At 35.9% G+C, this 72,089-nt stretch overlaps 2 protein-coding genes and 1 non-coding gene across 4 annotated transcripts; all 3 read left to right on the top strand.

Annotated features, from left to right (window-relative positions):
• Window positions 1-28,470: 28,470 nt before the first annotated feature.
• On the top strand, window positions 28,471-28,592 carry LOC122293985. Its single transcript, XR_006237427.1, has one exon. It is a non-coding gene; the product is annotated as a small nucleolar RNA snoR126 (small nucleolar RNA).
• Window positions 28,593-39,590: 10,998 nt separating this feature from the next.
• On the top strand, window positions 39,591-46,509 carry LOC122304203 (T-complex protein 1 subunit gamma). The gene is made up of 13 exons (XM_043116321.1): window positions 39,591-39,786; window positions 39,882-39,943; window positions 40,025-40,097; window positions 40,293-40,360; window positions 40,536-40,605; window positions 40,870-40,938; window positions 41,030-41,101; window positions 43,667-43,740; window positions 44,552-45,214; window positions 45,287-45,412; window positions 45,579-45,683; window positions 45,776-45,850; window positions 46,050-46,509. The coding sequence occupies exons 1-13, from the start codon at window positions 39,762-39,764 to the stop codon at window positions 46,239-46,241; spliced, it is 1,674 nt and encodes a 557-aa protein (XP_042972255.1). The 5' UTR covers window positions 39,591-39,761; the 3' UTR covers window positions 46,242-46,509.
• A 1,215-nt stretch (window positions 46,510-47,724) lies between these two features.
• On the top strand, window positions 47,725-50,492 carry LOC122304192 (prostamide/prostaglandin F synthase). Of its 2 annotated transcripts, none has more exons than XM_043116301.1 (7): window positions 47,725-48,167; window positions 48,247-48,293; window positions 48,420-48,564; window positions 49,652-49,696; window positions 49,789-49,848; window positions 49,951-50,046; window positions 50,171-50,492. In XM_043116301.1, the coding sequence occupies exons 1-7, from the start codon at window positions 47,877-47,879 to the stop codon at window positions 50,288-50,290; spliced, it is 804 nt and encodes a 267-aa protein (XP_042972235.1). In that variant the 5' UTR covers window positions 47,725-47,876; the 3' UTR covers window positions 50,291-50,492. The 2 variants fall into 2 exon arrangements, with proteins under 2 accessions (XP_042972235.1, XP_042972242.1); XM_043116308.1 differs by having other exon boundaries at window positions 47,727-48,167; window positions 48,420-48,534.
• Window positions 50,493-72,089: the final 21,597 nt, after the last annotated feature.

Genomic DNA, 72,089 nt, shown 5'->3' with positions numbered 1-72,089 from the left:
GGATGAAATAATGAGGGTAGCCTAAAGGTTGTAGGAGTAATAAATGAGGGTCCCTAGTCTTGCCTATATAGAGGGGCTTGTGTTTTCCATTAGAACCACCCAAAAAGTTCTAAGGCAAAAGACTAGAAGTCTCTTCCCTACAAAATCTCTAGTCTCTTTTGTAGATTTGAAGCTTTCCAGTTATCAAGCACAAATGGCCGGAGGTAAAATATCCTATAGATCCTTTTTATTCATTACAACTTTTTCTTACAAGAAAAACACACACATACACAGGGAGAGAGAGAGAGAGAGAGAGAGAGAGAGAGAGAGAGAGAGAGAGAGAGAGAGATAATAAAAATCTATAAATTATATCTTGAAAAAGTTATTACCGATCGAAATTAAACCACCAACAATCAAGTAAACTAACGTGTTTAGAACTCACATTAGAGTAGTCAAATACAAATCCTTTTTTAAGCTAATATGAGATAAATTTATCTTTGTTTATTTCATTCACTTTTAATGTGACATTGAAAGTTATTCTCTTTACAAAACTTTTTAAATTATTTAATTTTATTATATTTTACTATTCTACTGATTATATGTTAATTAATAATAATATTATAGCCTTCAAAAAATAACTGCAACCAAATCATAGTAGAAAGTAAAGAAGAAAATATTTTTTATTCCTTTTGATCATGCTACAGTAACTATATATCAAATTTGATCAACACTAACTTATTGTATACTACAAGAGAAGTGGGCTTTTGTGACCAAATTTTAGTGACCAAAAGGACTATTTCCTACGAAAATTGTGGGAAATAGTCATTTTGGTCATTAAATTTTAATCACAAAAACCCGCTTCTCTTGTAATAACATAGCAAAAAGCCAAAATTTTTATATATTTGCATAATCCAATATAACATATTTTGAGACTTTATTAACCAAACACTGTTGGATTTGTATTTGCGTAATCCAAACAGAGTGCTCTTAATTACCAGAATCTACTTTAATTAATGGTGACAGTGTATGGATTTTTTTATTATAGAGTACTAATATCAATTTGAGTGTTTTAAACTATAAATCAATTCAAGAGGTTAAACTCTCTGCATCCATATGATATTTAGGATTAGATTAATATTATATATGAGCCTTATTTGTGATTACCAAACTTTAAAGCGATTTTGACATAAATAATTATGTCGACTATGAATAAAATTCGTGGTTGGTTGGTTTTCTTGTTCAAATTTTAGCTTCTGGCAGGTGGCCCATGACTGTTGCCATTGTTCCTGACCTGCTATAAATAGGAGGCAGGAACTGTGATAGAGATATTATGATCTAGAAAAGTGCCACATATATGGCTAAATCATTTCATGGACAAACAATAAAAAATCAGAAAATGTTTTGCGGGTAATAAGACTAGCTGATGATCAGGCCTTTTAGATAAACCTAATAAGACTATTAGTTCTGGGAAAGATAAACGCCGGCCTGCTCGTTATACTTATTATATAAGGAGGCGAGCGCAAGCTGCTGCAAACTAAATTTTGGAATGGGAGAATCGAAAGCTGGGTCGGTCGCTCATCAGTAAGGGTGCTAATTAATCCATTATACAAATTGTAAATGTAACATGAATACGATATGCAATTAATAGATTTGAATTTGATGTTAAAAAGTTCAAGTCAAAACGTGTGAGTTGACCTATTAAGACACATTTTATAAATAAGTTAATAATAAGTCAATCAACTTAACATGAAATCAACTCATTATAAATTGTTTAGATTTTTACTAACAATCATAATTTTATTATTGTTGGATTGTAATATTGATTTTTTTTTTATATTTATATTTTTAATATTGTTATTGTAATTATGAAACTATACTTATATTTTTTAATATCGGGAATGTAATATTGATTTTATTACAAGTTACAATAAAAAAAATATTGATATTTTTTGTTAGTGTTTATATGGATTAGTTCAATCCATTTACATAAAATGGATCGAAATGAGTCATGTCATATTAATCAATTTCTAATTAATTATTAAACGAATCAAAATGAGTAATACGACACGACTCATTATTTAAATAGGTCGTCTTATTTCAAGAAAACATTATCAAATCAAGTAGTGATCATGAAGAGGGGACTAAGCCTCGTGTTCAAATGAAAAGGTCATTAACAAGGAAAAATGGTTGGCTACAAAACATAATTAGGATGACGGCAAGCCTTCCACAAGAATATTTTTGTTGCCTACAAAGGAAATTTTGTTAAAAAGAAAGATCCACTACAACATTTTGTGGCTTTTGCCACGAGTTCTATTTCTATAACTTACTTTCGTGGAAAAAAGTGACATTTTGCCACTAAAATATTTGGAGAGAATAAATATAGACATTTTTCTATGAGATTGTCTTGGTCGATAATGTTTGATGGAAAAATATTTATTCCTATCACGTCCGTAATTTTTGTGACCAACTTATTTCATGGATAATAAAAATGGGCAGCATATGAATTTTTAGTGGAAATGATGAGTTAAATTGTCTTTTTACTATAGATTAAAGTCGTCATAAAAAATTGTTTAATTTATACCCTCATCACCGTGGCTTATTATTTTACCCACTATTAAATAAGTAATTTCCACGAATATTACTTGCAGCAAAAATCTCTACATATTTTTCCCTCCTTTTCTTTTTCCTTTTTTCTTTCTTCTTTCTTTTTTCTTCTTTCTTTTTCTTTTTCTCCTCCTTATTTCTCCCCCAGCCCACGTGCCACCCAGCCAAGATCTCCGTCCGTTTCCAACCTCCTCCACCCAGCCACGCCGTGTGCCGCCGTTCGACGACACCGCCCAGCCCACCAGCTCCCCCACACTCCGACAACCTCCCCCACCCCAACCTCTCTTCCCCACGCTCTCTCTCTCCTCCCCGTTGGCGTTGCGAAACCCATTCGGGTTGTGGGTTGTTGCGCCGCCCATTTTTGTCGTCATTGCTTCCATTCTCTTCCCCATTAACTGGCGACCTCACCCCTCTATTTTCAGCCCCTCTCGCACTGCCAAACTCCTCCACGAAAGGCTGCAAGCCGCGGCCTAAAATCCTCCCCGCGCCGCCGTCGCATCACCATTGGCCACCATCTTCTCACCACTTCATTACCGGTCCTCTAGCAACCCAAACAAATCCCCAGCCCCGATCCGCCACCTTTGAAGCCCCACCATCTCCATTTGTGATATAATTGCTTTAATACATTGTTGATCTGTGGCTCCACATTCTTTTATCTGTTCTTTTTAATTGATAGGTTACTGGATTTTAGCCTGTGAGTTTGGTCTTTGTTGAATTTCGCGGCTTAATTTGTTGGATTTGGTCTTTGTTGAATTTCACGGCTTCTGGTTTTTGCCTCATGTTTTGCTCATCTTATTATAAATGATTAGCCTCATGTTTTGCTCATCTTTTTTTGTATGTAAGCTCTGTTTTGTAGTTGTAGGATTTAGTTAATGGCTAACAATTGTAGGTATAAAGCTATGTTTTTTGTTTTGATCTGTAAGCTCGTTGGAACTGAGGTGCGTTTGTTTTTGTTCTATAGGTTCAAACTCTGTCTGTTGTCCATTTCTTTGTGATTATGAGGGTCTCAATTAGTAGTGCAGAATGACTTGTATTCAATGCTCACGATTTTGTAATCCTCTTGGTGTGTCTGTTTATATTTTTCAAGTTCATTTCATTTGGTTTTTTTACTAGGAATTGTATAGCAATATAAATGTGCATGAAAAATCTTGTTGGCTAAGTCACTTTAAGATGTATATATTTGTTGCGCCCAATTACTAGAGTACCTAATTTACCTGCTGATTTTGTAATCCTCTTGGTGTGTCTATTTATATTTACCTGCTCAATACTATGTACCTAATTTCTGTGTGTTGCCTATTAAATCTCCACAGGCCAGGGGGTTTGCAAAAGTTATAAGAGATATACAAATTGGGGTTTGCAAATCTTAGAGAGGCCCCTGTTTTAATTATAGTAAAGATGAGGAACTCGGGGTTAGGAAGGAAAGGCTAATAGATAATGAGTGTGGTGATGATAAGGTTCCATTTATTTATGCAAATGATTTCTAGAATCAGTATTTTCCATTGTGTGAAGAAAAAATCAATATATTGTGTAAGTTGGCAGAAAACTATTATACAATATTTTTATTTCCCTGTTTGAATTTGCTGACTTTAATAGATGTGTGCATTTTATTTTACTTGAGGTATTTACTTGTTAGAGTATTAGTGTTTTCTTTATCTCATCAGTAGATTCGGTTAGTTTCCTGTCATTTATATAGACTACTAACAGTAATTATCAAAATGAGAGATTCTAGACTTTCCATATGGTATGATATGTCTATTTCCCTTACTTAAAAAAAAATGATATGTCTATTTCCCTAAATAGATTTGGGTAATTTGCTAGAAAATACAAAAAATAAATCACTCTAGGAGTATGAGAGATTGTATACCTATAGAAGGAATCAAATGTGAGTATGTTGTCCGTGGTGAGATTGTCACCCTTGTGCTATTTTTCTAAACATGAAACATCCATGCATGCTTGCCTTTCAGACCAAATCTAGGGCCTCCATGGCACATATATTGCTTCTATTTGATTAAAAATAGAAGAACCTACTCACATGCATGCATGCCCTTTTTTGTTTAGGTATCATTGGAGACTCATACAAGCCATATGACTCAATTGCATGGAATTTGACTTGCAAGCACATTGTCCCATATCCCACCCCAATTAACTACTGCTTATGATTTCTTCTCCATGCAGATGATTTCTTCTCCATGTCATTTTATCTTTCTGAAATTTTCCATCAAGCATTTCTCAGTTATGGTTTTTGTAGGTCAAGCTGATTAGACACCCATTATTTTACAGGTAATTTGGCTTCATTTGTGTTGATGTTTGAGCATGGAATAGAGTTGGATAAAGATGAATTATTTTGAAGTATTGAGATTTTGTGATGGAGCAGTTTTGAGTTTGTAAAGCATGATTTGGTATTGCTTTCTAAAACTTGAATGTATTGAGAATGGTCAAGTTTGTAAAAACAAATGTAAACTTTTCTCATATTTTCTTTTTAAATTATTATAATTGTCAATTTTGATCTCTAATGTTGGAATATATTTATTTACAATATGCTCGGTAGCTATTGCATATTTGCCACCAAATTGTAGACTTTAATGAAAAATGAACATTAGCAATTATACAAGATGGTGGTAAAAAAATGGACTTTGATAACTATAATTCATTTTGTGATATAATTGGTACCACGAAGTCTATTGCAAACATGTTTTTGGCACAACAAGATACATCACAAAAAACTTTATGCCACCATATTATACATGAATATTATCATGGGAATTGTATTATTTCCAACCAAAGAGATTAGTGGGTAAATAAATTTAAAGGACTACAAGGGCTTAAATCCAAACAAACAGCTTTTGCCATGGGCCAAAATAATTTTTACCACAAATTCATTTTCATGGAAAAAATGTATCTTTTCCCATGAAAAAAAAAAAAAATTGGCAAAAATAGTATTCGCCACTTATTATATGTCACGAACGTCCCACGAACGATTTTGGTGGAAAAATTTTTTTTGCCACTTAATCCTAGTTTTTTCTTACCACTCTCCTCCGTGGAATAAGCCACAAAATGTTGTAGTGATCGTAGGAGAGAATACCTGCCCTATTTGCAATTTTGAGGTAGAAACTACCATGCACGTGCTTTAGGAATGTCCAACTGCTAATGATATCTGGACAGAAGCTAGAAGAAGGGTTCAAAAATGGAGTAGATCAGAGACTGACTTTATGATGTTGTGGGAGAGACTTATGCAGAAAATGAGTAAGGAAGAGTTGGAAGTAATGGGAGTGTTGTTTAGAAAAGTATGGATGAGAAGAAATGCGTTTGTTTCTGAAAAAAAGATTCTATGCCCCAAAGTGGTCCTGAAAATAGCAACTGAAACTCTTTTGGAATTCAAGCATGCTCAATCTATACAGAAAAGCAGGTACAAGATGCTGCAAGGGGACTATCAAAGTGGGGAAAACCAGATTGTGGTCTTGTTAAAGTTATTTGGGGTGCTTCTTTAGATGTGAAAGAAAGAAGAATAAGAGTGGGCATTATCATTAGGGATGAGGATGGAGAAGGGCTTGTTGCTGTATGTGATCAAATGAGGAATGTTGAGAATCCTGTGGTGGCAGAATGTTATGCTTTGAGGATGGCATTGGAGCTGTATAGTGAGCCTAATATTCACAATGCAATTTTCGAAGGTGATGCAAAAAATGTTATTGTGGTAGTTCAAAGGGATGAAGAGGAGATGTCATTTTTCGGGTCTTTGGTTGAAGATGTAAAGTTTTTCTTTAATAGGAATGCTGATTGGCAACTGCAGTTTGCTTATAGAGAAAGTAATACATTAGCTCATTCTTTAGCTAGAACAGCTTTAAGTTTGTTAGAAAAAACTGTGTGGATAGAGGAGATACCAAATTTTATTGGCAGGGATATGGCTATCGATAAACATTGTAATGTTTGAACTTCATAAATGAAATACTGAGATATTTCTTTAAAAAAAAAAAAGGAAGACGGCAAGCCGGGTCTTGCTAATCAAAAACGCATAAAAATAGTGACGTATGACTGCAAATCCTGCATTTGTCATTTCTCTCAATGTATGAGTTGTCAATTATAGTTGATATTACCATGTTGAATTCAATATTTCGAACATAAAATGCTTAGTGGTAACTATTGAACTTAGGAATCCAAAATTCACCAAGCTAGGTTCCTCTTTCCAGGGTTCTAAATGCTTATGTAAGATTCAAACTTCCACATATCCAACTTTTGTAGTTGATTTTTAAATCAAGTCTATCATTTGGAGGAAGATCTATGCCCCGTCTTGATCACCAATGAAACACGAAAGCTTGAGATCATTTCTAAAGCCATTGGAGGAAGTTTGACTGTTTCTTCTCCATATATAGGGAATGATGCATCAAACAGACACATTAGATATTGTATACATACGTGAGATTAATGTCACAAGTCTGCAGAGAACTAAATGGGGAGGACTTTTGAAGCATAGAAGAGATCAAGTTCTGTTATCATTCGGTGATAAGGAGTTAGGGTCTATAGGCCATTGAGCCGAAAGTCTTAAACATTAAATGGACTACTTTCATTTCTCTTAGATTTATTTTAGTAGAGTTTAGTGAGCCTTCGAGCCCAATTGCTTTTAGTAGAGTCTAGTGGGCTTGCGAGCCAAGTTTTAATTGTTATTAGTTATCTTTTCGTTACATTGTAGTGGTTTGGAGGTTGTTATTTTCCTTTGGCTAGCACCTATATTTATTGTAGTATTTGGTATGGATTTTTCACACAAATTCTCAAATACAATTCAATTATTTTTTCTCTCTCCCTCTCTTTCAATTTCTAGAGGAACTTATCCTCAAAGTGAGCTTATACCCATTTTATGCAACTTTCCACCGTATTGTGATATTGCTTGCCCAGAGTGTTACATTTTGGAATCAGAGAATGATTCCAAGTGACAACTATTGCAAAAGCTACTCACCTCAATCAGCTACAAGATAGTCTCGAATCCCTAAAAAAATAGACTAACTCCTAGCTCAAGAATATGGAAATGGAAATGTTGGCCCTCAAGTGATCGACAATCGGATTTAAACATTCATGTCCACCGAAATGAACATGTTGAGCATGGAGGTGATTCTCCCACTTGACCGTTAATAATTAATTTTCCTACTTTTCATAGAGAAGATCATAACGATTGGTTATATAAGACCAACTATTTTTTTGCATACCACAATACATTATCCCAGCATAAACTTAGGCTAGCCTCTTTTCATATGGAGGGACAAGCCCTAGTTTGGTTTTAAAATTTAGAGGAGTCAGGAGCAATAAAGGATTGGGAAGGGTTCACTAGAGCTCTCTTGGTAAGGTTCACACCCTCTTCCTATGATGACCTTATGGAGTCATTAACCAAGCTCAAGCAAATGGGCTCAATGGAAGAGTACAAATCTAATTTGAGGCACCATCCAATAGGTTAAGGGGGGTATCAGAGGATTACAAGATGAGTTGCTTCCTTAGTGGGCTGAAAGATGAAATTAGATTGTCGATACTAATGTTTAACCCAATAATCTGTTAATGGCCTATGGGCTTGCTAAGATTCAAGAGGAGAATGTAAGTGTTAGGAGAAGAAATCACATAATCCAAAACCCTCACCATGAGATTGCTGGCCTTAAACACATCCCTGTGAATACTTCAATTAGCCCTAAATTTAGCCCAGCCATTATGCTAGTCTAGAAAATCAAGCCACACCAAATGAGGGAAAGGAGGGACAAATGCCTCTTCTACTACTATGATGCCAAATGGAATTCTAGCCATAAGTGCCAACAACCTAAATTATTTTTAATGGAGGAAGTTGAGGAAGAATTAGTTGAAGCTCCTACAATAGAGGAAGAAACAGGAAAGGAGGAGATATTGGAGTTTGTCACAACATAACCCAACCCGAGATGTCTCTCCATGCTCTTATTGGGTCTTTGAGCCCTAAAACTATGAGGGTCAAAGGTAGAATGTGAAATAAAATAAAAAATAAAAAAGTAGTGGTGTAAATTGCCATGACTAGCACTCATAATTATTTGGATCCCTTGGTGGATCCCATGTAATGCCCCTAAAATTTTTTTATATATTGGAGGTGATTCCATTGACGTCAAAATGGTAATTTAAACAAATACAAAAGAAAATGAACTATAAGCTTTTATATATATATTGAGTTCAAAACATTAAACCAACTCAATCTATTTGTTCATAAAAAAACAACATCAACTAAAATTTTATTTTTCCATAAATGACACTTATTATTCAACTCTTATTTTAACCTTTCCACATGTCATCTAGGCCCCCTCCTAAATAAAATTTTTACAAGTAGAAGGTAAGTCCAAGGCTCGATAAGTAGGATTGATTTAGCTGAGTGTAACATATGAGCCTCATAACAATAAATTGATAAGCAAAAATAAATGATAACTGTAATTATGATAATAATGTAAAATTAAAATTCTTGTACTATTTAAAGACACTTCCAAAAATTTCTCCATAGGGAACTACCCCTTCAAGAGTAGCTATTATTCCCATAAGCTCATTTTCATTGGGATCTACACGTTTTCATTATCTTTAAGTGTAGTTATCCTCCCTGTACTTTTCTCATTGAGCAGGTCTACACATTCTCAAAGTCTTTTGGTGTAGTCATCCCCCCAACATATTTTAGTAACTGTACCGTACTATCATATAATCCATATATCATTTCACGTAACTATAATGCACAAAAATTTTCCACAAATATGCCATGACTACTTACATAAAAGTTTAGGCTCAACTCACACATTTCATGGTATAATAATTTATTTTGAGATGTTCTAACATTTTTATGCAATATAAAATAATTTTCTGAACTGTACATGGATAATAAAAATAAAGAATTCAGAAACTTCTAATAAAGATGGCAAATTAATTAAACCTACTTACCTCGATATGCGATTTACCACTAGACAAAGATCATCGTATTACTCAAGACCTAAATAAATGATGCAAACTAAACATAAAACACAATTAAACTCACTCAAACCCAAGGTAACATTAACCGAACATCAAACTAATACTCACTTAACATAAAAACCAAATTTGAAGCAAGATAAAAAATAATAATAATAATAATAATATGAATCGTCATCAGCATAAGAACTTAGAAAACTTCAATAGAAAACAACATGGATTTCCTATTTAATCTTGCAATGATCGAAACAATTAAACGAAACTCATATAATATTTAGAACGTCTTAACAAAACATAGGTAAATCTCTAGTAACATAAAATAAGTTAAAGGGGCTTACTTAAAATGTTCTAGTTGTAGAAAAACAAGAGAAATATTTTAGGTGAAAGGATCAAATGATAAAACTTAAAACGGAACTGAGTTGGGGTATTTATAGGAGAAAGTGCCATTAACTCGGGAACGAAACCGAAGGCTGAAAATTAATAAGGAGCTATGTTACATACAACAGTAGCATACAAAACTATGAAAGGTTGGCGGTGTCGAATCATCTAAAGCTTCTGAGCACTGTGAGAGATATCATCTTTATGGATATTTATGAGAGAGAGAGAGAGAGAGAGAGAGAGAGAGAGAGAGAGATGAACATGGGTGGTGTTGATGGAGAGTAAAAGCTACAAAAGAGATTAAAGGATGAAGAAGGAGGTGTGCGTAAGGGGGAAGAAAGAAAAATAACGCTAAGTGAAACTCATTATATATTTCACTTGATTGTACCAGTATCTTTCTTTTTGTTTTTCTTTTTTAAACTTGGGTTGGGCTAAACAAAGGGATTGGGTATTACAATCGCACCTATCCAAAAATTACTTAGCCAATACATGGGGGTTTTTGTAGATCGCAACGGACTTCTCTCACATAGAACTCATGATCATACTATTACAGTACATTCGAACAGAACCCCCGTTATAGTAAGGCCATACTAATACTCTTATTTTTAGAAGGATCAAATTGATAAGATTGTGAATGAACTTCTAAACTTAGGTATGATAAGACCTAATCAAAACCCCTACTCCTTGTTTTATTAGTAAGGAAGGTTGATGGTACATAAAGGATGTGTGTGAATTCTCAGGCTTAGAACAATGTGATAGTTAAGGACAAGTTTCTCATTTCAATTATTGAAGAATTATTGGATGAGTTAAATGGATCAAGGCTTTTTTTTGAAACTTAATTTACGTTCAGGTTACCATCAAATTACTGTCAAGCCTAGGGATGTCCCTAAAATAACATTTAGAACTCATGTAGGGAATTATGAGTTCTTAGTTATACCATTTGGGCTAATTAATGTACCATCCACTTTTCAAAGTTTGATGAATGAAGTTTTTAGGCCTTGTTTGAGAAAATTTATCTTAGTAATTTTTGATGATATATTGGCGTATAGCAAGTCAATGGAAGAACATGTTAAACACTTATAACTAACTGAGCATAGAAGTACTCAAACAACGTAGTGTGTTTGCTAAATTGTCTAAATGCTGGTTTGCCACTACTAATGTAGCCAATTTAAGGCATTTGATCTCTACTGATAAGGTGAGAGTCCACCCTGCTAAGTCCCACGCAATGAAGGATTGGCCATTTCCAATTTTCCTAAAGTCATTGGGGGATTTATAGGGTTGATTGGCTATTGTAGAAGTTTTATAAAATGGCATGGCAACATTGCAGCTCCTCTTACACGACTATTGTAGAATAATCAGTTTGTGTGGAGTGAGCAAGCCACAGAAGTATTTCAAAAATAGAAGAGGACAGTGACCCAACCCCCTTTGTTATCCCTACCAAATTTTTCTTTATCCTTTGCTATTGAATGTGATGCATCAATGAGTGCTATTGGAACTGGTCTCATGCAAAATAGTAAGCCTATTGCATTCTACAATTAGGCCTTTAAAGGAAATGTGCTGCCTTTGTCGACCTATAAAAAGAAACTTTATGCTTTGGTAATGGTAATGCAAAAATGGAGGTCTGTCTTACTTGGGAATCCTTTTGTGTTTAAGACAGACCACTAGAGCCTTAAGTACTTGTTTGAACAAAAAAAGAGAACCCCTATGCAGCATAAATATATTTCTAAACTACTGGGATATGATCTATTAGTTGAATATAAAAGGGGATAGGACAAGAAAGTAGTAATTGATTTGTCCAGAAGATTTGAGAGTGAACTACCTAAGGTGCATGCAACTTTTGCAGTCATTTCCTCTCCTACACTTGACTGGTTAGAGGAGGTCGAATTGGGATACACTGAGAACCCCAAAATTCAGGAACTATTTTCAAAATTTCAGAGAGAATATCTACCACCATCTTATACGTTCAGAAATGGGTTAGTGCTATATAAATAGAGATTTATGACTACAAATAGTAGTGCCTTGAAGCAAAAGTCACTTCACTTGTTGCACACAAGTCTTATAGGGGGACTTTCAAGTTATGACAAGACTATGCATAGAGTTAGAAGATATTTGTTTTTTGGTGGGGATGACGACAGATGTGAAATAGCTCATCCGATACTGTGACGTTTGCCAAAGAGTTAAGGCAAATCAATCCAGACCCAGTGGCTTGCTATAGCCCCTGCCTATTCCCTCCCAACCATGGACTCAAATCACTATGGATTTCAATAAAAGGGTGATCCTTATCACACGGGTTCAATAGTTTGTGGGTGGTGGTGGAAAGACTCACCAAGTATAGACATTTTATTCCATTTGCTCATCATTTTTTTTTTTTTTTGTAAAGACAGTGGCTCAATTGTTCACAAATTATGTTTTAAAATTGTATGGGATTCCCAATTCAATCGTCTCAGATAGAGATAGTATTTTTACGAGTCAATTTTGGTAGGAATTATTTAAAATACAAGGGGTCCTACTTGCTTTCAATGCTGCCTATGATCAGAAATCCGATGGACAATCAAAGGCCATTAACAAGTGTTTGGAGAATTATTTTCAGTGCTTGGCTAGAGATAGATCACCTAGGGACTGGGCTCAATGAGATTCTTTTGCCTTGATAACACCAATTAACACTCCACCCACATTACCCGTTCTGAAGCCCTATATAGCCTACCTTCCCCTCAATTACGAACCTACATGCCAGGGTTGACTAAGGTAGAAGATGTGGAAGAAACTCTAAGATCATGGGATCAGATACTACAACTCCTAAAACATAATATATAGAAATCGCAAAATTAAATTAAAAAAATACATGAACCTAAAGCGTAAGGAGAAGAGTTTCAAAGTTGGTAATTGGGTTTACCTCCCCTTTCTGCCTTACTGGCAGCTAATAATGGCACATCGTTGAAACCTCAAGTTTGCACCAAGGTTCTATATATGGGCCTTTTCAAGTCATCCAATGGGTATAACTTATGGTTTATCATCTTCAGTTCCTGCCTACAGCCTTGATCCATTCAGTTTTTCACGTTTCTCAACTAAAGGGACAACTTGGTCAACAAATCTTCCAACCTTTCTTTGGTCGATTATGAGGGGATCTTTAAACCAAAACCCAAGAAAGTGTTGGCGCGCTGCACCTACAAATTAAAGAACCAATATGTCGCTGAATTATTGATTTAGTGGCATGGGCAACAAGTAAACGACACGACTTGGGAACCTTACGAGTACTCAGGCTTTCCTATCTACACCTTGTAGGGAAGGTGCTCTAAAGGAAGAGGCTTTGTCACAAGTCTGCAGAGAACTAAGTGCAGAAGACTTGCAAAGTAGAGAAAAGATTAAGTTATGTCATGCGGTAGCCAAGAGTTGGGTTTATGGGTCATTGGGCCAAAGGTCTTAAACATTAAATGGACTGCTCCTTTAATTTTTCTTTAGTTTATTTTAGTAGAGTTCAATGGGCCTGCGAGCCCAGTTACTTTTAGTAGAGTCCAATGTGCCTGCCCAGTTGCTTTTAGTAGAGTCCAGTGAGCCTACGAGCCTAGTTACATATGTTATTGGTTATCTTTCCGTTACATTGCTGTGGTTTGGAGGTTGTTAGATTCTTTTAGCCGGCACCTATTTTACTGTAGCGTTTCGTACAGATTTGTCAAGCAAATTCTTAAATAAAATTCAGTTATTTTCCCTCTCTCTCTCTCTCTCTCTCTCTCTCTCTCAATTTCTGGAGTGACTTACTATGGAAGTGAGCTTGTACCCATTTTTTGCAACTTTCTACCATATTGCGATATTGCTAGCCCAGAGTACGACTAGTTTGATAGAAGCTCTATGATATAAGCATTTTGTTTCCCATCAGCCCAAGATTTAAATCACTTCTAGATCTTATCGGTATAGTATACACAACCAATAGCATTATGTTGAACCCAAAGTTTCAAGATTTGTGTAATTATATATCTACACATAAATTTTGATGATAACAAATGAATTCAAAGAATAAAGAAGTCTCAAGCTCAAGTTGTCTACACAATGGAGTCAAGCACATCAAGGAAACAAGCATGAGCAAGAAGGGAACAAGTTCACATTAAAGTTATAGAATAATGTTGTAAATCTCTTCAAAATTCAAAATTAGGATTAATGCTCAAAATTAATATTTTATCATAAAGCATTAAAATACATTTTCCACATGTGCATGAATTTTTTTGAAAATTAAATTTGAAAATTTTGAAAGATGATTGATTGTCATCTTTTACATGTGCATGCCTTGATTAAAGGGTTGAACTTTGAAAATATTAAAGATGATTGATTGTCATATTATACATGTGCATGTTTTATTTGAATATTTTCAAAAGTGATTGATACTTTTTTAGACTTAAACAAAAGGTAGATGATTTTGTTTGAAATTTTTTGAAAATGAAAGTGTGCTCCTTTCGTCATATGCCAAAAGTAAAAGATTAAGTTTGATTTTTTTGAAAAAGTGAATGATGTTGTCTTTGACATGTGAATCTTTTTAAATTTGAATATGAAGTCTCATATGCCTATAAATAGATCATTTGAGAGCTTCACATTCATAACACCAAGAGCATACAACATTCATTCAAAGCTTTCATTCTCTCTTCTCTAAGCATTGAGCCTTAATCCTTGTTCATTTTGAGAGATATAGCTTGCGCTGTATTGTTCTTATTTCACTCATTGAGGAGTGTTTTCTGATAACCTACCCACTATCAGCTTTTGTATCAGAAAAAGGGTGTGTATAACCCTTGTGCGTGTAGAAAGTATTCTACACGGGGAATAGTTGAATCACCATGTGTAAGGTGATTACAAGTGTAGAGAGTGTTCTACAAGGATCTTTTGTAGCGGTGTTGTTCAAAGGTGTAATAGGTTTCTATCTCCACCTGAAAGAGGTTGAATAGTGAATTTGGAAATCCTCAAGGGGTAGCTTGAGGCGAGAACGTAGGCAGTGGGGCCGAACCTCGTTAACATACTGAATTTGCTTCTCTCTTACCCTTACTCTTTATATTTATTGTTATTTCATATTTTGTTTATATTTTATATTATATATTTGATTTATAATTGTTATTTTTTAATACAACTCAATTCACCTCCCTATTGTGTTAGTCATCTGGGTAACAATTGGTATCAGAGTCACTAGGTTCTTTTTGTGGGGTGGAGTTTTGGTATGGTAGTGTGGATATGTACAGTCTAAGGAGGTTCTGTATAGGAGATTGGAAATTTTAAGTGTGCCCATTCTGACCCTCCAATCTTTCCTGGAAACTGACTTAGTAAGGTACTATTCATTTCTATAGTAAAATTCATCAAAGCAATGTCAGGAAGTAGGACTTCAAATCTTGTCAAATTTGATGTGGAGAAATTGATTTACACAAGGTTTTGAAGGGTAGACCAACCTCTGAAGTCAGCAGTTATACTAGCGATTGGTGAAACGGCTAGTACAAGGAGCGGATTCGGCAAGTGGCTCCAAGTCGGTAAATGGAGATACTGGTATTGATGCTAATGTTATGTCTCTCTCCATGGAAAAAGAGACATGTATATCCTCATGGCATGTCGCTAATTCCCAAAGTTGTCATATTAGAGGATGTGTTAATGTTAGCAGGTCCACAAGTTTGCACACAGGTATTGGTTTGACATTGATGTAGAGTGTGTGGTGGAAATTCATATCGATGGCTGATGAACTTCCAGGAGAGCCAAACGTGGAAGTTATACCATAATTTTCAGCAATGTTATTTTCGATATGGGCCGAACTGAAATGCTTGGAATTGGTTTATTCTGAGTGGGTATGCTTTTATGGTGAAGCATAATAGCGGAAGCTATGAAGATCTTCATTGAGATGGAGCTTGGCTGTGGGACCAGTTAAAGTCGCAAGGTGGAGATTGTTGACTATTTTGCTCCTTTAACTTAAGTGCCACATGGGTGGAAAGTGAAAGAGGAGCAAATCCTCAAGTCTATAAAAATGAGGCTTAGCCTCATAGTTAAGTGCACCAGTCAAATACTTAGCTAGTAACTTTTGACTCTAGTTAAATTTCTATGTTGTCTATTTTTGTAAAATGGAAAGAGGTGTGAGTTAAAATTTTTCTAGTGGAGAAAGTTTTGTGGGTGTGTTTGGGGTGAGGAGAGAAATTGTGTGATTGTAACAATTTTTCACATAGTGAATTTTCCTCTCTGTGTCTGGTGGTTTTTCTCCTGTTTCGGAGTTTCCACGTAAAATCTTGTATTGAATTATTTCTCTATTTTTCTTGTTATGCCTGCAAAGGGTAAATCGTAGGGGGTGAATTTGGAAGGTCCAAATTCCCAATAATTGGTATCAGAGCTAGTTGACCTGTACTGTTCATACAGGCAGATCACTCATGGGAACTCTCGCTTGTGACTGTGTCACCGAAACAAAACTCTCCGACCATGAGTGACAGTGCACCGGTAGAGACGGTGGCCGGCTAGTCTGATAGGTACAATTGTTAGGTGACATAGGTGCGGCCTATGATCAGTAACAATTGGTATCAGAGCTAAGAGCTCTATTATAAGATTAACTATCTTTTGAGTTAAAATCTTATGGCTAACATTTCAGCTTCATTTGGTGAATGTCAATCTAGCAGTCGGCCTCCACTCTTTTGTGGAGATAATTACTCATTCTAGAAAGTTAGAATGAGAATATTCCTTCAAGCTCAAGGTAGAGAAATCTGGAAATGCATTGTAAACGGACCTTATATTCCAACAAAAGTGGTTGATGAAGTAAAGGTCAAAAAGGAAGAAGAAGAGTTTGATCGTGAAGATAATAGACTTTATACTTTAAATTTAACTGCTATGAATTTATTATTTAATGCTCTCAATGGAAATGAGTTTAATAGAATAATGACTTGTGCTACGGCAAAAGAAATTTGGGATAACTTGGAAGTTACTTATGAAAGAACTTCGCAAGTCAATGAATCAAAAATTTATATTCTTACTCATGAATATGAAATGTTTAAGATGAATAATGATGAATCTATTTCTAGTATACACACTCGTTTTACTAACATCATAAACAGTTTGACAGCTCTTGGCAAAATTTATTCCAAGGTGGAGATAGTAAGAAAAATTCTCAACTCTCTACCAAAACGCTGGGAATCAAAAGTGACAGCGATTCTTGAAGCTAGAGACCTCAAGAAGCTCGAAGTGAATGAACTCATCGGGTCACTTATCACCCATAAGTACACATTGAAAAGAAGAGAAGAAGAAGGAAAGCCAAAGAAGAGCTTGGCACTTAAAACTGTTCCTCATAAAAGTGAAGATGAGGAAAATGAAGATAAAGATGAAGAAGTTGCGATGATAACAAGAAGAATTCAGAGGTTCTTAAAGAAAAATAAAAATCCTTCGAGGAAATCCTTCAAAAAGTTTTTCAAGAAAGATTCAGGTAAAAATGACACTTTAATTTGTTATAAATACAATAAGCATGGTCATATCAAGCCAGATTGTCCTCTGCTAAAGAAAGATCAAAACAAGGGCAAGAAAGCAATGAATGCTACATGGGATGATGATTCAAGTAGCTCAGATAGTGAAGCAAGCAATGAAGAATCGGTAAATCTTTGTCTTATGGCTAAAGATGACATTGAGGTAACAAATCTTAATAATATTGAAGATCCTTCATATGAAGAATTGCAAAATGTTTTAGAAAATGTTTATGAGGAATTTGAAAAATTGGGTATCAAATATATTACTTTGAAAAAGAAAAATTCTTCTTTAACAAATGAAATTGATATTTTAAGAAAAGAAAGTATCATTTTGAAAGATGAAAATCTTGAATTGAATAAGAAGAAAACCGATTTAGAAAATATTGTTGAAAACTTTACGAATGGAAAAAGAAATTTTGAAAAATTTCTTGGTAGTCAAAAATGTGTTTTTGATAAGGCAGGTTTGGGATATATGCCAAAACAAAAATACAAACCTTATAAAAATTTCTTTGATAATCCTTCTACATCAAAAATCAATAATCAAAATTCTTTTCATAAAAATAATTTTGTCAAAAAAAGATATTATTATAATCATTCAAGTTCTTCATATATGTCACATGCTATTTATAATTTCTGTAATAGAAATGGTCATAATTATTATACTTGTCCTATTAGAAGAAATCATACAATGACTATTAGGACCATATGGGTACCTAAAAATCTTATTTCTTCTAATACTAATAAATAAAGGACCCAAATAACTTGGGTACCAAGAAAAATCATTTTAATTGTTTTTATAGGTATGCATGAAGTCATCCACAAGCAAAAACAAGTGTTTTTTAGATAGTGGATATTCAAGACACATTACGGGAGACAAGACTAAGTTCTTTGATCTTAGATTTAAAGAAGAAGGACACGTGACATTTGGAGACAACTCGAAAGGGAAGATCGTGGAAATAGGTAAAATTGGTAATGAATCTTCTCTCATAATTGAAGATGTTCTACTTGTTGAAGGTCTAAAACATAATCTTTTGAGCATAAGTCAATTATGTAATAAAGGATTTACAGTTACTTTCAAAATAGATAAGTGAATTATTTTGAATTATCATGATTGTAATATTTGTTTTATTACTTTTAGAAACAATAATGTTTATACAATCGATTTTGAAGAAATTACCTCACAAGATACTATTTGCTTTTCAGCTCAAAATGAAACTAGTTGGCTATGACATAGAAGATTAGGTCATGCCAACATGGAACTTATTTCCAAACTTTCAAAAAATGATCTTGTGAGAGGTTTACCAAAAATAAATTTTCTTAAAGACAAAATTTGTTATGCATGCCAATTTGGTAAACAAACAAAAACTTCTTTTAAAACTAAGAAATATATTTCTACTACTAGACCATTGCAAATGATACACATGGATCTTTTTGGACCAAATAGAGTTGAAAATCTAGGAGGAAAATATTATGCATTTGTTATTGTTGATGATTTCTCTAGATATACTTGGGTTATCTTTCTTGCTCATAAAGATGATGCACATAATGCATTTATCAAGTTATGCAAGAGAATTCAAAATGAAAATGGCTATACTATTTCAAGTATCCGAAGTGATAGGAGAAAAGATTTTGTTAATAAAAATATTGAAATATTTTGTGATGAAAATGGTTTTGTGCATAATTTTTCTGTTCCTTGAACTCCTAAATAAAATGGGGTAGTAGAAAGGAAAAATATATCTCTTCAAGAGATGGCAAGAACAATACTCAATGAGAACAACTTGCCTAGTTATTTTTGGGCAGAAGCGATAAGTACTGCATGTTATGTTATAAATAGAGTTATGCTAAGATCGAAGTTAGATAAAACCCCCTATGAGCTTTGGAATGAGAAAAAGCCCAACATTTGTTACTTTCATATATTTGGATACAAATGTTTTATTTTGAATGACAGGGATAATTTAGGCAAGTTTGATGCAAAATCTGATGAAGGTATCTTTCTCGGGTATTCTACTAATAGTAAAACTTATAGAGTATTCAATAAAAAGACTTTGACTGTACAAGAATCTATGCATGTAGTATTTGATGAATCTAATTCTCCATTATCCAAGAAATCTATTGATGAAGAAACATGAGGTTTAAATAACACGGAAAGTCTCAATCTCAACAAAGAGAAAACAATAGAGGAAGTTCAACATGGAGCCATCAGGAAAGATCATCAAAATTTAATACAAAATGCAATCAAACAGTGAAAATTTGTGAAAGATCATCCAGTGGAACAAATTTTGGAAGAACGTTCACGAGGTGTAAGTACTCGATCATCTCTTAGAAATATTTGCAATCATACTGCTTTTCTATCTCAAATTGAACCCAAATATATTAATGACGCACTTCTTGATGAATCTTGGATTCTAGCTATGCAAGAAGAGTTGAATCAATTTGAAAGAAATGATGTTTTGACACTTGCTCCTAGACCCAAAAATCATACTATTATTGGAACAAAATGGGTTTTTAGAAACAAGAAAGATGAGTCCGGAGTTATTACTAGAAATAAGGCTCGACTTGTAGCCCAAGGTTTTAATCAAGAAGAATGAATCGATTATGATGAGACATATGCACCAGTCGCAAGATTAGAAGTTATTCGAATGCTACTTGCATATGCTTGTTATAAAGATTTCAAACTTTTTCAAATGGATGTTAAAAGTGCTTTCTTAAATGGTTTTATAAATGAAGAGGTATATGTTGAGCAACCTCCAGGTTTTGAAAATCATATTTCCCCAAATCATGTTTTCAAACTCACAAAAGCACTATATGGACTTAAACAAGCTCCTAGAGCTTGGTACGAGAGATTCAGTAGTTTCTTGATTGAAAAAGGTTTTTCAAGAGGAAAAATCGACACAACTCTTTTCATTAAATATGAAAATGATGATATTCTTTTGATTCAGATTTATGTTGATGATATAATATTCGGTTCTACTAATGAAAATATGTGTCAAGTTTTTGCTAAGACTATGCAGGAAGAATTTGAGATGAGCATGATGGGAGAACTTACATTCTTTCTCGGATTGCAAATTAAGCAAGCAAAAAGTGGGACATTCATCAATCAATCAAAATATATTAAGGAATTACTGAAAAAGTTTGGGATGAAAAATGCTAAGGAAATTGGAACACTAATGAGCCCATCAACTAAACTTGATAAAGATGAATCCGGTAAGCCAGTTGACTCAAAGATATATCGAGGTATGATTGGTAGCTTATTATATTTAACAACCAATAAACCAGATATTATGTTTAGTGTGTGCTTATGTGCACGCTTTCAATCATCTCCAAAAGAATCACATTTAATTGCAGTTAAGCGCATTCTTAGATATCTTAGTGGTACAATTAACCTAGTGTTATAGTACCCTAAACACACATCTTTCGATCTAATCAGCTACACAGATGCAGATTATGCTGGCTGTAAAATAGTTCAAAAAATCACTAGTGAAGCATGTCATTTCTTAGGTCATGCACTAGTTTTCTAGTTTAGTAAAAAATAAAATTCTGTTGCATTATCTATTGCTGAGGCAGAATATGTTGCTGCGGGTAGTTGTTGTGCTCAAGTTCTCTAAATGAAGCAACAACTTGAAGATTTTAAACTCATGTATAATCACATTCCAATCAAATGTGATAATACAAGTGTTATAAATTTTTCAAAGAACCCAATAGAACATTCTAAAATTAAGCATATTGATATTAAAATAAGATATCATTTTCTTCGAGATCATGTGCAGAAAGGCGATATAATACTAGAGTTCACAAACACACACGATCAGTCAGTAGATATTTTCACAAAACCTTTACCAGAAGATAGATTATGTATGATCAGAAGAGAAATAGGTATGATGCATGTTATGAATATCTCTTAAAAGATATACCAGAGTTAATAAAAATAGAGATAGATTTTTTAAATACTTTTACATAAACTTGAGATTCTTAGCCTCATGTTTGAGGCGCTTATTCTTTTCATACAATATCACGTCATTCTTATCCATGGGAACTGGCAAGCGGAGTGAAGAATCTAATAAAGATTTCAATTGTTTATTCTTTTGCTGAATGATTCCTTCCCTTGTGTGAGACTCTTGAACAATTCGTTGAAATACAACAATTTGTTCTTTGAGCTTTTCAACTTCATGATTTCTAGCTTGTAGCCGCTGAGAAAAAACAACAATAGAGGAAGAGTAGCGAGTCCCAAGACTCACCAAGTCATAAATAGCATCAGAATCTGACTTATTAGTCAGATTATTATTTTCTTGCTGCAACATAGCACGAATGGCAGCTGCAGAAAGGACAGGAGGTTGAGGTGCAGAATGCTTCATGGATTGATCTAGAGAAATGTTAGAAGAATGAGCCATTGAGAATAGAATAGAAGGCTTAAAATGAGAATGTTGAAAGAATGCAGATGAGTTATAGAGATGAAAAGAAAACTTGATGCGGATTGAATGAACTTTAAGACTAATTTTATAGAGATAGCATAAAGAACCAGACAAGTTATCATCCAAGTCAAAGAGCAATATGATTTTTTTCCCGATCGGTGAAAATGACATTTTTTAGAAACTCGGAGCCTTCAATCTCGTTTGTCAACAACATCAGGAGATTTTTTCAAATCTCCAGCCACACTTATCGGGTCACGGACGGATCAAATTTATTTATTTATTTATTTTCAACTATCTACAGTGTCTACTAACGCACCGTTTTCTTCAGGTCCATTTACTTGTTGCAGATCCTTTTTAATAATGCCAAAAGGGGGAGAAGTGTTAGATTAAAATATTAACATTGTTTGAATTGCTAAACTTATTATATATGCTTGGAATTATATTTATAATTTTGTTTGAAAAACTAACGCACATTCTTAGAGGGAGCTTAAGTATCAATACAGGTTTCAGGTTCTATCAAGTATTTGTCATCATCAAAAAGGGGGAGATTGTTGAACCCAAGGTTTCAAGTTTTGTGTAATTATATATCTACACATGAATTTTGATGATAACAAATGAATTCAAAGAATAAAGAAGTTTCAAGCTCAAGTTGTCTACACAATAGAGTCAAGCACATCAAGGAAACAAGCATGAGCAAGAAGGGAACAAGTTCACATTAAAGTTATAGAGTAATGTTATAAATTTCTTCAAAATTCGAAATTAGGATTAATGTTCAAAATTAATATTTTATCATAAAGCATTAAAATACATTTTCCACATGTGCATGAATTTTTTTGAAAATTAAATTTAAAAATTTTGAAAGATGATTGATTGTCATCTTTTACATGTGCATGTCTTGATTAAAGGGTTGAAAAATATTAAAGATGATTGATTGTCATCTTTCACATGTGCATGTTTTATTTGAATATTTTCAAAAGTGATTGATGCTTTTTTAGACTTATACAAAAGGTAGATGATTTTGTTTGAAATTTTTTGGAAATGAAAGTGTACTCCTTTTGTCATATGCCAAAAGTAAAAGATTAGGTTTGATTTTTTTGAAAAAGTGAATGATGTTATCTTTGACATGTGAATCTTTTTAAATGTGAATATGAAGTCTCATATGCCTATAAATAGATCATTTGAGAGCTTCATATTCACAACACCTAGAGCATGCAACATTCATTCAAAACTTTCATTCTCTCTTCTCTAAGCATTGAGCCTTAATCCTTGTTCATTTTGAGAGATATAGTTTGCGATGTATTGTTCTTATTTCACTCATTGAGGAGTGTTTTCTGATAACCTACCCACTATCAGCTTTTGTATCAAAAAAATGGTGTGTATAACCCTTGTGCGTGTAGAAAGTATTCTACATGGGGAATAGTTGAATCACCATGTGTAAGGTGATTGCAAGTGTAGAGGGTGTTCTATACGGATCCTTTGTAGCGGTGTTGTTTAAATGTGTAATAGGTTCCTATCTCCACTTGAAGGAGGTTGAATAGTGAATTTGGGAATCCTCAATGGGTAACTTGAGGCGAGGACGTAGGCAGTGGGGCTGAACCTCGTTAACATACTGAGTTTGCTTCTCTCTTACCCTTACTTTTTATATTTATTGTTATTTCATATTTTATTTATATCTTATATTATATATTTGATTTATAATTGTTATTTTTTAATATAACTCAATTCACTCCCTCTCTTGTGTTAGTCATCTGGGCAACACATTAAAATGCATATTATCTTTGCCAACAATGAGTACTTACGAAAAAAAATGCAGGAATATCAATCAATTAAATTATAAGACAACATTACATACTTTGATGATGCCTCTGAAAGCATTTTAGCTCGTTTGGTTTTATATGTGATGGCTGGAGACTACTCGACTTGACAATTGACACAAACTGAATAGTCAATTTAGTTTCTCAATAAATGAATGTTAAAAAATAGATCATAATCGAATTTGACGGCCTAGCTTCTTGACTCATGATCGAATACCATACACTTTGATACAACTCATTTGATCCAACACAAAATACCCACCCGATAAAACTTGTTTGGGTTTGGTCTTTTAAATAGTACGGTCCGATTCTTAATAGGGCCAATTATTATGCCTGGCCTATTCTCACAAACCATGTTATTTTAGGGCATGAGGTCCATTTGTTACCGAATTCGTGGCTGGGTTGTGTCCAAAATGTTAAGTTAGCAACCTTAGTCATTCATTCACGTTAGAATGCTTATATAATCAATACACTCCTTGGATATTGGTTTTGACAATAAGGGGCAGCGGTGGGGGATTTGATGGAAGAATGTCACACGTTCAGATGATGAGTCCTAGGTGCGGAACTACTAAGGGCAAAGCCCCCCAAAATTTTCAAAATCTAATGAAAATTAAAATTTTAAAGATGTTTTTATAAAGTAAACTATATGAAAATTAATATTTGACCCCCCTTAAATTATTTTTTTGTAACTTGCCTCCCAAACTAGGTTTTCTAGTTCTTCCCAATAAATCAGATCTATTTTTACCCGATAACTCAAACACAGAATTTGAATGCAAAATATTTGGAAAGTCTCTCATATAAATAAATAAATATATATATATAGCAAATATGTTAGTTGAGCTTGATCACAAAAATGGATCAGAACCATGCATGCAAGGACTTTATTTTATTTTTAAGAAAAAAAAAAGAATAACTAATATCTTTGACAATCATTTGCAATGAGACATTCATTCATAATAATATTATATTGAAATCAAGCAATGACAAGAAGACCATTTGCAATGCGACAGTATATTGGTCAGTTGATCTTCTTGATCTACCCCTTGCCAATAAATGCCTTTAAATGTTTTTATAATATATTATTGACTTTGGTCCTTATAAAGGGGCTGATCCTTAGCTAGCCGCTCTCCTAACTTTCAACTATATATGGAAGGGTTAGTTTCCATACGGATCATGTTGGTTGGGTTTGGGCCGGAGAATGAGGTACATCTCAATCCAAGTATTACCTTCCAACAGTGTTAGAGTCGCCCAAAGGCCCAGTCATTTGGTTGGATGATATAAACAAAGTGCGCAGTAAAGGGAACCGGGCTAAGGGGGACAGATAGAATATGTCGACTTTGACATCCTCAACACCTAGCATTAAAGGATCTATACCAAAAAATTAATTGCACATGTGGACAATCCTCCATTCTCTGTCGAGGAGAACCAAAAATGATCAAGCCGCATTGAAAGCCAAACTTCGAAACACCACGTCGCATTAAATTCCAGGGCAAAATAGCTGCACGTGGGACGGCCAAACCCTGACAACGGGAACAGAAATTGTCCGACCCCCTGAAACCTCATATAAAAGCTTCGCAGGTATAAGGAACTCTCTTGACTCTATACTCTAAACATGCGAGACAAACTTTGGCATAGGAAGTTCTCCTACCACCCCGAGCCCACCTTCTTCCTTGTTCACAGGTGAAGATCTCAGCCCGAGTTGTTAGAATCTTGTTCAAGCGTGCAAAAGACTACGTAAGTTAACAATATATATTATATACATGTATGCAGAACGATCAAATTACGTCCTAGCACTCCAACTTCGTTTCCTGCATTTTCGTACGTCTTTTCTCTTTGTTGTATTCAATTTAATTATTTTGCCACAACTACTTGTAAATATGTATTTACTAAACTAAATCTAATATCTCCGGCCTACAAGCTGTTCCGAAGAGCTCTTGTTACTACAACATGCAATCTTGTAATATGCGCGCTCGTAGCTGTGCAAACATATATACCCCAGCTGCGAACCAGTACCGGGCGCAAGCCTTAAATATCATGTGTGCAAACAAAAAAATTGAAATTGATGCATAAGCCCAACCCCAAACAATAAATTCGGTAAAATCAACAAAAGTTCTTCGATCGAGGAAGAAAAAATATAATTAAAATCTTTATATATATATATATATATATATATATATCCCGCTCTTCGATCGTTATCTTGCGTACAAATATATAATATAATACTAAATCAAATCTTAATTAAACCTCAGGCAATAAAGCTGATGATGATCTAATTTTGACCTGCTTAGCGAGTACAAGATAGTAGCACTAGACGTCAATATCCTAATGATCTCGTGCTGATCTGTGTTGCCATAAAATTTTTTGTGATCTCTCCCGTCTCGACACACTAGCATTGAATCTCGGAAGAGGGGGGAGCTGAGAGAGATTCAAAATATTACCTTGATCAATTACTTCACTTGAATTCTTGCACGAAAACTTACTCTTCCATAGTTTGAACCCAATATTGTTATTGCCTTTCTTAATTTGAGGAGGCGGCGGCTTATAACCGGTTTCCACGCTTTTGGTGCACTCCTTGTAAGCCACAAGAAAAGGATCTTCCTGCAACTCGTGTCCCAGCTTTATTGAAGTGCTCCTGCGCGGAGGCTGTAGTAGTGGGCAAGGAGGAAGAGGAATCTTCATGTCATGATCAGCCGAAACCCTTGCGCTATCCCATGAAGTAGGAGAAATCGATGACTGCGACGATGTTAGTTTAAGGGCGTGTAGTCTTATATCGAAAGGCCGGCAGTCATGGTGGTGGGTGACTTTGCAGACCCCGGGCGTGTCCTCCCATGAGAAGGGTATGCTTCCTTGTGAATAAACCTTTCTGTGACTCATTTTTTAAATTAATTAGAAAAGATCCGATCAGTTTGCTCAAACTTTCGAGAGAGGGAACGCTATATATAATTGTGATTTTCATGTACTTGGCACTCTCTAACGGCAGAGATACCTAATTAAAAGGGTAATTGAGCAAGTAAAACGTGAAGAGGACGCTGGTTTTGCTACAGATCAACAAGTTCAAGAAAGGCGGCGATGATGAAAACGTAGAAAAAAAAAAAGAAAGAGTTTTTGAGGGTCTGACGCCCCATAATTTAGCCAAGGATTTAAGGGCGCGTGTAAATAAAAAGAAGTTGACGGACATGGACAGATCAGGCTGAGAAATTCTAAGGATACATTAGTGGGTGGGTATGGTGGATCACGAGGATATTGCATTTTAATTCTAACTAATATAATTTGAATTAAAACGTTCCAAGTGATATATACATACATATGTATATATATAGTGGCACAATATCAAATGGGTAATGCTACTCAGCTTTGTCATTTTGTTCCCTCAAAGTTACATGCAACTAGTGTAATTGTATTTTTTTAAAATATATTTTTTAAACATCTTTAAATATTTAAAAAAATAAAAAAATATATATAAATTCAGTAATAATCATTTTCTTAACTATTAAAAAACATCATAGAAATAAAATAAAATAAAGGAACAGTCAAAACTAGAGAACAAAATGATGGGTCATTGAGCAGTTCTCATATCAAATATGCCTTTTAAGGTCAATCGTAACACAGAAACAAAGAAAGACAAATATATCTTTTCCTTTGATGTACGGATGCATTTCCTTCCAACACATTTGCATGTGTTGTACATACGTACAGTGACCCCTGAATTAAGATCATCATGATGATCATGACTACTAGTCGATCGACAGCTTATATACATACATTTATATATATTGAGTGTAGATGACAGGCAATAATATTATTAAGCGCCAAATTCGTGCATGAACTCAATTGTTTGGTAATCAATGACAACTTAATGCATGCACCCTAGCAAGTAATTCGCAAGGAATTACCGAATTAAGTATTCCAAACAGAGACAGTTCAAAACTTTTAACGCGTGGAGCTACTTGCTATTACGTACGACGTTGATCGATCCTTCTTTTTTACGTAATAGGTAAACAGGAAAAACATAGAAAGCAACGTAATTACAAAATGGTCATTAATGAAGATATTAATGAAGAAAACCATGATAATTAATCTCATGTATTCTTCCAAAGCTTACTGTAAAAGATTGACATGCACAATATTTTCGTCCAGCGAATTGTGATTGGGAAAGGAGACTGCAACAGATCACCTAGCTAGCTGTTGGAAAAGGAGACCGTTTGTTGGCTTAATGTTTACAACTTTAAAAACAATATCTTTTATTTTTTGGAGTCAATTGTAAGAAAGGTTCGTGATAAGCTTGTATAGTCAAGGAAACTGATTATTCTTATCATTATATGGGTAGCGTAGTGCTGCAGTCCAATTTTTCTTTTTCTTTTTCGTTTCGTGTTTTGGATGTAACCGATAGGAATAGGTGTACTCGTGGCACTGGGCAAGGACGCTGGACAAATCACAAAATGTTTTATGTCGAAAGGGAGCCGATGCTCAAGTCTCCTGGGCTCTTCTTGGCTGGTAATCATGTATCATGGATTGTCGAACAGTTTTTCAAAAATACGTGCAAATCATTTAGGCCCAAATATTCATTTGGGTCTGTCGTGGCATTCTCGAGAAGGACCGGAGCCATGGGCCGTCTGACCCATAAGTTATCAACAATTGAGGGGACTGTAATGTTATTTCGTTTAAAAGCCTTTTCATCGCTGTATAAAACCCTCGTTTGGGATTAGGGTTCCCGTAGACCGGGAACTGATAGAGCTATTATCTACAGCAGCTGCGTCCTTTCTTCTCTTCTTCTTCCCTGATTTTCTGGTTTTTTTGCTTGTTTCAAAATTCGATTTTATTCTTATGATAATTTGTTGCGTTGCCTTTTTTTGGTATTTGTGTTGTTAGTGTTTGATTTTTGACATTACAAGGCTATGATGACAAACAACGTTTCTCGATTCTGATTTATGCTGTTTGATAATGTACCAAAAAGCGACCATACAACACTTGTGTTGTTCTCTGATGACTGCGTTTGTGCGTGTCTGAGCCTTATCAGTCCTCATTCGTTGTGTTTTTTATTGTTTACCCAAATTTAAGTTGTTTTGTTTGAGGAGGGTATGTTCTTGCCTTACAACGGTTTGGAAAGTCGAGTGCGATCAAATATCGGCGCAAGTAATGTTGCTACAGCCAGTCTTTGTCGACTGCTGTTGTGAAATCAAGGGGTTGTGTACAGGCTTGTGAACATACATTTCCCCCTTATCCAAACGAGCCCTTAGGATAAAGCATGATTCGACCCCTATTTTTGGTGGGGATGGCAAGGTGATTAGTATAAGTAAACATGGTTGCAAATTGAACAACTAAAGCAATGGCATTTGTAGAGTGTTTTTTTTTCCTTTTGCAATGAACCATATTTTAGTTGATAGGTAGATTGAAAGGTGTAGGATTCTAATAATTTGGAGGGGGAGGAGTAGGGGTGCTACCAGCATGGTACAGGGCGAGGTGGATCCACCCCTGCACCCTGCCCTACTCCCGATCTGGGGGGTTGGCATTGTGGTTGAAACTGCACCCCATCCCACCCCCGTAAAATTTATTTTAGATTGTCTTGACCTCTTATATAAAGGTAGATCTAAGAGATCAAGACAATCTATCAACTTGAATTTAATTTTAAGTTTTTAATAAATTGTATACATGTATATATAATATATTTATATAAATATTAAAAATATAATTTGTTATATTAAATAGGGGAGGGGTGCCTGCCACCCCGAGGGAGGAGTGGGATCAATGAGATTGGAGAGATATGTGGGCATTGGATCCTCTATCCTCTATTCCTTGGGTTGAGCTTCTGAGTCGTGGAGTGGCACAACAAAACAAACAAACAAAAAATTAAGGGAAAAATATTATAGATTATCTATTATATTTTACTTAAGAATTTCTTATCTAATGTCACAATGAATTGATGAAAAAATAGATAATAAAAGTAGAAAAAAAAAAAAAAAAAAGATAATAAAAGTAGAAATGCATGACTCATGAGGGTAGTAGAAGGGCCCTCCCTCTTCTGGTAGAAAACGTTTTGATCACAGGGATTTAGGTTTTGGAGGTTTCTTGCCTGAAGGGGAAGTGGGAGAGACAGAGACTACTATTGATGGGTTGATTTGTATTCCACTACCACTACTTGAAAACCATCTAATTTCCCTCGTCTCTTCGCCACATGCACAACTTAAGAATAACAAAACATGGATTAACCTTTTGTTAGCTGCTTACACTAATTATTATGCACACGAACATTTTTTGCGATTGGAGAGATGAGTCCCTACTAATTAATAACTTCTCTCCAAAAGGAAGATGTTAATATTATTCTGCATTTTTGTTTATTTACTGTTCTTGAGCAGAGTGACATTTTAAATAGTTTTATACATCTAAAAATTTAATGGACAACCATTTAAACTATGCTACAACAAAAATGTCATTGAAAGTAATTAAATTTAAGATGAATAATAACATTTTTCTAAATAGAAATAGTTGAATAACCAAATACATTCTTTGTGATTTTAAATTGCTTTCTTAAAAATACGCTATATTGTTTACTAAAACTAACCATGATTAACTATATTTTGTAACTTTTTTTTTTTTGCATCCCAATACTTAAAATTTAGTGAGTTTTTGCTTTATGGTAAAATAAAATAACGTTATTTTATAATTTTTTTTAATATTAGTTTTGCTTTGAGATTTGAAAAAGTTGAATTATTTATTATATTTTATATGTAAATTTAAAAAAATTGAAATGATTATATAAAATAGTTTAATTTTATGTAATCAAACCAGTCATAAATTTCAAAGATTTTTTATTTATTTTTATTTAAATGGAGAGATTCCCCATCCTTCAAGTTGGCAAACATGTAGTTCATTCATGAAATCAAAGTACAATTAGAATGATATTCTCTAATGCACAAGCCATCACCTCACGAGGGATTATCCTTCTCAATGTGCACAAAGGGAATGAGAGATTTCTCCAACCTTAATTCATGATAACATAATCAGGGAAATTCCCTCTCTCACTAATTCCTCACAAGGAGAAAATGAACATTGAAAATACAACTTTATATATGAAAGCTCGATTTTTTTTTTTTTTTTTTGCATCTCCCAAATTATCATTTATCTTTTAAATTGCTCCAAACTATCAAATGCAACAATTTAAATCCTCACACTAACTCAAGTCAGGGTCTTCACCTGCGAACACAAGGGAGAAAATGGACTCGGGGTGGTCTAGAGAACCTCTGATGCTTAAGTTAGTATTTTCGTGTGTACAATAAGGGCTGGAGCATAAACGAAATCAAAGAGAGTTTCTCGTACCTAGAGTCTGGCCTTTATACGTGATCTCTGGGGAACATTACGTACCCCATGTTAGGGGATTCACATCATTAATGCAATGTGGTCTTTAATGCGAGGGTGGCGCCACTAATGCGGCATGGCTCCCCAAGTGAAGCTTTTTACTGTGGATGATTGAAGCTACTGCTTTTCATGTTCGACGTCAGGGGATGAAGGGTTGTCCATGCTCCCCATTCTATTGTCGGTGCAAATCCTTCAATGATGGACGTCACTGGGGGGGTGTCAAGGTCGACGTGTCTTGTCTGTCTCCATCAGTGTGGTTTCCCACGCGATGCGGCTGTCCAAGGTTGACAAATTGCGTAGGCCAAATTCCTTTTGCAACCCTAAGCCCATAGAAGGATGAGGCCTGGACTGGAACGGGCCTCAATATTTTGCACTAGCACAACTTGTAGGTTCAAGGGAAAATTCTCCCTTCCAGTTACCCCACAAATTCCTATTGAACAGGATCAGTAGGAATTTCTTCATTCGTGAGATATCTTGATGGTGCGCCTCTGAAAGGCCATGTTGGTTTGTAATGCGCCCAAATCTGACAGTTTCTCTCTCGTGTTGCTTCGAGCAGTGCGCATGGGGGATATGTGTTCACCCATTTTCCCCCTGCAGCATGTGCTCTCTTGCTACCAAGGGAACTTTAAAGGTTGTGAACATCTATTTAACCCCAAGTCTTTTTTTTTTTTTGGCTTTGAGTCCCTCTGTCTTCAGTTTCTTCCCCCTCCATTGAATCTCATTTTCTTACTCTTCTGCCCCTCTTCTCATTGTTTCATATTTCGTATTCATTCTCTATCCAATCATAGCACTCAAGAATGCTGCTCACACCACTCTAAGGGGTTCCAAGAGGCCCTGGTAGTTTTGCCTGAGGTTAAGGTCTTGGAGGTGGTAGAGGAGGTAAGGCTCTGATGGCCTTTCCTAAGGCCGAAATCTCTTTGACCTCCGCTACTGCCACCGCGGCCTCTGCCATAGTCTCAAGTTAGACTGAGGTCGAGGGGCATGGTAGGGGAGCTCCTGAGGAGCCGATAGTGGAAAGAGAAGCTGAGGTCGACATTGTTTTCTCATAAACTGAGGTGGGGGCTGATCTTAGGGTTGGTGTTGGGAAGATGATTAATGAGGTTCATGATGCTAGAGAGAGTGAGGTTCCACAAGTCAAGCCCATGTTTGAGAGAGCCCGTGCTGAGTCCATTCGGGGGATGGCAAGCACACTTAATGCATTTCTTCCCAAGATAAGTCCTTAGGTGCCCTTTTATTTCTTCCATTGCCTCTTGTTGTTGTTGATTTGACTCTTGTGTTTTTTTTTTCTTTCAAGGGAGTAGAATAGTTGGTGGCCTTCATTGTTGATGGTTAGAAGGCTTTAGAGGAGGAGAGTCGGGTCCTCCACTCTCTTCCCAAACTGCTTTCGGCATCCAATCATTTTCCATGACCAAGGCAAGTCCCTCTTTGAGTTGTTTAAATGCAAGAAGGACAAGCTGGAGTCTAAGGCCCAGTTCTTGATTGAGGTTGAGGCCAAGATAGTTAGGGCTCACGCCGCAGTGTAGGCGAGAGGAAGTTACGTGTGGAGGAGTTGGGAACAGGCTAGGTAGGATAGAGTGTCTAGTGTGTTCTTGCAACTTGGTTATTTAAGATTTGAAGTCAGATTTGTCCTAGGTTCGAGACCTAGTTCCCCATTTGTATGATTGGCCGGGGTTGGTCAAGATAGTTCGTGAATAGGCTTGGTCCTTTAGCCATATCGAAAGCTTGGAGAGATGTGGCTATCCTGGAACATGATGTCGCTAGGGGCAAGGATATAAAGTTTAATCATCTTGCATCAAGGGCTTTGTTGGGGAGTGTAACAGTGTTGAAAGAACCTTAGATCAATCGATATGAACAACCGAGCCCTAGATGCAAGATGATTAAACTTTGTTAGGGAGGTTGATTAGTTTGTAAGACTAGACTCACCTTATAGACTCTGCGCTATAAAAGCATTACGTTAGACTGGACTTGCTCGGTAAACTTGTAAAAGCATTGGCAATGGCATTGACAAGTCCAAATTTTGACTAAAGTTAGAGATTTTAGCTAAAGTCTAAACCAATAGAGATAGTGACTCACATTGAACTAGTCATCCTAAAGTCAAAATAATAATATAATATTATATACTTAAATAATAATTTTTAATTTTTTTTAATATTTTATAAATACACTCCATATATTAATTAATATTTTGCAAATACACTCTATATATTAAAAATAATTTTCCTATTGGTTGATAAACATCTGACAGGCTATGTGAAAGGAAATCTATAATAACGAAAATTCATCATAACTTTTGAAATCTATAATAACATTTCCTTTTGGTTTTTATAATAACATTTCCTTCATGGAAATCTATAATAACTTTTCCTATACGTTGATAACCAAAAGTATTGGCCTATAATAACATAACATTGTCCTAAAATTCCTTATCAGCATTAGAATGTTATAACATCAATCTATAATACAAATGCCAGAGCCGCAGCCTACAATCCATTGTATTTTAGTATCGCCCAACATGTTTCCACCACATTTCCAACTCATAAATCAACAATTCAAACACCTTACGGTATCTAAAACCAATACAAACCAATCATCACATTTCAGTATCAAACCAGTTGATAAACCAAGAAGTTTCTACTCAACATTTCCACCTACATGTCTAACTCATAAACTAGCAGTAGATTCACATTTCACACTCAAACCAGTACAAACCAGTTCATAAATCATCAACTTCAGTAGTAGTACATTTCAATATCAACATTTTAGTAATAGTATCAACATTTCAGTAATAGCAGTACAAAACATACAAATAAACCAGCAACTCTAGGTACTGGCATTACCAAAAAAAGGCTATTTCAAACAAAACTTAGAGGATTTCAACTTGAGGATGCAATGCCTAAAAGGTTTTCCTAACCTTCTTCATTAATATCCTTCACTTGGTTGTGAATGTACAGAACAAAGCAAAAATGAAGTAGCTGTAGCTTGTAGCTCTGTTCTTTAAGGCTTCATCAACAACTCGGATGCCATCTTTAAGGCTTCTATTATGTCTGTATTGGCTTACAACTTGCAATGTTTTTTGACAATCTAGTTTTGTGTTAGTTTTAATTGACTAGTTTTTCTCTTTTAAGTGGGGATTCATTTTTCTCCATTTCGGATCAGTAATGCAAACTATGGGATTCTATACACCACCATTCCATATTAAATATGAGTATTATAGTTTTATGGGAGACTGTTGGAAGAAAGATGGAAAATGGTAGTTTGAAATCTTAATGTACTAGCAAATAGGTAATGGACAGAGTACTCCATAACCACTTTAATTTCTCATAGGACCATCTTATTAGCCACCAGCTTAGTTTATGCTTTAGCCTTTGAAACGTAGGGATAAAAACCATTTCTGGGAAAGCTAAATGTTGAGAACTAACAAACTAATTTTGAATGTTGAGAAGCTCGAAATGTAAATCATGAACAAGTGATATTATGCTAGTGAATATTATTAAAGTCAAATGAAGTATATATTTTGCAGTTTATCAAGAAAGGGAAAAGCATTTCTAACAATTTGACCTAAAATATCATTTCTTCAATCAAGATATTTTTTAACCTTTTTAAATCTGACCTAAAAAAATCATTTTTAACCCTCAAAATATGACCTAAAATACAATGACTAGCAACCACGATCAACACAAAAACAATAACGAATTCAAGAGCCCAAAATGATCGAATCAATTTAACTTCAAAATGAATAGAAATTAGTTTTTTTTTTTTTTTTATTACCCAGTGGGGAGGTTGTCGACATAGTTGATTAGCATCTTGAGCTTGCTAGGTTGAAGGGAATTGATACTTGTTTGAAGCGTGCTTAAAGAGACGATCAGAACTCTACGATCACTAGCTCACGAAATGTGAAGGTAGAGAGAGCTTTTTGGGTCACTGACTATCGATAAGCATAGAAGGAAGGGACCTAGAACTCGTCTGGCGGAAGGAAGAGATATGCGAGGGAAAGAAAGAGGGGCAATTGGACTAAAATGATTAAAATAATCCTTTGGTGTATAAACAGTAACTTGCCAATGTTGGCTAGTCCCCTTATTTTACTGTAGCTCATAGCTTGAACTTTGGGGCATTGGCTAGTCCAATGTAGATGTATTTGCTCATATAAAGCCAAATTTTAGACTCGCGAGCCAAATGCTAATGCTCTAAACTGGATGGTGGTTGAGCAGTACGTCAGACTGAATTCACCTCGTTGACCCTCGCAGGCGTGAGGAGGGTTGAGCAGTATGTTAGATTGGATTTGCCTTGTACTCTTGTAAACTGGATGAAGGTTAAGTAGTATGTCAGACTGGACTTGCCTTGTTAACTGTCGCAAGTGCAAGTGAGTCGAGTAGTACGTTAGACCGGACTTGCCCTGGAGACTTAGACGCTCAGCAAAGGTCGAGCAGTATGTTAGACTGGACCCGTCTCGTTAACCCTCACAGGAGTCAAGGGGTAGAGCAATACATTAGATTGGGTTACCTTGGAGACTTGGACAAGACCAAACATATTTTGGGAGACACTCAAAACTTCATTTATAGCTTAAACAAGTATTCCCATAGGTGCTTGGCATTCCACGAGTGTTGTTGGTCTTTTGATCGTGAGTCTTTGAGCTCATACGGGCTCAGAGAACTTGTTGGAGAGTGGCTCATTTGGCTCTATTAGTCAGAGAGCTTCTCATCCTTGGCTTTCCCCCCTAGTGATGAACTTGGGAGGAGGTGGTGGGATATAGTTGTTGTTTATGGGCTGTATTACGTTGACCTCACCTTTTGTCAACCTTGGTTCTTGCATATAGCATTCCCATGTTAGGACTTGTTCACATTAGATCTCGCCCACCCCCGTGGGGGTTGGAAACTTTATCTTTAGGTGGTAAGTTGATGTTGTCACCTAAACAATGTTGAGTGTAAAATGCCCAAGTATGGCATTGTATGAGGAGGATACCTTTACCACTATAAAGTTAGTCTTTGTGGAGGAGGTGCAGGGAGCCTTTCTGGCCATAACAAAAAGAGTGATGGTCCCTACTAGTTGAACCATGTCTAAGATTCAGCAACATGGGCGCTGGTCGTAGGCAATTGGGATTAATCCCTATCCGAGAGAATGCATTCCAAAAGAGAATGTCGATGGAGCTACCATTGTCGATGAGGATTCTCCTTGTGGTGAGATTAGCCACCTGCATCATAACCAGCAAGGCATCACCAGCAAGGCATCATCATGGGGGTAGAAGACCCTTTCTTCGTTGGCCTCCTCGAAAGTGACAGTTGGTGTAGGCTTGCTCTTTCCCTACTTGGTTAGGCGATGTTCGACTTAATACATTTCCTTGAATTGCGCCCTTCTGGCATGGGCTTTTCTACTGAAGGAAGTGGGCCCACTCGTAGCGAACCACTCAGCTATGGCTCAGATCTCGCCCATTGGGGCATTTTTGTAGTGTGGCGACTGAGGGAGGTTTCACAAGGGTTTTTACTTTGCCCACTTCATTGAACTCTCGCTTGTTCTTGTCTTGGAGAACCTTCCCAAACTTTGCTGCCATTCTTCCCGCTAGCCGACATGTTACTAGGGAGCCAAGTACACCGCTCTGCCTCTTTGTCACTCAAAGGACTTGCAGTTAGCTTTATTGTGAGTTTCAAAACAGTGATAAGTGAAATAATAGCGGCCACCATCCCGATGGTAAAATTCCTGGGTAAACTTCCTGGGTAGCGGACATGTTCTCCTCCTATATTGTCAATGTGGCCCGATCATGTTGGGCACTTACCCCCTTAGTGGGGCTGGAGTCGTCTCGCCCTTTATCATAGTGTCATCTTTTGGCCTTGTCTACAATCTTGGATTGGGCAAACGTCTAGGCTTTCCTATAGGCCTCACCCAGCTCCGTTTGTCTTGGTGTTGTCAACTCTCGTAACGTGTCTTCAGCGTTTATGAATCCGTCAGCTTGGTTCATGAATTTTTGTAGTATGGCGTGAGTCTTTCTGGCCAACTTAGCCATAAATGGGTTTCATGGCCATAGGCTGTTCAAGAGAGCGGCAAGAGTGATCTTTTCATCTTGGTCATCTGTGATCATGCTTTCCTTGTTAATCTGGCCAGGGAGGCCTTCAAGCTTTCATCCTCTTATTGCTTAATGGTCAGGAGATAAGCAGCCGAGCATATTCTCTTTTTGCTGGCCATAAACTACGTGATGAATAGGTGAGATAGGTCTTCAAAGCTGTAAATTGGGTTTGGTGCCAGCGATGCAAACCACGCCTGCATCGCACCTTTCAAGGTCAACGAGAAGGCCTTGCATGCTATCTCCCTGGGAAATCTGTGTAGGGTCATATAAGCCTTAAAAGTGTCCAGATGCTCCAAGGGATCCTTGGCTCTGTTGTACAAATCCATATAGGGAACCCTAAACTTTGGTAGTAGTGGCATGACTATTACCTCCACACTATAAGTCAGATTCATGCTGGTGAGCATATGATCTACTAAGGATGAGGCTCCCACCTTCTTAGCCATCTCCTTGTAGTTGTTCATGAGGTTGCAAAGTTCGTGTTGCATCTTCTTCTTGTCTTCATCGTTGACGTTCATCCCTCCCATGGCTTGAGACTTGCCCTGTCCTTTGTGGTTGGGCTCAGTGTCTTCAGGTAGCTTGGTAGCATCTACCTATAGGGCTTCATTTCCTTATGAAGTGTTTCCACTTTGTGTGGTTAGGTTTTATATCAACTACTTCATTTATGCAAAACGCGCTTCCATGTATTACAATAAGGCTTCGGGTCCACAAGTTGTTTGAGAATGGGTTGTCTCTGGCATACAAAGGACATGTTACGTCTATAGGAAAGATCTCACATACAACGTCATGTTTCGTATGTCTGGATAAGATCCTAGCAAGTCGAGCCGGGGTCTTCACCTACGAACACAAGGGAGAAAATGGGCTTGGGGTGATCTGAGGAACCTCTAATGTCTAAGTTAGTCTCTTTGTATGTACAGTAAGGGCTAGAGCATCACTGAAATAAGAGAGAGTTTCTCGTACATAGGGGTTGGCCTTTATACGTGGTCTCTAAGGAACATTTCGTACCTCATGTCAAGGGGTTCACGTCATCCTCTACAGTGGCTCCCAGTTGGGGCCTTTAATGTGATGTAGGACTTAGGTGGGGCCATTAATGTGGCGTGACTCCTTGGGTAGAGCTTTTACGGTGGATGATCGAAGTTGCCGCTTTTCATGTTTGACGTTAGGGGATGAAGGGCTATCCATGCTCCCCGTTCTCTTGCCAGCACAGATCCTTGAATGTCAAACGTCATTGGGGAGTGTCAGGATGAGCGTGTCTTATCTATCCCTATCGGCATGGTTTCCTATGCGATGCGCCTATTCATGGTTGACAAACTAAATGGGCCAAATTCCTTCTACAACATTAGGGTCGTAGGAGGATGGAGCCTTGACTAGAACAAGCCTCGGTATTTTGCGCAGGCCAACTCGTCGGTTCGAGGGAAAATTCCTCATTCCAATGATAATATAGCATGAAAATGTTAATTTTGATATTTTAAAGCAAAATTAAAAAATGATGATAGTTTTGTTAATGAAAAAATAAGAAAAAGTCTATTTGTAGGCACAAAGGGGAAGGCCTCGTGCACGCCAGCCACAGTGGCAAAATGCAATGACATCATTTTTTGAAGTAGAAGAAACGATGCATTTTTGAATATTGGGTTTTCCTGATTTCTTCCTTCTCCCCTCAAGATCAGCGTTCCCCTTCCTCCACGAAACCAAGCCTTAAGCCCCCCCCTCTCTCTCTCTCATAGGGCTGACAACAGTAGGGCATACTCAGCCCTTGCAAATCTATATTCAGTTTGGGGAGATCATGGAAGGATGTTGCTGAAATTAAAAAATCAATAAGATATAGAAGAGTGAAGAAAGATTAAGGATTCAGCTGGTTTCAGATACAGAATAAAGTCTATGTCTTTGGGGAGAATATGGACTTCTCCCACAGAAGGATGCTATATACGATATGATACCAAATATCTGGAAAGACATAAAAAAGATGGATTTCATTTTGTGAATCAAATATTAAATAATGCTTAATTTATCTTGATTTCTATGTATGTATGTGGTTTAACTATATGTGTTGAACGATTGTGCTCAAGTTTTCCTGATATTTCATCATTCTATTTGATTACTGAAATTATTTTCTTGTTTTTTCATATTTCTAATTCTCTTTTGGAAAGAAACCATGTGAGAAAAATGCAGCAAGGTTTTTAACATGATCATCATGTTGGTATTCTGTAATTTATGATAGATGAAAATATAAAAGAAATGAAATCAAGAGATGATGGATAAAACTGTAAATGAAATGAAGGCAAGAGAGAAACGAGTCTAAAACTCTGTATTTTGGAATTTAAGAGAGACAAAAACAAGAGGAAAAGGAAAATGTTGTTTTCCCTTTCTTTGTACTCCATTTTGCTTCTTATTATTATTTTTAAATAAGTGTTTATTGACATGTCGTACAGGAGTGCGCATACAGGCACAATTTTGTGCCTGTATGTAGCAGAACTGAAAAAATAAAAGAACAAAGAAAAACATACACGTAGATAAAAAATAATATAAGAAAGAAAAGGAGAACATGAAAATTGCAATTGCAAAAAAAAAAAAAAAAAAAAAGGAGAACATGAAGATTCGAGGGTTTAGTAGTAGCATGTTTATAACTCAGCGAGAGTAGCCGCGCGCCGCGTTTTAACATTTATAAAGAGCGAGGCCAGGCAAAAAGGTTCTCTTATTCCTCCATTTCCGTCTCTGCTATCGGGTTCATTTAGGGTTTTACTAATCGAACCCAGAAGAAACAAAAAAACAAGAAATCATGCACGCGCCGGTGCTCGTTCTCAGTAAGTGTGTTCTCTCTTTCTTTTTTCTTTCCGAAATTAATGGAACATGGATTCAATTGACTCGATTTTCGACGTAATGAAATGAAATTGAACAGAGGACTCGATGAAACGCGAGTCTGGAAGCAAGGTGCAGCACGCTAATATCCAGGCTTCTAAGGTTCTTGCTTTCTTTTTTTCTTTGCCTACGCTAGTATGTAGTTTTTTTTTTTTTCGTTTTGTTTGATTAATACCTGGACAGGCTGTTGCTGACATTATTCGCACAACATTGGGTCCAAGATCCATGTTGAAGATGCTGCTCGATGCTTCTGGAGGTAAGAGATTTTTCCCTTCCTAGATTCATAAATAGTACATAGTACATATGTCTTCATTTTAATTATAAAATATGTGTTGCGTTGAATTCATAAAACCGCCATTGCAAAACAAATATCTTTGTCATTATTTTGTTTTTTCTGTCTCGGATTTTTATTTCCTCTTCTCGTCTGATTCGAATTTGGGGCATCTAACAGGAATTGTGGTGACTAATGATGGAAATGCTATTTTGCGTGAGTTAGATGTTGCACACCCAGCTGCAAAGGCACGCATTCTCTCTTATTATTTCGTTTTTCTTTTTTTTTTTCTTTTTTTTTTTTCCCCTACCTACGCTAAGATTTGCCTTTCAGTTCCAAAATATTCCATGTGTTCTCTTGGCATTCGGACGTTCCATGGCCTCCTTTTTCTGTTCTTATGCATATTTTTTTTGGTGGTGACAGTCAATGATCGAATTAAGCCGAACACAAGATGAAGAAGTGGGAGATGGAACAACTTCAGTCATCGTTCTTGGTATGTTTTAGCATGCATCTACTGTACATGATTTTGTTTTTTAGTGGGGTGCGAATGGGTTGTTCATTCTGAGTGTGTGATAACTGTACCAATTTTATTTCATTGTTTCATGATTAGCATGTATAATAATCAGTTGTGTACATACTCACATAAAGAATGCAATTGCTGGCGAGAAAGAAGAAAACATATAAGTTTATGTTGCAATGAATATTATTTAATGTCATTTCTTCTGTTTATCAAATTTGGGCTAAAAATCGGTCGAAGCTGGTGAAATGCTGCATGTGGCGGAAGCTTTCATTGACAAAAATTTTCATCCTACTGTTATCTGCCGAGGTACTGTTGTTAGTCCATATGGGTTAGTTCTTTTTTGCTTGTGCATTATCAGTTTTTCTTATGATATATTCAAGTTTTATTTGTTTGGCAGCCTATAACAAGGCTTTGGAGGATGCTATTGCTGTGCTTGAGAAAATTGCAATGCCTATTGATGTGAATGATCGTAAGTCTCTTGGTTCTATTTGTATATTTATAATTGGCTTCAGGATTTTCCTGCTTATTTGGTTTCCCTCTTCCACTTTATTGGAAGAACTTGTTCGGCTTACAGAATGGATAATAAATGTATAAAATTAAACAACATTATGTTTTTTGTCGAAATCTGAATGGCTGGGCTTCTAATTTGGTTTGCATTCAACAACCATGTTTTGAAAAGTTTGACATTGGGCAATCCGGTAAACATGCATTACAGATTTGGTGTCCTGAGTGATATCCCTCCATCTAGATCATTTAGTTCGAGGGATGCTCTTCAACCACTCCAATAGCACCTCCTCTCATAAATAAGAGGTGAGGGGGCAAGTTCAATAATGTTAATAATAATAATAATAATAGTGATAGTAATAGTAGTAATAGTAGTAGTAACAGTAATAACAGTAATAGTAAAAGTAGTAATAATAATAATAATACAATGAAACAAAGATTAAGGTTTTGAGAAATATTAGAAGCCAACATTAGGTCTTCATGAGACTCAGTGATTGACTAAGCTTGAACAGATCTAGGTTGCCGTTAGTCAAACTCACCAACACCTACATTATTGTAGTTTATGTGTTATTTGTTAATGCCTCTTAATAACCAATCGATGGACTAGTTTGCATCTTATTCTGGAAATATGCACCCTGCCGAATGTTGATAGCCATCTTCATGCAGTATAGATCTTTTTTTAAGAGTAAGATAAAAACTTTATTGAAAGAAGAGTAGGCATGCCCAAGTACACAGGAATTATACAAAGACTACACCTAACAACTAGGGACCAGTAATGGATACAAGCAAATCATGAAAAGTCTGCTCGTTGCAATCAATTCTACGAGCCCAAGAACAACGCATATTGAAAAATAACCTCGTAAGCTCATCCAAGGAGTGCTTCTGAACTTCAAAGCATTGGCCATTTCTCTATCCAAAGGCACCACATAATAAAAAAAAAAAAAGAGAAATCATTTGCCACACAGCAGCAATACAGATATCACCCCGAAGACCTCTCCAACACTAAAAAATATCCACTAACCTCCTAGGTACAACCCATGCCACACCAATTCGGTGAAGACAACATCCCACAAGAACTTGTTCTCCTCATAATGTAATCACAAACAATCCACAGTTCCCCATTATGTTGACACAAGTAACACCAGTCCATAATGATTAGGCCACACTTCCTTAAATTGTCAATGGCAAGAACTCTCCCAAGAGATGCAGTCCTACCAAAGAAAGCCATCTTGGGAGGAACTTTACATTTCCATATGCTTTTCCAAGGGACATGGTTATCATGATGAACCGTAAGAGCCTTGTAAAAGGATCGAACCATGAATATCCTACTCCCAACTTGACTCTGAATCATCATGTCCCCTGCAATATTACTGCAATTCGTAGCATGGAATAAGCTGAAGTATCACTAATGATACCAAATTTCCAATCTTGAGCTGCTCTAAGAATATTATTGATATTATTCGGAGCCCAAGTACACAGGACACATCGAAGAGAAAACACCTAGTCAAGAGCTAGAAATAGATAGAAGGAAATCATGAACGTTAAGCCCATTCAAGTCTATAGAAATTGCCCATAAAAATAGTGTATTAAAAAAGAAACTTTTGAGACCATCCATAGAGTGCTCTTTATCATCAAAGTTCCAGTCATTCCTCTCCCTCTAAATGCACCTAATGTAAGGTTAGAATTATAACCCCTAGGGGTTGGCTCAAGTGGTAAAGGCCTCGAGCTTGACGGTATGCTCTCCCCAGTTCTAAAGTTCAAATCCCTTTGAGTGCAAACAATCTCTAGGCGCCATTGGACTGGGGTGGTTTTCCCCTTGAATTACCCGATGTGCACTTGTGAGAAACCCCTTGCCAAGGGCCTGTGCACCCGTGGGATTAATCAGGACGTTTCCGGATACCCGGTGCCAATTAAAGAAAAAAAAAAGCTTTTGAGATCATCCATAGAGTGCTCTTTATTTTTGAAGTTCTAGTCGTTCCTCTCCCTCTAAATACACCTAATGGAAGGTTAGAATTATATCAACCCACCTTGTGGAAAAGGATATTGGACTGAGCATCCATATATTTTGAATGTAATCATGCATCCATATAAATATCCTGAGAAATTAAGCTTTATCAACTCTTTCATTTTAATAGAGTAGAAGGGTAGCTCAGATAAATTAAATTCTTTTCTGGTTGTGATGAATTAATGATGTCTAGTTGAAGCTAGAGATGGTATTTTTTATTTTTTCTGGAATGGTTTCAGCACTCTCTCTCTCTCTCTCTCTGTCTCTCACCCATGCGCATGCACACGCACACTCTTCCACTCGCACAAGTATGCACACCCACTCACCCACCCCCTCAAATTAAAAAGAAAAAGAAAAAGAAAGCAGATCGCACACATGCATGCACACATGTTAGAAATCCTTTTTCATTCGTCACAGCACATATATTATAGCTTTAATTTTTTGTTAAAAAAGGCTTGTAGATTCGTTCCGAAGAATTCAGCTTGTTTTTGTATTGTGCACATGATTTTTGGAATTATGTGGCAGGTGGAACAATGTTGGGGCTGGTCAAGAGCTGTATAAGTACCAAATTTACTAGTCAATTCGGGGATTTAATTGCTGTAAGTATCTTGTGGTTATCAGGGTTAAACATATTTGTGTCTTTACAGCGGTTTCTTTCTCTGTTCCTTTATTCATCTTAAAACTCTCTAAAAATCCTTTAGAGGTTGCCTATAAGTATGGGTTATGCTTCATCCTTGAGACATACAATATTGAGATGCATGCCTCGTGGTTCAATAAGGAGGGAGATGACGTGGAAGTTCAGATAGATTTCACTTTCACTAACTGCCATACCTAATCTTTTTTGTGTTTGGTAATACATTCTGTGTTTTTTAATCTTTGTTACAAAAATCTTCTTAAGACTATTTTTTATTTTTTGATGTTGGGGAACCTCTTCAAGTTAGGGTCCTTCAGATCCACCCCTGTAGAGTAAACCCTGGTCCCGTGTACCGCAATCTTCTTAGACTATTTTCAATTTGTGATTGTCCTAGTAAAGAGATTGAGCATTTAGATGTAGTTTTTTTTTTTTCAATTTTTATTTTTTTATTTTTTTATTTTTTTTATTTTTTTATTTCGACTTTCCCTCCACTAAAATATGAAGCATAATTTTAATTTTTTTTTTCCTTGTGGAATTTACTTTACATTCTGATCCTGTTTCTTTATTTTATAGTCAAACTAACATATCCATGTGATTTCACCTTGTTCATTTGTTTTGAGCATTGTCCTAAACATGGCAACAGCAAGCACAAACGTGTCTTTTACCATTATACTGAAACTGCATTGTAACGTTTTTATTAGTTTTTTAATTTTTACTAATAGAAAAATCTGTTTTTTTAATTTATATGTTATGCTATTTCTTTGATCAACTTCCAGGATCTAGCTATAGATGCAACCACTATAGTTGGTGTTGATCTTGGCCAAGGCTTGCGAGAAGTGGATATTAAGAAGTACATTAAGGTTGAGAAGGTACCTGGTGGTCAGTTGGAAGATTCAAGTGTACTTAAAGGAGTTATGTTTAACAAAGATGTAGTTGCCCCTGGCAAAATGAGAAGAAGAATTGTCAACCCACGTATAATTCTTCTTGATTGTCCCCTTGAGTACAAAAAGGGTGAGAACCAAACAAATGCTGAGCTGGTTAGAGAAGAAGACTGGGAGGTACTGCTAAAAATGGAAGAGGAATACATTAAGAACCTCTGTGATCAGATAGTGATGTTTAAACCAGACTTGGTAATTACAGAAAAGGGTCTTAGTGATTTGGCGTGCCATTATCTGTGCAAACATGGAGTCAGTGCAATCAGAAGGTTGAGGAAAACAGACAATAATAGAATTGCCAAGGCATGTGGAGCCGTTATTGTCAATAGACCAGATGAATTACAGGAGTCAGATGTCGGTACTGGGGCTGGCCTGTTCGAAGTTAAAAAAATTGGGGATGAGTTTTTTGCATTTATTGTTGACTGCAAAGATCCAAAAGCTTGCACTGTACTTTTAAGAGGTGCCAGTAAGGATCTCTTGAATGAAGTGGAAAGAAACTTGCAGGTATTTTAATGATGTGATCTTGAAATTATTCTGTTTGGATGGTACTGTGTTCTAAAGTTTTTTCTGCTACAGGATGCCATGTCGGTTGCGAGAAACATAATAAAACATCCAAAGCTTGTTCCTGGAGGTGGTGCTACAGAGTTAACTGTATCTGCTGCTTTGAAGCAGAAGAGTTCATCGATTGAAGGCATAGAAAAGGTGATGGTTGTCTCTTGCATATGTTATATCAAGTTCAAGTTAAACCAAAGTCTAAAGTACTTTTAGGAATGAAGATTTTTGTCGGTGAAAATTTGGTGGAGAACTGTAGCTTTTCTCGTTTTCGTATTGCTGAATTAATTGTTTGTGCTTACTGGTTGTAAAACAGTGGCCTTATGAAGCTGCTGCCATGGCTTTCGAGGCTATACCACGAACTTTAGCACAGAATTGTGGGGTAAATGTGATTCGAACGATGACGGCGCTGCAAGGAAAGGCAAGAATCCCTAACTCATTTTTATATCCAGAAGTATTTTCAAATTTGTGCTAAACCTGTTTCTATCTGTTGGTCTTAAACTACTCCTGTAGCATGCAACTGGTGACAATGCCTGGATTGGCATAGACGGAAACTCTGGTGTGATTAGTGACATGAAAGAGCGGAAGGTATGTTCAAAATGTTCAATGAGGGCTTTTGTTCTTTGTTTGTCCGTGTCCTTTTTTCAATATTATTTTTTATAAGCAACTCAATTTGAATTTTGAGTTATTTATTTAGTTTCTCTTTAATAAGTTGTATAAAGTAATTAACTAAATTATTGGTGTCTGAGATTGAGCGTTGAATGCTTGGTTATTTAAACAATGTCAGATATGGGATGCATATAATGTAAAGGCTCAAACCTTTAAGACAGCCATAGAAGCAGCTTGCATGCTTCTTAGGATCGATGACATTGTGAGTGGGATAAAGAAGAAGCAAGCCCCCGGTGCAGGCCAGGCTCCAACAAAGCCTAAGATTGAGACTGAAGCAGATGCTGACAATGAGCAAATACTTCCCGACTAAGACCTCCCAACAGTAGAAACTGATATTTTTTTAAGTATTTGAAGCAAAGCGGTCGGTCTCGCTGGCTGTACAAGGGTTTTGTTGAGCTGAGCTTTTGACTTTGAGCACTTCTAGTTCGGATTCTGGCCTTTGCTGCTTGGAGACTCCCGTCTGTCATGGGAGCTACTGTAAACTACCAGTCACTTTCACTTGAACAATTTGATTGGGATTTCGTTCATGTGAACATGAACAACATCAGTATCGCTATGATTTCTGCTTTTTTGGTGCATTGCTTGTCTAGTTTAATCCGGATTTCTTTCATGAACACCATGCATTTCTTGCCCAATTCTTGCTTCCTGGTGGCATCGTGCCATCGACACAAAATTACACGTCTAAGTTGTTGAACCCCAAAACTTCACACAAAAAAGTAAATTCACAAGACAAACATCCATCCATCAAACAAGATCGACGGTTCAATTTTTTTTTTTTTCCCCTTAAAAAATGAAAGAGATTATATATTTTTATTGTTTTTACTAAATTCTTTTGTAAAACATTATTTTTTTCAAAATTTGTTTGTTTGGTCTAAATTCAAAAAATAGTAATATTTGTTCGAAAATTTGTATGAAAATGACTAAATGGTCATGTATGAACATTTTTCTTTTAATAGGTTGACAATTAAACAAACAAAACATCACGTGGGCATATCAAAGAACTTAATAATTAAATTAAATGCCACACGGAATCTGTTATATTATTTTCATTCTAAAATTAAATATCTAATTAGTGCTGTAACTTGTTTTACAAATAGAGTATAATTTCTTAAGAAAAACTTTACTCGTCATCTTTAAATCACATACTATACATAATTATTTATTTATTTTTTTCTTACAAAATGTGTAGTGTATAGATAATGAGTAGAATAACTTAATTAGTTTAGGAAGAATAAAACTAAAAAAAAATTAAAAATAAAAATAAATGTGGTATGTGGAGATGATGAGTAGCAAAGTTCATTTTTTTAATATGTTATTCAAGAGACAATTCGAATTTGATTAAGCTAAATTAAGACTTATGCTCGATTTATTTATTTAAATAGAAATTATCTGCCTATTCTTTTAGAAGAAATAGATAAATTTAAAATATATAAAAAATTTATTTTTTAATAATACATCTATTTATTTTTTAAATGGAGTATACAACCTTGACTAACTTCAAATTATAAATAATTTTATTATAAGGTCTTTACACTATACACCATACACATCCTATGATTTGATTTAAAAGATAAATTTTAATATTTGAATCTTAAAAATAAAATAAAAAAAAATGTTATTTATACTTCTAACTTTTATTTAAATAATAATACGTGATAATGTGTTTGATATGTTAAAAATTATTAAATTTAAAATTTAAAATTAGAATTAAGAAATAATGATAATGCGATTATGCGAGTGTTGTAAACAAAATGTCGTATGCCGTGGATGTTTTATAATGGCATTGCCGGAAATGAGAAGAAAACAGAGTCCAAAGTGCTTAAGCGTGGTCACCAACCACCGATAACAGGTCGACCAAAATAGAAAAAATGAAAAAGACAACCATTCCTAAGTTCTTTGTCTTGCAGTCTCTCGCTCCGTCTTTGGTAAATCGCGAAGGAAGGCCATGGCCTTGAGATTAACTCCAGCTCCTCCTCAAACTCTACAAACCACAGCCCTGCGACCACTCTCTCTCCTCTTCAAAAACTCTCATGCTCCAGCTCCTCCTCCAAATTCAACTAACCCCAAATTTGGCCTTACTATTCTTACTAATACTAGAACACCGCGTCGTCTCCTTGCGAGGGCCTCCTCCACTTCGGAATTTGTCCCTAATATCGGTGACATCCTCGGTGATATTAGCATTTTCAAAGCTTCCGGTGACCCCGTCTTTTTCAAGCACCTCTGGGATCAGAAACAGGTACACACACATCTATCTTCTCCAATCCCTTGAATTTCTTCCTTCTACTTTTACCGTTAATTACTTCATTTCCTCCCAGGGTGTAGCTGTTGTTGCGCTTTTAAGGCACTTCGGATGCCCTTGCTGGTAAATCAACAATTATACTCTTTCGTCGTTGGGTTATTCACAATATTATTCTTTTTATATTAAAAGGAATAAAAAAAAGGACTTTCTTCTGACTTGGCGACTGTTTTGCTTGTTCTTGTTTCAAAGTTGGGAACTTGCTTCTGCTCTGAAAGAAGCGAAACCGAGTTTTGACACCGCTGGTGTAAAGTTGGTTGCAGTTGGTGTTGGCACTCCTAACAAAGCTCGGATTCTTGCCGATCGGGTGGGTCTGCTTATTTCATTCACTTGTAAAGTTGAGTGTGTTTTCAGCACCAGTTGTTTATGAATCGAAATTTCCCACTATTTTACATTCTTCTGTTTCTATTAGCAAAATTGGAATCTTCGACAAGGTATGATGTTCTTGTGTCCGATAACGTGCTTTGACGAATAGGAGCCAACCCAGATCATGATTCACCATTTTCTACTTTAAAAAATATGGAAATTGGACTGACTGGGGCTACTTTATATTAATTTATACTCTTTTTAAGTGATATATCAAGGCTCTGTCCTCATTTTTTATATAGATTTTGTATGCATCGATTTTCATAAGATATTTTGCTACTATTTAATTTCGATTAATGGAGAAGATTTTGATTCCATGTGGTGCCCTCCTTGTTTTCCAATCAAAAGGAGGTCATTTTGAGCTATGATTGCCAACAAACCCTGTATTTAGTTTGCCTGAGCTAGTTCATTGTAAAGGACAGATCCTTTTTTTTTTTTTTTTCAAATAGAAGAGGACAGTACACCAATATTATTGATAAACCCCACTTGTGGCAGACGAATACTTTATACGAAGAGGAACGAGGGGGTTACAGAAAAATCCTGAAAACTGGCTCCTGTAAAAAGATTAATACCTTACAAACACTGGAACAAGTTCCTAGAAGTACCAAAAATGTTATCTTATTACTATCCACCAACATTTATGGAGACGTTTGGACACTTGACTTAAGAATTTGAATTCTTACTGTTTGTGTTTCATTTATCACATGAGGTAGTATGCCTGCATCCATCCAACAACAGATTGCTCGCTTTCTGAAGAAAATGAGTTTGTCCACTAAAACCGATTTTTGGTTGGTGTTAGATATATCGAAGTGTCATTAACAGCAGTTTAGCTACAAACTAGGCTCTAGATTCTGGTAGGATGTTTCAGCCTGGATGTATAACTTCCATTAAATTTTCTTTCAATACAATAAAATTGAGATATGCCTGCTGACTTCCTGGAGGATCTACAACCATTTTTCTGAGGATTTGAAGCCATCATTGCATGTTGTATAATCTTTTGTATGGTTTTACAACTAGCCTGTACTTGATCATTGGAGCTGATTCTTCTACCTGTTCAGTTACCATTTCCAGCGGATTGCCTTTATGCTGATCCTGACCGAAAGGTAATATGTTCTCTAGTACATAAATGTTTCCTGTAGGTGATGTTTCCTCATATAGTGACTGTAAAGCCTGACTGCAGCTTAATCAATTTCAGGCATATGACGTTCTTGGCTTATACTATGGTCTTGGCCGGACATTTTTCAATCCAGCTAGTGTAAACATTCTATCTCGCTATCTGTTACTTTTTGCTTCGTGGGAGAGGATTATATGCATAGTGTATACATTGATAGTTTCTGCCTATACTCTGACGTGGCAGGTAAAGGTGTTTTCAAGATTTGAGTCTCTGCAGAAGGCTGTAAAGAACTATACCATTGAAGCCACCCCGGATGATAGAAGTAGTGTGCTGCAACAGGTTCGGTTATTATGTCCAAATATGTCCAATAATCAAGGATGGACTTACTCTCTGCGACACTGTTCTTAAATTTGTTTACTCTAGGCACCTCCCTGGATTGATCTTTTTGTGTTGTTTTTGGTAGGGAGGGATGTTTGTGTTTAAAGGGAAGCAATTGCTGCATGCGTGGAAAGATGAAGGGACAGGGGATCATGCCTCTTTGGATGATATTTTGGGTGTCTGTTGCAAAGTTCCAGTTGAATGAAGCTTTATTACGATCACTGTTTCAGATGGTGTTTAGATTTTAGCTTCATGTGTATATATATACACGTATATGTATACAAATTGCATGCATACGTAATGGGCGTACTGATGTAGCAATGCCCGGCCCTTCTCAAATATGAGTAAAATGAACTGAATGTCCGATGATGATTTGGTCATATTGATTATTAATTACTATGTTTCCATTGTGGTGCACCTCCTTTAAATGGAGCCCAACTTCTCTTCATACGAGCGTGCCCCAGGTTGCATATTGGCATATTGGACCCGCTATTGCTGTGCGAAATGTTAGACAAGCTACTGTATTATGCATCACCCAGTTAAACCAGTTGGGTGTCCTTTCCAATATGGATGTGTCTTACATCCTCTAAAAAGGACCGAGTACCATGAACGGCGACAACTCACTTGCCCATATCTAAATTGTTATGCTGTGAAGGCAAGGAACGACTGGAAATCAAACTAAATCGTATTTCAAGGGCCATTGAGGCACCTCTTTGTGAATTGAGACCCCAAGGGGTCAGAGGTTTGGGTTCTTTTTCAGTTATTCGTAAGTCTCACTGTTTGCACTCTCTTTTAGACACCCGCCTTTTTAAAAGAAAAAAGAAAAAAAAAAATACATGTACAAGTCTAGCGTTTCACTGATAGTTGATGTGAAAATTTACCGGACATAAAAAAATATTATATTTTGATTGTTTTAATAATTATTTTGCATTTCACAGTAAGTATTGGCAACTTATAAGCTGTATAACCGTTGAAAGTTATGCTAATCAATAAACATGTCCAATAACCTTGATATCGTATGAAAATTAAATGAACCAAATTGAGGCATATCAAATTTGACTCATACCTAGATGAAATCAATAGAATTCTAATCCACTCTAAATCTCTCTCTCTCTCTCTCTCTCTCTCTCTCTCTCTCTCTCTATATATATATATATATATATATATATATATATTTAAGAAGAGTTAGGGCCACATGTCCAAAAGCGACCCATTCTCAGATTTATTAAGAAATACCCTCACTTACGGCGGAGGAATACCAAAAATACATAAGAAGCAACAAAGATAGAAAAATTACATGCCTAAAAAGAAATCCTCTAATCAACTCAATGACCTCTCACATAAGGCAAGGACAATTTATCCATGCAAATCAAACCTTTTAGAAATTTTGGAACATGTAACAAAGATTGTCAAACCAAGGTTGAACCTTGAGCTCCCATTTTAGCTAAAAAATCAGCCAGTGCATTTCTTTCTCGATAAACATGCTTAATAACAAAATCCCCACTTTCTTATAGTCTCATAGCCTCCTCCCAAAAATCTTCCAAATACCAAACTCCACAATGCTTCTTCCGAACCCAAGATACACAAATCAAGAAATCAGACTCAATGTCCACCTGATGTAGACCCAACGTTTGACAATATTTCAACCCTATTAACAAGGCTTTCAGTTCAATATGATTATTAGAGCCCACCCCAAGATAGCACAAAAAGGAAAGCACCATATCGCCATGCAAATCCCGAATTATACCCCCCGCACCTAAATTTCCTGGATTACCGAGGCTACAACCATCAATATTCAATGTAAATCTTCCATTTTTAGGCTTTTCCCAACAAACCAATTTAACCTACACATTTTTAATTGGTAAAACCGGTATGTTCAAGTCCCTCAACCTCTCCTCATCGGCAAAACCAATCTTTGTAACTTTTGTTAAGGAATTTTGCACTCTCCTTAGCCACACACAAATAGACCTCCAAAGCTCTTCTATCGATATGGATTTACCTTCCATCCTTGTCTTACACCTACATTGCCACAACATCCAAATAATAATAGAAGAAATAAGGCCCAAAATATTACCCACTTGGGATTTGGTAGACGCTCGTCTAAACCACATTAACACCAATTCAAACCAATGTTTATTTGGATCATAAGGAATTCCTAAGATAAGAGAAAACCTCTTCCAAATCCCGGAAGTCACATCACCTGCAGCAAGAACATGGTTTAAATCTTTATAGCCTCCTTGGTCACAACAATTACACTTGGAAGTAATAGGTATACCCACTCTCCTCAGTCTATCATCATCACTTAAACTATTATGGAAAGCCTTCCACATTAGAATAGAATTTTTTTTGGTATAGCTTTGTGCCATACCCACTTAGCCCAAGGCACCGTTGGTGCATTAACCCGAACACATTGCCATGCACTTTTAGTAGTAAAACTGCCATCTTTATTATGAATCCAAACAAGTAAATCCTGTCCATCTTTGTAAGCACCCAAGAAACTACAAATCTCCTCCGTTCTTTGTGTTCCCACAAGTCTTTCCAATACTTCAATATCCCAACCATTTTCAACCCTAACGTCAGCCAACATCATCTTTGGCATGTCATTCACTGGATAAGAATTAGCAAGAGGACCTTCATTTAACCAGTTATCCCACCAAAAAGAAATATTCCCATCCCGGACTCTCCATTTCGAATTTTCTAACACTGGCGGAATGCATTTTACCACCATTTTCCAAAATTCTAAACCTTTTTGGGATCTATTAAAGAGATATGGTTATCCCTAACATATTTAGCACGAAAAAATGTTGACCAAAGATCACTCACAATCATAATTTTCCATGCAAATTTCATGTGCAGAGAAGTCTGAACGTCATCAAAATCACAAAAGCCAATTCCCCCCTCTTCAGTCGGCTTACACATTGACTTCCATCCTACCCATTTCTTTTTTTCCTTCCCATCTTTTTCACCCCAAAAAAATGAACTGAGAAGCCTGTTTAGAATTTTCAAAATCCCTTTTGGCAATTGAAGGATAGACATAATATGTATATGCATACTAGATAAAACATGCTTCAACAAAATCAATTTGCCCTCAACAGAGAGACACTTTAATTTCCACCCCCAAGCTTATTCCCCACCCGATTAAGAATAGGATCTAAATGTAAATTAGTATGCCTCCCATTAACAATCGGTGCACTAAGATAAGTAAAAGGAAAATTACCTTCTATAAAACCAGTAATATTGATAAGATCACTCTTCTGCCTTGCAGAGAATTGCTTAGCAAAATATATGGCCGTTTTCTCCTTACTCACTCGCTGCCCAGACCAAGACTCATAAGTCTCAACAACCTTCATCAATTCTCGCATCGACTTTTTCCTTCCATTAGCAAAAATAACTACATCATCTACATAAAGAATTTGAGAAACAAGGGGCACACCTCTTGGATGCGAGAAACTCTTAATATTGCCACACAGAAAATTCTTCTTTAGAAAGCGAGAAACAACTTCCTCCATAATGATAAAAAGATATGGTGATAATGGATCCCCCTGTCACAAATCACGACCTCCTTGAAAGAAATCTCGAGACGTACCACTCATCTTGACCGAATACCAAGGCAAAGCAATACAATTTTTAATCAAAGCATTAACAGATGGAGAAAAACCGAAGCCTGCCAACACATATAAAAGAAACTCCCACTCCACCCTATCATAAGCTTTGGCTATATCAAGTTTCAAAATAACATTACCACCCAAAGCCTTTTTATTAAGAGAATGCACCATTTCTTGTGTGAGGCTGATATTATCGAAAATACTCATACCTTGAATAAATGCACACTGTTCAGAGGATATCAAAGCAGGCAATAATGGGGCAAGCCTTGCCACCAAAACCTTAATGCAGATTTTGTAAAAAATGGAACATAAACTGATAGGACGGAGCTTATCAAATCCCGTCGGCTGAGCCATTTTTGGAATAAGCACAACAAAAGAAGTAGTATAGAATCTGGGAAGAGGAACTCCCTTGAAAAAATCCCTTATTGCCTCCATCACCTCCACACACAATATCCCAACAAGCACTATAGAAAATTGAACCAAATCCATCCAGGCCTGGGCTACTCTCTATAGGAATACTGAAGACTGCTTGTTTCACCTCTTCTTCTGTAAGCAATGAACAAAGTCTCAAATTATTCTCATCCGAAATCACATTAGACACTAAATCGCCCAAATCCGGTAGTACTACACTAGTAGACTGTCCCAAAAAATCCATGAAATATTTTACACCATTATGAATTTCTTGCGGTGTCTTTAACGTAGTACCATTTGTAAGACTCATCTCCATGATCCTTGCTTGCTTCCTTTTATTGAGAATGGCATGAAAATACTGGGAATTTTTATCACCATGATTCCACCATCTAACTTTAGCACACTGAGCCAACCGAATTTCTTCACGATGAGTCCAGGTATCCAATTCCATCTTTGAAGCCAACAGGTCAAGCTCCACTTCTTCTTCATACCTCACTTGCAACTGCTCTTCCAACTTCTATATGATCCTCCAACTCCTGAATGTGCCCACCTGTCCACCCAAAAATTACCTTATTCCATCCTTTCAAAGCTACTCTCACCCTTTTTAGTTTGCCACTAGTTGCATGAGAGCAACACCAACATCAGTTTGATCCCAAGCCTCACGAACACATCTAACAAAATCAACATGATCCACCCACATTTGCTGAAAATGGAATGGTGGCGGCCCATAGACTTCAACATTCTTCACCAATGAAATGACCATAGGAGCATGATCCGATGACGTACGAGGCAAATATCTCATAACTGAATCCGGAAAAGCGTCAAAAAATTTCTGATCTACCAAAGAACGATCCAAACAAGCCCAACTCCATGTATTACTAGCATGCCCATTACACCATGAAAAACTCTTACCCAATAATTTTAATTCCATTAATCCACAATTATGTATCCAAGAATTAAACTCCTCCATAGCTACCACAGGCCGTGGCCTACCATCACGTCTCTCCCCATCATTCGCAATTATATTAAAATCCCCTGTTACTAACCAATGATCATTTGAATTACTCTCCCTGGCAAGTTCTTCCCACAACACTCGCCGTTGCTCATATAAACATTTAGCATACACAAAAGAAATTTTACACTTCATCAAACCATCAGCCACAAGAACAAAAATTTGCTGAGTTCCACAACTAACCATGCTTACATTAACATCATTCATCCACAATATCCACAATTTACCATTCCACGCACCATTTGAAAACTCATAATCAAAACCAAGCACTTTTTTAACATCATACAATTGGTCATCACGTAAAAAAGTTCCGCTATCACAACCATCTTCGGCTTATAAACTTTCATAATCTTTTTCAACCTACTATTAGAAGATTTCACCCCTCTAAAATTCCAATACAATATCGGACTAATCATAAATTCAATTTAGAAGCATGGGTAATTACCCATTTACTGCTGTGAATTTTCTTGTGAACATCCTTACCCTTTTCTTTCACTGCATCCCATATATCTGAATCAGAACAGACATTCTTCTTCAAAACTATTTTTCCATCCCCCATCTCAGGATTCGAAAGATTGGCCAACTGGTCACTACTAACCCCTGTCAAAACCTTGCTCAGCAACCTGCTCAACAGACAGACCACCTCGTACCTCTTCTGCATGATCTACCACGATGGAAACAAGAGCATCCGGAGATACATCCACAGGAATCGACCTCGGTACTTCTTCAAAACACTGAACGTTCAACTCCGTAGGAACAGAGTCACCTCCTCATTACCCATACATGCTTCCACCTCCGTGCACACCATTAGAGACTCTTTAGACATCACACTACACTCCACTGCTTTTGGAACCACTTCCACAGAACTAGAACATGGCACTTCCACCACCTCAGAATCCACTAGCATCATCTCCTCAGAAACAAAGCATACTACCTCTGTATTGACATCCTTGGCCTTATCTCCAGGACCGTGTCCCTACAACTCCACCAACTGTAAATTTTCCACTTTCTCACCTTCCATATCAACTATATACTGATCGACACTACCCAACACCAACACATCCGAAGTACCCTGATCAGCCACTTCTTGTACTGCTGCGTTCAAACCCGAAGGCTCCACATCTTTCGACTGTTTCTGTACTATCTTATATTCAAGCCGAACCTTTTGTTTCTCTTTTATAATATTATATATATATATATATATGGACCTGTGGAACGTAGAAACAAGGGCAAACCATACTTAATTGCTAACAAAATGTTTATTCTAAGGGACAACATGAGACGGGCCCTATCAAAAGAAGACAATGCAGAGATTAGAAGGGCATGTCCTGTCCAAACTAGAATGGTGGATTTCGGTAGTTTTGTTTTCTATCACTTCAATCACGGTCTCCTTACTTATGATGAGACGAGAATAGTGAGTTTTCATCAAAAAGTTGGTTGTTTTGTTCAACCAGTAATAAATAATTTATTATTTTAGAATATTTAGTAAACTTTCACACTCAATATTATTGTTGCATGGAGCATATTCGAGGCATGAATACGTTATATGTGTCATTTCAAATATATCTTTGTTAGTGGCTTTTTTTCTACACAATTTCAATTATGAACTTATTATTTTCTTAAAGTGTAGACTTGTATTAATTGATAATCTTGTAACGTTAGGTACATCTAATCTTTAGAGAGAATCACGGTCGTTTGGTACTCATATCTCTCTTTTAAACTATCTCATAGAATTAATGGATATTTTATTACTAGGTACTTGGTTTTTTATGTTTCATATAAATGATAGCAAAGGAAAATCATTGCTTTGGCGCGATTTTGTAAGGATGCTTCATTTCGTGCCTTAATAGTATTTTCAAAATTCATTGTATCAAGATGAATCTTAACATTAAAGATAAATGATAAATAAGTGTTGCCAAAAACATTGAGGGCAACAAATTCGAGTTTCGTAAGATTTGATATAATCCATAACAAATATATTAAATATTGAATGAGAAAAAAGTATTTAAAATCGAACTGACATATAGAGGACAAGAACATTTATCTCATCGATATGATAACTTTATACTCTATATAATGTCACATAGATTATGCCAAGATTTTATAAAATAATTTGCATCGTAATAAGCACATATTAATGTTAATAGAAAAGAAACTTATAATGGTCGAGAAATGTTATGCAGGTATCTTGCCAAATATCAAAAGAAAATAATGGTTCGTTAGACTCTCGTGCTGATAATGTATTATAAAATTAAAAAGAAATTAGGAAGAGAATTGAAATTTTTTAATGTAAAACTAAGTCCTCATGAGCTTAATATTATCCACTTTGAATTTCTTATAATGTACAAACGATACTCAAGAGATCTTTTTATAGGCATAGGAGGATAAAAAACATAAAAGAGTTATACATAAATTAATAAGATATATTTATGAATTTAAGAATTCCAAAAATTAATAGATGAATGTGATAGAATTGTAAGAGGTGAAATCTAGTCTCAAGGCACCCTTTTAAATGTCCTGAATTCGTGTATGCCCTTACAAGGTAATGCTATATATGATAGTGGATCTACTCATCATTGCTGCAATAAAAAGGAGTCCCTCTGCAGATATTTTCTCCCCGTCCATGGGTTGGGTACATGAATGGACCTTTCAATCCCCGACTATCTTTTCGAAGCAAATCATTATGCTCTAGACAATCTGTCTCCATGAACTTGGGTCATGCAAACCGATTAATGATATCAAGGCGATTTTGGATTTAAGCTTTCTATATAGTATACATTGCAGAGGCCAAGTATTTTAGGATGTAATAAAAAGTTCAATTGAATTTTTTTAGAAACGTTCATGTACATTTGAACATTAAGCCCACTTAAGTGCGAACGTGTAAGTTATTTATTCGAACGTTCGAGCGGTAGTCATTAACATTTGAACGTAAACCATTTTAAAATTAAAAATGGAATTTCAAATTTTATAAAAAAAATAAAAACTGAAATACAACACTTAATATATTAAATGATATTGTTCATTACATAAAATATAGAAAAAGAAATATACTAAAATATAAATAAAAATCCGATAAAAGTGCAAAACACTTAAAACGAGTTGTTTACAAATATATGAAATTCCTCAGTCAATGTGTTAGCCTTTTTGTTGAGGATATCTAAACGATGGCCAATCCTTGGTAACATTCTGTTGTACTGATGCGATTTATCGGTCGATGTGCGTAGTAATATCTGAGATCATCGCGTCAACCCAAGCAGGGCGTGCATTCCCTGCAGATATACCCATTAGCTGTTGACTAGTACTCCCACTATGAGGAGTAACACCGGCCATAAACTTGGTCAGAGGAAGAAGATTTGGTGTAGGCCCAGGCTCACGTCGAGCACGCCCCCTTGTCCAATGCTCCGACGATGTGAGGTCATGTTTAGGGGGTTCATTTGCTCAGTTAACAACTCCTCCGCTTGGGGTGGCACTCTCTGGTCCAGTTATAGCCAAGTAATGATCACTCCATATGGTAGGTTGTCAATGAAGATGATGCTCGTCTTAACGGATTCTTTCAAATATCCACAATGACAAGTCAATAGGTTGTCCACTTGCATGAGTCTGGTGCAAGGTAGCCCCCTCTTGCGGGGGATGGGGTTTTCACCCTCACCTCACCCCCCGCTCAACCCAATGACCCATGGGGTCTATAAATTATTTTTGGGTCTAAAATCCTTTTTTAGACCCAAATTATAGTATAATTTAAATTATAAATTTAAATTTATATATTCAAAAAGAATATAAACTCATTAGAATTTATTTTGGATTGTTAAGTCCCACATTATGTAAGTATGATTATTGTATTACCTTAGCCTCCTATATAAAAGTTGGCCTAGAAGGCCAAGTGAACCGGTTTCCTCCAACTAATACTCTTCAGAAGGTGCGATTGACCTTTTAGAAACTTCACATTTGCAAATTCATAACGGTCTGAGTCCACCTTCTTAAAACTTTGCTTAACCAAAATGAAAAATTAATCATATAAAGGAAAATAGTACTAAAAACCTAAAAAGTTCAATCCAGTAGCGTGTTTCTATTGTTTTGATACAAGTGTCAATTAAGACAACAAGATTTAAACTCAACTAGTTACATTTCTAAAGACATAAAATATAGTTAATTTTTCTGAGTACCACCATCCCAGCCAGCATCGCCCCCCCCCCCCCCTCTCTCCCGTCCCGCAGGTAGGGGCCGCAGATAAATAGCACATGCATTTATCATAATCATTATTGCACAACAATGGAACTAATTTTCTTTTAATTTTATTTTTGGACCTATTTCCTTGGCACACATTTTAAGAACGACCATATATAAATTTTAACTATATTTGGTTTTTAAAGGGCCACCATTTACAAACAAATATGAAATATCTAATATGAACTTAGAAAGTTGTTCACAAAACTTGGTGTTTGGCGCAATGATTGATTATTTAAATTATTTATATAAATATTAAAAATATAATTTTTTATATTAAATAGGGGAGGGGTGTGGGGTGGGGCCCCGTTGGGGTCAGCCTGCCCCCCATCCCTGCCAGGGGTCTTCTATGCTGCACGGGGTAGACAATGGCAGGGCAGCGGGCCCCTGCTGCTCACCCCTAACTGAAAGTGGCCTTGTATGCCATAGGATTCGTGTTTGTTGCAACTATAAGATGCAACATACAGAAAAATGAGAGTAGTAATGTTTGGGAGAACGTGTTTTTCTTATCGAAAGGTGTGCGGTATCTCCTAGTGAGAATGAAGAAATCCTCATCGCTGTTGTCATCTTAAGGCTAATCAGTATCCTCTCTCTCCGACTGCTCAACATCTCTGGCCATAGACTTGACTGGGCTAGTAGATGATGTATATGTGCCCACATATGATGCATCCTCAGTCTAAGCATCTAGTGTAGTCGATGCATCAGACATGCGATGGACCTCGAGTAGCTCAGCGATGAAAACTGCCAAAACCTCGATCTTAATATCATATACAGTTACAGTATGAGATGATGCATCCTTAGGCATGGACGATATCTCCATGTAAAACTCGCAGACCATGGAGGGGTATACCCACCCCTTCAGAGTGCAGATGTTGGTCCAACCTCTGGAAATAAAGACGGACCTCAGACTCTTCTCCTCCTATATCAGCTCGTCGAACTCATTAATATACACTTCGCATTCGGCCATAATAGTTCTACAGCCTTTCCAAGAAGTGTCCTAGGTTCCTTCTCGCCCCCATTTCTTAGTTGTCAAAGGGTGAGCCATATTCTGTAAAAAAGAAAAAATATTAGTATACATATATATAAAGGGAAGCAAATTAAATATGTTTTGAAATACATTTGAATGTAAAAGGACAACATCCAAATGCGTAGGTAATCAAGTTCGAATTTTAGGAATCAAAAGACCCACGAAACATTACATTCAAACATTTCATGTAAATACATTCGATCGTACGAGTGCATTCGAACGTATTTAACTTAACGTTCGAACTTATGCACATATACGGTCGAACATTAGGACTAAAACATCCCACGAGACCATACATTCGAATATTTGATATATACAGTTTGAATGTATACCTAAATGTTCAAACTATAGAAATGTTACATTTTAGTTAGGATTCAAATAGTTAGGAAAAAGTTGCACTCAAACATTTTAGTGTATAAATGTTCGAATGTAATAGTACATTTGAACGTAGATTAACATACGTTCGGAGTACAGATTATTATTCGAACATTGCCAATGGGATGTTTGAACATTTAAATTCAAAAATGGCTGAGTTGACTCTAGAAGCAATATAAACAGTTCAACTAAGGAATAATGATTCTATTGTCAGAAAATAATATGCTAATTGTAAAAGAAGATCTAGAAGCAATATAGATAGTTCAATTAAGGAATATTTTGATTCTACAATTATGGCTTTCGCTACTCAAAGTAGGAAGAGGGGGATATGGATAAATGAAAGTCTTAATATGCATGCAAATGCTAAGAAAAAGCTTAAATCTTAACTTTTACCTGAAGGGAGTCTAAACGAGGGCATATTAGTTAAGGTTGTTTAGCAACGCCACCAACAACCATGAATTGTTTGAACTAGAACTGTTGGGGACTTGGAAACCCTCGAACAGTTTAAGAACTTCACATATTGGTGAAGTCAAGGAGCCCAAACTTTATTTTCTTGATGAAAACAAAATGTGATAGAAATAAGATGGAGTCAATGAGAAGGCAGCTAGGTTATGAATGCAGTTTTATAGTAAATAGTAGAGAGCCAATCGGGGGACTAGCATTTCTATGGAATAATCATATATAAGCTTGTTTAGATACATTTTCACATCACCACATTTTTCTTACTATTAATTATATGGAAGCTAGAAACGAATTAGTTCTAACATTTGGTGCGACCTCAAGCTGGGCATCTACTATAGTCTATGCCTTAGATACTCGATGGACCCCGAGTAGCTCAGCGATGACAACCGTCGAAACCTCGAACCGAATACCACGTACAGTTACGATGTGAGATGATGTATCCTTAGGCATGGGCGACATCTCCATGTAAAACTCACAAACCATGGAAGGATATATCCTCCCCTTCAGTGCGTAGATGTTGGTCCAACCTTTGGAAATAAAGACAGACCTTAGACTCTTCTCCTCTTATGTCAGCTTGTCGAATTCGTTGATATATACTTCACATTCGGCCATAGTAATTCTATAGCCTATCCAAAAAGTATCCTGGGTTCCTTCCCTCCCTCGTTTTCTAGTTTTCAAATGATGAACCATATTCTACAAAACGAAAAAAAAAAATAGTATACATATATGAAAGGAAACAAATTAAATATGTTTTGAAACACATTTGAATGTAGAACTTAATGTTCAAATATACAAGGATAACATTCAAGTGAGTAGATAATCATGTTCGAATGTTAGGAGTCAAAAGGCCCACAAAACGTTACATTCGAACATGCGAATGCATTCGAACATATTTAACTTAACATTCAAACTTATGCACGTATACATTCAAACTTAAGGACTAAAACATCCCGTGAGACCTTACATTCGAACATTTGATGTATTCATTTTGAACGTATACCTAAACGTTCAAACTATAAAAATATTACGTTCGAACGTTAGGATTCAAACAGTTAGGAAAATGTTGCACTCGAACGTTTTAGTGTATAAACGTTTGAATGTAACAGTACATTCGAATGTAGATTAACATACATTCAGAGTACAGATTATCGTTCAAACGTACAAACTCAAAAATGGCCGAGTCGACTCTAGAAGCAAGATAAATAGTTCAATTAAGGAATAATGATTCTATTGTCAAAAAAGAATATGCTAATTGTAAAAGAAGATCTAGAAGTAGCATAAACAGTTCAATTAAGGAATATTCTGATCCTACAATTATGGCTTTGGCTACTCAAAGTAGGAAGAGGGGGATATGGGTAAATGAAGGTATTAATATGCATGCAAATGTTGAGAAAAAACTTAAATCTCAGCTTTTACCTAAAGGGAATCTAAACTAGGGCATATTGGTTGAAGCTGTTTAGCAGGCCCACCAACAATTATAAATTATTTGAGCTAAAACTGTTGGGGGGCTTGGAGACCCTAGGATAGTTTGAGAACTTCACTTATTGGTGAAGTCAAGGAGCCCAAACTTTGTTTTCCTAATGGAAACAAAATGTGATAGAAATAAGGTGGAGTCAGTGAGGAGGCAGCTAGGTTATGAATGCAGTTTTATGGTAAATAGCAGAGAGCCAATTGGGGGACTAGCATTTATATGAAATGATCAAATATAAGTTTTGTTTAGATACATTTTCACATCACCACATTTCTCTTACTATTAATTATATAGAAGCTGGAAAGGAACTAGTTCTAACTAGATTTTATGGGAATCCCATTATTGCTAAAAGAATAGAGAGTCTCTATTGAGAATATTGAAATTAATTGAGGAAAAAGCTTGGATGTGTTTGGGTGACTTTAATAAAATTTTGCATTATAGTGAGAAGTAGGGATCAAATATTAGACCTTATAGCCAAATGGAAAGATTTTGAGATGCTGTAGAAGACTGGTTTAAGTGATCTTGGTTTTTAAGGATCAAAGTTCACATGAAGTAATAATAGAGTAGATAACATTTTTAACCAAAGAGAATCTGGATAAGGCTTTTGGGAATGTGTCTTGGACTATGCTATTTTATTTCACATCTATTAGAGTTCTTGTTCCTAAACTTTAGATCATATTCCATTGCTTATTTCTATAGGAAATGGAATGGAAGTGTGAAAAAGTAAAATGAAACCCTTCAAATATGGGGCTAGCTGGTCTAAAAAAGACGATTGTTACAAACTAGTTGAAACATAATGGAGTCATTAGTCGAGTTAAGTTAATAAAATGGTGCAAGTATTTACAAGCTTGGAAAAGTATACTAATTCCCTTAGAAAATGGAGTAAGGAAATAGTGAACAATATTAAGGGGATAATAGATGAAAAGCTCCATCAAATAACACAGGGGATCAATTGGAGAGAATAAAGGCTTTACAGAAGGAAGTTGATGGATTACTTAAAGAAGATCATATCAAATGGAAACAAAAGACCATCTTATATTTGGAGAAGCATCATGCCAGCTAGGCATCTAGTAATAGAAGGGTCTTTATGGAGGATTGGCAATGGACAAAGTGTTAAAATATGGAAATACAAGTGGATTCCTCAACCAACTACATACAAGATTCAAAGTACTGTTCGAATTTTCCGTGAAGATGAATTTGTGGCTCATATTATTGATTCTAACACTAAACACTAGAATGTGGATTTGATTGAAGAAATATTCTCTTATGATGAAGTTGCTACTGTAAAGAGGATACCTATTATTCTATCAAACTGTCTAGATAAGCTAATATGGAGATGTACAAGAAATGGTCGATTTATTTTCAAAAGTGCATATCATTTACAAGATGGGATACTTGATCGAGCTAAAGGACAGTCTTCAAATACAAGTTGCAAGGAAGAAGTATGGTAAGGAATCTTGAAATTAAAAATTCCTAATGTTGCAAACTTTTGTCTATGGAGAGCTGCCTTACCTACAAATCTAAACCTCTTTAGAAGGAAAATAGTGAAGTCACTAAACTGTCCAATATGTTTACAAGAAGAGGAAAGTACTGTCCATATTCTTTGGGAGTGCACAACCTATTCAGATGTATGGAGTCTATGTTCAAAGAAAACTCAGAAAAGCAGTTTGACAACAATATGTTTTAAGGATCTATATGTAGCCATGCATAATCTAGTTGATGAAGAAAAGATGCAAGAAATAGTCTTGATAGCAAGGAGACTTTGGTAGAGAATGAATGACTTTATTTTCAATACAAATTTTTCCCATCCAAATTTGGTGATGTAGAAGTCGAAACAACAACTTATTGATTTTAAGGAAGCTCAAAAAGATTCTGTCAAGCCAAAACGATAAGTGGAGAAAATTTGATGAATAGATAGGAGCCTCCTATTGGTGACTTATTCAAAATTAACTAGGATGCATCATTTAAGAAATCTCTTGGTAAAGTTGGTATATATTGACATTATGGTAAGAGATGGTGAAGGTAATGAACTGGCTACAAAAAGAATGCAACCTAATTTTCCCTACAATCCATTGCTAGTTGGAGCTCTTGATGCTCTTCAAGCAATAATTTTTGATTGTGAGTTGGGCCTAAGAAGATTATCTTGGAAGGTGACTCTCTCTAAGTTATTAATAGCATCAAGCAACATGGTACTCCTTGGAATAGTGCGGGCCGTTTGACCATAATAGTTGTGAAAAATAAGCTTCTACTATTTGATAAATGGGTTGTTATGCATGTTAGGAGAGAAGCTAATATTGTGGCTTATTGTTTAGCCAAGAATTATTTAGAGTTAGAGGATGATTCTATTGAGATGGACGATTGTGCATCTTGTATTATAAAAGATAACTAATACGAAGTTATATAAACTTATATGAGTTCAGCCGATTGGATACAAAATTTCTTAAGTTTAATAAATGAGTTTAGATGGTTGTTTAGACTTGATTTATTTATAAAATGAACTACACACAGTCAAGCTTAAACAAACTCGAATTGTTCTTGAATAACCGTTGATTTTATAAGCCTAGCATCCTATATTGGGTTATGAACACAACTTCTTGATACTCATTTCAACTCATTAACATGGTGCTTTTTTACTTTTTATTATTTTTTCCCTTCCCTTGGGGCTCGCTAAGATGGTGTCTTTCTTTTTTGAGCGGTAGAGAAGCCAACAAATATCCTCGATGCAGCTAAAATAGAGAAAATATTAAAGACAAATGATATATTGTGTTTTTGGTAAGTGGTTTGTTAAAATAAAAAATATTATTACACAAGAACACAAGAAATGTTAAATTCCTATCCATCTAGTGCTAAATATGGTAATAGGTAGGTCAGAATAGATTCTGCGTACTGTTGTGAAGTGACTGGAGAGAGTTTTTTTTCCTGTGAAATCTAATTGAAGCTCCTCGAGGGTCAGGAGGAGACTTGCTTATGACCGAAAGGGTTTTTGGGGGTGCTAGTTCCACTGAAGAATCCTATCCAAATGAGAGTGTTTTATTGGGATGTAGGTTTCGATCTTTTTCATTTTTCCAATCTTGTTTCGTAAATAATCTTTCATGAGATTTAAGTAGGGAGACAAGCAAAATAAAGGTAAGGAGGAGCATAGGTTAAAGCAAAATAAGAGGTCTTTCTCATACATAGATCCCTATGGAATTCGGGAAGGATCCTCGGCATTGCTTGTTGCAGCTCATTCTTTTTGTTTAGTTTAAAGGAACCTGCTTTGTTCTCTTTAGAAATCTTTTCACAGAGAGAGAGAGAGAGAGAGAGAGAGAGAGAGAGAGAGAGCATAGCTCCAGTTGCAGGAATTGGTTTTGTTCAGATGAGTGCTTAGATATGGTCCAATCAATGCTACAACTAGCAAACAAAACATCCAATTTCAACGTGGAGGCCAAGAACGGAATGGATGTTAGTATGATTAGTTAATTTCTTTCCCAATGAGTGAGTTGCCTCCCCTCAAAAGAAACTTGCCCAGAATCTTTGCTTAGTGGGAAAAAGAGCAACATCGAGAGAGGATAAAACCCATGGGAAATGATGATATTAACAATAATAGCAAAGACAACAACACTAACTGGTTGGGTTTTCCTCTCTCTCCTCACATGACCATGGAGGTTTCTTCGGGCCGTCCTAACCATTACCAAACACATCCTCCCTCTGCTGCTGTTTCTACTATAGTCTCGGTAGACTTTTTCCATTCCCAATCCCACCTGTACTATAGTGTAAAGGAAAAAAATTGGTTAGGATTAGATGAGTAAATGATAATCTTATCACATTATTTATTATTGTTGGATGAATGTAAAAATAATTATTGATTTGTATCTAAACAATGCTGAGTCTATCTAGAAGTTTTAGGAGCTGTTTAGATAAGTCCCTGAAGTCAAAATCGAGTTTTGATAGTTTTGCACTTATCCAGAAGAAATCTGAACAAGAGTTTAGTCTATAACAGAAGAAATTATCACGAAATGTTAGCAATCTGTCAAGATGCATTTTCGCGTCTGTTGCTAACCGTCAGCAGAGTCCTACTACGACTAGAACTCTTTTCAGACTTTCTATTTAAAGGGATTCGGTTTTGTATCTTTTCAAGTATTTGGAGTCACGAATTTTAGAGAGGAGATTCTGAGCGTTTATGAGAGAAAATTCACTTGAGAATTTTTATGGAATTTTTCATATCTTCTTGAGTGTGATCGTGCTTTGAGGGTGAAGTAACATCGATTGGATTTCAGCCTCTGGAGTTCCAGAAGGGAAGTCAACATTTGAAGATCGCCAGAAGTTATGGCTGCTACTGTGGTAGAAGACAAACGGGTCGTTTGTCTAGGCAAGTAAGAGAGTCGAATTGCAAAGGTTTTGTAATTGATTATTGCTTGTAATTGTTCTTCAAATAATAAGATTGACTTTTCTGGATTTGGCTGCCCCGTAGGGTTTTACCTTTAAAGAATTCTTTAAAGGGTTTTCCTTCGTAACCAATCGTTGTGTCTTGCAAATTTGATTATTTATTTTAAAGTATTTGATTCGTTTCATAATCTTGATAATTGAGATTTAACTTATTTGTTCAAGCAAATTGGTAGACAATTTCGTGGTTTTACAGGGGTACGTTGGAAATTTCAATTGGCATCAGAGCGTGGTTCACTCTTCGAGTGTGATCCGTACCCCTACAATATGTCATCATTGACTACCTCACCGCACTTCAATGGTGAAAATTATGCATATTGGAAAGTACGCATGCGAACCTTTCTCAAATCATTGGATGAGTGAGTGTGGAACTCGGTTGTACGAGGATGGATCAGACTAGAAACAAATATTGATGATTGGACGAAAGAAGAAATCACCAACTGTAATTGGAATAGCAAGGGGCTGAATGCTATATTCATGGCTATATCTCTAGAAGAATTTAAGAGAATCTCCATGTGTGAGATTGCTAAAGAGGCATGGGATATCCTGGAGGTTACACATGAAGGAACAAAAATTGTGAAGAACTCAAAATTACAATTGTTAACTTCTAAGTTTGAAGAGATTAAAATGCTGGAAGAAGAAAGTTTTGATGACTTTTATTCTAAACTGAATGATATTGTGAATTCCAGGTTTAATCTTGGAGAAAAGGTGGAAGATTCAAGAGTTGTAAGGAAGATTCTAAGGTCTTTACCTGAAAGATTTTGACCCAAAGTTACTGAAATTGAAGAAAGTAAAGATCTGGATGCAATAAAGGTAGAAAAACTGGTAGGTTCTTTGCAAACATATGAATCTTTCACTTCCTCAAACAAGAAAAGATAAGTCCATTCCTTTAAAGACTATAGAAGAAAATTATAAAAATGTTTTTGATGAAGAAAGTCTGAATGATGAAGAGATTGCTTTACTTGCTAGAAAATTTAGAAAGTTCATGTTTAATAAAGAGAATGGTAAACAAAAACGAGGAAAAAATATTTTTGCTAAGAAAAATGAATCTGAAAATTGGAAGAAAGAAAAAACAGAGAAAAAGGATAAAATTCAGTGTCATGAATGTTCTGGGTATGGTCATATAAGAGTTGAATGTCCAAACTTCAAGAAAAACAAAGGGAAAGTGTTGAATGTCACACTTAGCGATATTTCAGATCCTGAAAGTTTAAACTCATCTTCTGATAATGAAAAATCTTTTATGGCTTTTTATACTATTGTGAATGATTTTCCTGAAATTACACTGACAAAATCTGAAAGTAGTTGTGATTACAGTGATTCAAATGTATCAATTGTTGATGCTGATCAAGAACTGAGTTTACAGGAGGCTTACAATGATGTATGTGAAGAAGTGATCAAATTACAGAAACTTAACAAGAAGTTGTATAAGAAGTTCACTGATATGGAGAGTGAGAAAAATAACATGTCTGAAGCTTTAAAAGTTTCTGAGAGTGAAATAGTGAGATTAAAAAATCAAAATATTGCATTAGAAAAGGAATTAGAAAAGGTTGAAGAAAAAACAACACAAAAATTAGAAGAAATGTTGAGTTTTCAAAAAATGATTAATGATAGAACTGGTCTAGGGTACACGACTTCTAAAGGAAAAGAAAAATTGGTCTCATCATCCGCTGCTACAACCTCCAAAGCTATTGTTTTTGTTAAAGGAAGTCAAGGTAAGAGTTTTCAAAATCATGCTGAACTTAAGCCAGTTTATTCAAACAATCTGCATGGTAAATTTGTCCCTATATGCCATAAGTGTGGAGTAGTAGGTCATATAGGACCACATTGTTTTAACATGAATCAAGTGCAGAAATTTGAAGGAAAAAGAAAAGGGAAGAGCCTACAGACTCAAGTTGATGACATGAGTCAACAAATCAATTTCATAAATCTCAAGCTTGGAGAATTAGCAGATATTTGCCTTCAAAACAAAGAAAAACACAAGTTAATACTCAAAACAAAATGGGTGAGAAAGAAAGATGCAGTATGTCTTGTTACTCACACAGCACTTAGATCAAAGGAAGATTGTCTGTGGTACCTGGACAGCGGCTGTTCGAGGTACATGCCTGGAGACAAAAACTTATTCAAGAAAATTGAAACATCTCATGTAGGCACCGTGACCTTTGGAGATGGAAGCAAGACTGTCATAGAAGGGAAAGGGAGTATTGAAATACCAGGACTACCTGTGTTGCATGATGTTTTATTTGTTAATGGTTTGAAAGCTAATTTACTCAGCATTAGTCAGTTTTGTAAAAAATAATTTTTCTATGCAGTTTTCAAAAGATGCATGCAACCTATATGATAAAGGTGGAGAATGGGTCTTAAAAGGTACTAGAACCTTAGACAATTGTTATGGAATTTCTCCAAAACCATTGGAGAAATGTCATAGAGTCACACTTGATGAAGCTGAATTATGGCATCAACGCCTTAGGCATATTAATTTTAAAAATTTATCAAAAATCTCAAAAAGAAAAATTATTGATGGACTGCCCAAGGTAATAAAGGTGAAGAAAATAGTGTGTGGAGCATGCCAAGAAGGAAAGCAAACTAGAGCTCAACACAAGAAGATTTCTCATATTCTTACCTCTCGGCCTCTTGAGCTATTGCATATGGATCTGATGGGCCCAACACAAATTGAGAGTCTTGGAAGAAAGAAGTATATCATGGTGATTGTAGATGACTTTTCAAGGTTCACATGGATAATGCTCTTAAGAGAAAAATCTGAAGCTTTTGATCTTGCCAAAAAGCTATTCAAGAAACTACAAATAGAGAAGGAAGTTTCTATCTCTAGAATATGCAGTGATCATGGTCGAGAATTTAAGAATACTAATTTTACTTCTTTTTGTGATGAACAGGGAATACATCAAGAATTTTCTGCACTTATCACTCCACAACAAAATGGAGTGGTGGAAAGGAAAAATAGAGCAATTCAAGAAATGGCACGAACAATGTTAAACAACAAGAAGATGGTTTTATATTTTTGGAGAGAAGCCGTGAATACAGCAAATCATATCTTGAATCGAGTGGTTCTAAGACCCGGCACCAATCAAACACCTTATGGTTTGTGGAAAAATAAAAGGCCTATTCTGAAAGACAAAGAAAACAATCATAAATTTGAAAGCAAAAGTGATGAGGGATTGTTTCTTGGCTATTCCTCAAATAGTAAGGCTTATAGAGTTTACAACTTACGTACACAATCTGTTATGGAATCAATTAACGTAGTTGTGGATGACATTTCAGTTGAAACTACTATGAAGGAGCTTGAAAATATGAAGGAACTGGGGCAGACCAGTGGAGAAGACTCACAAGTGCAAAATGAGGAAGATCATATAGAGGAGACATCACAAAATCCACAAATCAAAGAACCTTCTTCCAGAATCACTCAAAATCATCCTAAAGAAAACATTCTCGGTGAGCTAGATGAAAGTATGAGGCTTAGAAGAAGAGTACTAAATCAGGTTTCTTTTGTGTGTTATTTGTCACAGATTGAACCCAAGAAAGTCGAGGAAGCACTAAATGATGAAAGTTGGGTCAACGCCATGCATGAAGAACTCCATCAATTCATTAGAAATGATGTATGAGAGTTGGTTCCTAGACCAGAAAATTATAACATCATTGGGACTAAGTGGATCTTTAAGAACAAATCCGATGAGCATGGTACTATTGTGAGAAATAAAGCAAGGCTGGTTGCACAAGGTTACACACAAGTAGAAGGGATTGATTTTGATGAAACATTTGCTCTTGTGGCCCGGCTAGAATCTGTCCGCATTCTACTGGCACTTGCTTGTCATCTAGACTTCAAATTATATCAAATGGATGTCAAGAGTGCTTTCTTGAATGGAGTGTTACAAGAAGAGGTATATGTTGAACAACCAAAAGGATTTGTTAATCATCTCTACCCTGAATATGTCTACAGGTTGAAGAAGGTGCTGTATGGACTGAAACAAGCACCTCGAGCTTGGTATGAAATGTTAACTGCCTACTTACTTGATCATGATTTTGTTAAAGGACATGCTGATAAGACTTTATTCATAAGAAGATCAGGTAAACAAATCTTAATTGCTTAGATATATGTTGATGATATTGTTTTTGGAGCAACACTTGAATCTCTTGCTTATAACTTTGCAAATGAAATGAAATCTAAATTTGAGATGAGTATGATAGGTGAGTTAAATTTTTTCTTGGGTATTCAAGTAAGACAATGTAAAGAAGGAATATTTATTTCACAATCTAAATATGCAAGACATCTTGTGAAAAAATTTGGAATGGAAGGAAAAATCAATGCTCGCACTCCCATGAGCACTTCAGTGAAAATCAGCAATGACTCCACAGGTAAAAATATTGATCTCACTCTTTATAGAAGCATGATAAGAAGTCTATTATATATTACAGCAAGTAGACCTGGCATAGCTTTCAGTGTTGGTGTATGTGCTAGATTTCAAGCTAATCCTAAAGAATCGCATCTTACTGCAGTAAAAAGAATCATAAAATACCTTAATGCAACTGTTGATTATGGGATATGGTACTCAAAAGACACTAATCTTACACTTGTTGGCTATTCGGATGTTAATTGAGCTGGAAATGCTGTTGATAGGAAGAGTACTACGGGTGGGTGTTTTTATATAGGTGGAAATCTTGTAGCTTGGATGAGTAAAAAGCAAAATTCTATTTCCTTATCTACTGCTAAAGCTGAATACATAGCTGCAGGGAGTTGTTGTACTCAGCTATTATGGATGAAAAAAATGCTTGATGATTATGGTATTTCTCAAGATACTATGACAATATATTGTGATAATTCAAGTACTATAAGTATTTCCAAAAATCCTGTTCAGCATTCTCGAACCAAGTACATTGATATTAGACATCATTTTATAAGAGACTTGGTTGAGTCTAAAATAATATCCTTGGAACATGTGTCTACTGAACATCAACTGGCTGACTTGTTTACTAAACCTTTGG

Source organism: Carya illinoinensis, chromosome 1, assembly GCF_018687715.1.
Source record: "Carya illinoinensis cultivar Pawnee chromosome 1, C.illinoinensisPawnee_v1, whole genome shotgun sequence".
NCBI lineage: Eukaryota > Viridiplantae > Streptophyta > Magnoliopsida > Fagales > Juglandaceae > Carya > Carya illinoinensis.
Note: the sequence above shows the minus strand (reverse complement) of the source record. Positions and strands in the feature narration are given on the sequence as shown.

What these genes read in the sequence shown, in the direction of transcription:
- LOC122304192 (XM_043116301.1), top strand. Translation starts at nt 47,877, where the DNA reads ATGGCCTTGAGATTAACTCCAGCTCCTCCTCAAACTCTACAAACCACA. An exon ending in CATTTTTCAATCCAGCTAGT is followed by an intron (nt 49,849 to 49,950) that starts GTAAACATTCTA and finishes CTGACGTGGCAG; the next exon opens with GTAAAGGTGTTTTCAAGATT. An exon ending in GAAGTAGTGTGCTGCAACAG is followed by an intron (nt 50,047 to 50,170) that starts GTTCGGTTATTA and finishes TGTTTTTGGTAG; the next exon opens with GGAGGGATGTTTGTGTTTAA.
- LOC122304203 (XM_043116321.1), top strand. Translation starts at nt 39,762, where the DNA reads ATGCACGCGCCGGTGCTCGTTCTCA. An exon ending in AACTTCAGTCATCGTTCTTG is followed by an intron (nt 40,606 to 40,869) that starts GTATGTTTTAGC and finishes AATCGGTCGAAG; the next exon opens with CTGGTGAAATGCTGCATGTG. An exon ending in TCCTACTGTTATCTGCCGAG is followed by an intron (nt 40,939 to 41,029) that starts GTACTGTTGTTA and finishes TTTGTTTGGCAG; the next exon opens with CCTATAACAAGGCTTTGGAG.